This window comes from Choloepus didactylus, chromosome 20 (assembly GCF_015220235.1).
Source record: "Choloepus didactylus isolate mChoDid1 chromosome 20, mChoDid1.pri, whole genome shotgun sequence".
Lineage (NCBI taxonomy): Eukaryota > Metazoa > Chordata > Mammalia > Pilosa > Megalonychidae > Choloepus > Choloepus didactylus.
Genome location: NC_051326.1, coordinates 61,026,869 through 61,098,957, shown reverse-complemented (window position 1 = coordinate 61,098,957; position 72,089 = coordinate 61,026,869). Strand labels below are relative to the sequence as shown.

Sequence of the window (72,089 nt, the reverse complement as noted above, 5' to 3'; positions counted from 1 at the left end):
TATAGTAGTAGCAATGGGAGAAAGTCACAGACTGAAAAACAAAATAGGTTTCTTTACCCATTCCAAGGAAACCCCCTCCAGTGAACACCTGGCAGGGATTCCCTGTGGTAAGTTCCAAGGAGCATACGGTGGAGGAGGGGACCTCAGCCACCCCTGTGCATAATAATCCCCCTGCTGGGTTTGTGATCCCTGCAGCCGTCTGCAGCCTGGGCTGGAACACTGGCTCCGCCTGTGCCGCTTCCAGCTGGCAGTGATCTGCATAGGTCACTCTCACTGAGCCCCCAAAATGCATCAACAAACTGTGGACGTCTCCTGACTGGACTGGGCAGAGGGTCGGTGGGACGGAGGAGGGGAAGACGCAGACAGGCGGGGCCTCCAGGGGGAATCATTTGGACCACGGAGAAACCCATAGTGAAGCATCCTAAGCTTCCCCGCGGGATTGGCCAGAAGGCTGGGGGTGGTGAAAAGAGCCCTTCCGCGGGTGCGAACCCACCTTTTCCAATCCGGGCTGAGTCGGCCGCCCCGGAAAGGACTCGGGGTTCAGTCTCCCGGGTCCTGGCGCTGCCTCCTTGCGGCACCCACTGGGCAGGCGCTCGCGGCTCCGGGATATCTTGCCAACCCGCAGCCAGTATAAAGCTTCCTCCTCGCACCCGCCGGTGGCTCCTCGAGGTGGTTTCTCAAACAGCGAACACTGAACTTCTTGCTCTGCATTATTCCTGTGTGGATTATTCTTTCTCTTGTAATATTGTAGCAAAACTTGTTTTACCAGAAAATCCATTCATCAAGGGGTTTTCCTCCTCGACATCCTGGCATGCTGCAGGATTTTTAAAATGTATTCTGGATTGTTTCTGGAGATAATTCAGAAAAAGGGCGGCAGCATCTGCAATACTGAAATGAGTATGCTAAATATTGGAAACTTCAATTCGGATAAGTTGGCGACAGGTCAGTCCTGGCTGAGCCATATGGGAGACTGAAAGGAGAGGGCGGATGGTGTCCCTATATATATACTTTTATTAATGTTAATGATTAATTTTTCCTGCAATGCTAACGTAGTTGAATAAATGTTGAAAAATTTATTACTAGAGATATTAGAATCCTAACATTGTGTTAATTTTAACTATGTTATTTACTCACAAATCTAAGCATTAGAATATACTAAATGTCACTGTATTATACACTTTAAAATGGTTAATTTTATGTTACATGAATTTTAGCTGAAGAAGGTAGATATTTGTCACTTTCAAATTAGGATAAGTTTGCACTAAGTAAAACTCATGCATAAGAGAATTCTGATTTTGAAGGATGTCAACACAGTGGTGGTTTTCAAAGCTTACTATTGTGTACTCCTTAAAACTAAGATGAAATTTCTTAAGACTCACATTGTTAGTATATTTAATAGCCAAGTCAGTATATTTAATAGCCAAGTCAGTGACTTTTTTTTTTTCTTCATTTTTATTGAGATTGTTCAGAGAACATACAATTATCCAAAGATCCAAAGTGTACAATCACTTGCCCCTGGGTACCCTCATACAATTGTGCACCCATCACCACACTTAATTTTTGTTCAATTTTTGGAAACTTTTCATAATTCCAGACAAGAAATAAAGTGAAAGATGAAAAAAGAAAAAAAGAAAAGGAAACTCTAATCCTCCCCTATCCCTAACCAGCCCCCCTCAATTGTTGACTCATAGTGTTGGTATAGGACATTTGTTACTGTTTATGAAAAAATGTTGAAATACTACTAACTGTAGTATATAGTTTGCAATAGGTATACATTTCTTCCCTATATGCCCCTCTATTATTAACTTCTAATTGTATTGCATACATTTGTTCTGGTTTGTGGAAGCGATTTCTAGTATTGTACAGTTGATCATGGACATTGCCCACCATAGGATTCAGTTTTATACATTCCCATTTTTTGACCTCCAACTTTCCTTCTGGTGACATATATGACTCTGATCCCCTTTCCACGTCATTCACACACCATTCAGTGCTGTTAGTTATTCTCACATCTTGCTACCGACACCCCTGTTCATTTCCAAACATTTAGGTTCATCCTAGTTCAACATTCTGCTCATACCAAGCAACCACTCCCCATTCTTAAGCCTCGTCCTATATCTTGGTACCTTATATTTCATGTCTATGAGTTTACATATTATAATTAGTTCCTATCAGTGAGACCCTGCAATAATTGTCCTTATGTATCTGGCTTATTTCACTCAGTATATTGCCCTCAGGGTTTTGTCATCAACCCTTTTTTTTTTTTAAATATGGTTTTGTTCACTCACCATACATTCCATCCCAAGTAAATAATCGATGGTTCTCTGCATGGTCATACATTTATGTGTTCACCACCTTCACCACTATCTATATAAGCGCATCTACATTTCTTCCACAAGGCAGGAGGGAGAGTCAAAGAAGGTAGAGAGGCAAAAGGAAGAGTTAAAAAAAATGACAGCTAGGAAGCAGCAAAAGGAAAAACAACCCCAAATCAAAGTAGAATAAAGAATCAGACACCACCACCAATTTCAAGCGTCCAACATGCCTCCCCTATCCCCCCCTCTTATCTGCATTCACCTTGGTATATCACTTTTGTTACATTAAGGGAAGCATAATACAATGATTCTGTTAGTTACAGTCTCTAGTTTATGCTGATTGCATCCCTCCCCCAGTGCCTCCCCATTTTTAACACCTTGCAAGGTTGACATTTGCTTGTTCTCCCTCGTAGAAGAACATATTTGTACATTTTATCACAATTGTTGAATACGCTAGATTTCACCAAGTTACACAGTCCCAGTCTTTATCTTTTCTCCTTTCTTGTGGTGTTTCACATGCTCCCCACCTTCCTCTCTCAACCATATTCATAGTTAACTTTGTTCAGTGTACTTACATTGTTGTGCTACCATCTCCCAAAATTGCGTTCCAACCACGCACTCCTGTCTTCTATCACTCTGCAGTGGTCCCTTTAGTATTTCCTGTAGGGCAGGTGTCTTGTTCACAAAGTCTCTCATTGTCTGTTTGTCAGAAAATATTTTGAGCTCTCCCTCATATTTGAAGGACAGCTTTGCTGGATATAGGATTCTTGGTTGGCAGTTTTTCTCTTTCAGTATCTTAAATATATCACACCACTTCCTTCTTGCCTCCATGGTTTCTGCTGAGAGATCTGCACATAGTCTTATTAAGCTTCCTTTGTATGTGATGGATCGCTTTTCTCTTGCTGCTTTCAGGATTCTCTCTTTGTCTTTGACATTTGATAATCTGATTATTAAGTGTCTTGGCGTAGGCCTATTCAGATCTCTTCTGTTTGGAGTACGCTGCGCTTCTTGGATCTGTAATTTTATGTCTTTCATAAGAGATGGGAAATTTTCATTGATTATTTCCTCTATTATTGCTTCTGCCCCTTTTCCCTTCTCTTCTCCTTCTGGGACATCAATGATATGTACATTATTGTACTTTGTTTCATCCTTGAGTTCCTGGAGACGTTGCTCATATTTTTTCATTCTTTTCTCCATCTGCTCCTTTGCGTGTAGGCTTTCAGGTGTTTTGTTCTCCAGTTCCTGAGTGTTTTCTTCTGCCTCTTGAGATCTGCTGTTGTATGTTTCCATTGTGTCTTTCATCTCTTGTGTTGTGCCTTTCATTTCCATAGATTCTACTAGTTGTTTTTTTGAACTTTTGATTTCTGCCATATATATGCCCAGTGATTCCTTTACAGCCTCTATCTCTTTTGCAATATCTTCTCTAAACTTTTTGAATTGATTTAGCATTAGTTGTTTAAATTCCTGTATCTCAGTTGAAGTGTACATTTGTTCCTTTGACTGGGCCATAACTTTGTTTTACTTAGTGTAGGTTGTAATTTTCTGTTGTCTAGGCATGGTTTCCTTGTTTATCCAAATCAGGTTTTCCCAGACCAGAACAGGCTCAGGTCCCAGAGGGAAGAAATATTCAGTATCTGGTTTCCCTGAGGGTGTGTCTTAGAAAATTGCTCCACCCTTTGATGCCTCAGGTCACTGTGCTTTTCTGCCCAGCAGGTGACACCTGTTAGCCTATAATTCTTGACTGGTGTGAGGAGGTGTGGCCGTGTTCCCCCAGGCTCTGGGGTCTGGTTCTGAATGGAAAGGGCCCCACCCCTTTCCTCCTAGAGAAGACAGACCCCCCAGGTAGAGGTCATTAGCATTTCAATGGTCTAGCTCTCTGTTTGTGCTGTCTCCACCCTTCCCCTAGTCAAAGCCCTGGAAACTGAAAATGATTGGGGCTTTCTCCCCTGAGCCAAAAAAGAATCAGATAGTTCCCTTCAGACCCAGTCCAAGGTGACTCTCCAGCTCTTCAAGGTCAGTCGTCACCCAAAGCCTCTGTCTGTTTTTTGGCGATGCGTACCTGTAGTGAGCAGTTCACACTCGCTACTTAAAACCCCAGTTGGAGCTCAGGTGAGCTATATTTGCTTGCTGGGAGAGAGCTTCTCTCTGGCACCACGAGGCTTTGCAGCTCGGGCTATGGGGGAGGGGGTCTCACGACTTGGATCCGCAGGTTTTACTTACAGATTTTATGCTGTGTTCTAGGGCATTCCTCCCAATTCAGGTTGGTGTATGATGAGTGGATGGTCTCGTTTGTCCCCCTGCAGTTATTCTGGATTATTTACTAGTTGTTTCTGGTTTTTTGTAGTTGTTCCAGGGGGACTACTTAGCTTCCACTCCTCTCTGTGCCACCATCTTGCCCCTTGGACCAGTGACTGGTTTTTGTAAAGCATATGTATTCAGTGAAATATATTTCCCCTCTTAAAAATTCAAAATATGGAAGCACTTCTTTCCATTTTGTGTATCTCCATTTAAAAGGTGAGATTAGGACATTCATAACCTTGAGTTTATATGCCTCTTTCCCATAATCCTATCTTCATCTCATGATGCATCATCCTCAAATTCTTTACTTTTCTTTTTTTTGTATTTTCAAATTTGAAAGTATATTCATGTGTCTAGTTAAACTTTATATTTATCAAATATATTTCAAAGTTACTTTCTTTCACTTGTGGCAAGCAAGGAGATAGGCCTTCTAATAACCGTTCACCTTTATATATTGTCAGGATTGTTGTGCTTTATTAACTACTTTCTCTTGGTTCAATATAGTATCCCACACTGATAAGTTGCATAAATATTTGTAAATATTTTCATCAAGGAGCTTTTATTTCAAAATAATGTATTTCTTCAACTACTAAATACACATAAGATACATCTGATATTATATGTATATATATTTGATGAATTTTCATTTGTGTGCAAAGTGCCCTGATTACATTTGCTCCCATCCCAGCTTGGAACATAAAGGTAAATTCCAAAATCCTGTAAATCCCAACTTTTCTCTACCTTGCAAATCCCTGACATGATCAAGTTCTTAACCACATTCTCCCATAGACATTAAAATCTCCAGATATACTCCTGGAGAGAAAAGAGGCAGAGAGAAGTTCCCTGTACTCTGGCCTGGCTTCTCTATTCCCGACACCTGAAACACCCATGTGTAACCTGACGAAAGATAGCCAAGTACAGAAAATCTGAACTAAGATCTGAGCCACCTCTTGAGGCCATAGACAGTGAGCTCAAGCAAAATTCCCCACTGGCATGCCTCTGGCTTGGAGGAAGGACGTGTATTAGTAAATGTCCTTCTCCCTGGCTTTTAGCTTGGGACCAAGGGCTGTCACACTACAGAACATGCAGCAGAGGAAGGGGTTCCAGTGAAAAACTGGAATACACATGTCCCGAGTAAGGTGAGGGGCTGGGTAATAAGACAGCCTCCCACCGAAGTGCAAGGGTTTCGACCAACCAAAGAATGACTCAGACAAGTCCAGCTTGGTGAGTAAGATAGAGGATTTATTAGGGGCTTACATGGGGTCCTCTTCCTGGCAGGGGAACAGACAGCAATTCCTTGCTGTGATGGTCTGTTTCATAGTGGGCATAGACAAAGAAGGCATGGAGCCAAGAGAGTGCATTCACGTGACTGCCAGCAAAGGTAACAGTTTCTTATTGTCTCTCTGGGCACAACTTCCCATGGAGTTAAACTTGAGGAAAGGTAATGAAGGCAGAGCTGAGAGAATATGTGCAGGGATGTGCATTATTGCTGATGAAGTTGGAAGAGTTGGGGGATATATGAAAGTGTAAAAACATTACTATGTTACAACAAATATTCCACTGTTTCCACAGGCAGCACAAAAGCATTTAGGACTCCAAAGGCCTAGTGACATTTATGTGATATTCATACTTGTTCTCCTTAAAAGCATCCAGACTCTTACAGAGGCAATAACGTTCCCAAGTTTGGTTGAAATGCATTTTGTTTTAGCCTCTGAGTGCTTTAATGGCATCATATGACATGGGCATTTTTTAAAAGTAATTTATTTTGAGAGAAAATCAGACATATAAAAAATTGCAAGAATAATACAAAGAAGTCCTGATCCTTTCACTCAGATTCCCTAGTCATTATCATTTCATCTCATTTGCCCATTCGCAAACATTTCACAAAATAATCCAGTGGATTTATCTCCGAAACAAGGCCACTCTCCTAGGACACAACCACATAAACCCAAGTCGGGAAATTAACATTACTTCAACACTGTAATCCCATCCACAGACCCTCCAAATCTGACCCACTGCCTCAACCATCCCAAACTGTTTCAACAGTATTTTTCCATTTTCATCTAGTCTACTTCAGTCTGGAAGTCTTCCTGAGATATTCCCTCACTTTCAGTTCTTTGACAGATTTAGGGAGCACAGATGATCCCACCCTGGGTCTGCCCAGTGCTTCCTCTTGAGCAGACTCAGGCCCCGTATTCCCAGCAGGTACACCACAGCCTGGACCGTGCTTTCCTCAGTGCAGTCTATCAGAGGGGAGTGGAGGTCCAGCCACCCCACTCATGGTGATATGAACTTGACAACCAGGTGAAATATCTGCCATGTTTCTCTAGGCACAAAACATGTTTTTCCTTATTAATAAATGATACTCTATGAGGAGATATTGTGAGATTATGTAAATATCATGGTCCCCATCTAACCTCCACCCACCAGCCCTGGTATCCATTGATGATTCTCAACTGAATCAGCCACCACTCTGATGGTTGCCACATGATGAATCATGATTTTTCCCATTTCATTCATTGCTCCTATGTCTTGTATTTGGCTTTCTATTGTATGAAGGGCTAGCTGTCCTCCCTATTTATTATAGCATTATGGATTCCTGTATTCTATTCTCTTATTCTTTTTTTTTTTTTTTAGTGTTATCTGTTATTGTTTTAATGCTCCAACTGTCGCAGATTGGACTAGTGGTATTCACCTCAAGCTGTCTCAGTCAAGCCCTTAGTAAGACCTCTTCAGTTTGTCAAGGTGGTAGCCAAGCAATGAAGATTAAATGCTTCCTGATTTCCTTCTCCAAATTACATGCTGTGTCAGAGATGCCATTTCTTTCATCAAGCCATGTGGGCAGCCAGCACTGAATATTTAATTCACCAGTAGATGCCTAAACTTTTTCTGATTTATATTCACTGCTCTTGACTTCAATTCTGCACCTAAAGGACTCTCGTGGACACAGAAATCTCATCGTGTCACTGTTCTGTTTTCACATTGTCTATTGGTTCCCATTGGCCTTAGAGCAAGGACCAAAGGACTTACATCCTCTTCAGACCCTCAGTGCTCCTTTCTGCTGCCCTCTCCAGTCCAGTCCACCCCACCCCAATGTCCTGCAGTCCATTCTCCTCTCAGTTTTGGGGAAGAGCAGCCTCCCTTGTCTAGGGGATTTTGTAGAGGTTTCCATTAAACCAATTCATATCCTAAGTAAATTTTCTAAGTCTTTGCTTGGCCAAATCCTTATGGTTTTGCCAGCATACGCTGTTCTTTCCAAGAGGTTTTCCCCATCTTCACAAATGAAGTCCTTCAGTATTATGTACACAAGTTATCCTACTTTTACTTTATCTGTTCTAAACTAAACTTAAACTGTATTGGACAAATAATTGCTTTATTTATTATTGCATGTATAATCCTACTCACTGTCACAGACCTGGACAAAAATGATCATCCCCACCCTCAAGAATGTTGTAGAATAGCCAGAATAGAAAGACCAGGTGTAGCAATAATCTGAGTTACATGAGAATAATAATATAATACATGATAATCTAAAATACCTATTTAAAAAATATATACTACAACACTTTTTAGAGTAGTAACTTTTTAATCATTATTAAGAAAGGCATGGTATGTTTCTAGGAATTTTTCCACATCATCTAAGTTATCTAATTTGCTTGAAAGATTTTGAAAGTATTCTCTTATAATCCTTTTTATTTCTGTAAGGTTGTTAATGGCACCACTTGAATTACTGATTTTAGTAAATTGAGTATTTTCTCTTTTATTCTTAATCAATCTAGCTATAGATTTCTCAATTTTGTTCATCTTTTCAAAGAACTACCTTTTAGTTTTGTTGATTCCATTTTTTTCTAGTCCCTATTTCATTCTTCTCCAATCTAATGTTTATCATATCCTTCTTTCTGGTAGGTTTGTGTTTTGTTTGGTCTTTTTTTTTAGTTCCTTAAGGTATAAAATTAAGTTATGGATTTGAGATGGTTCTTTTTTAATTTAGGTGTGCATGGCTATAAATTGCCCTATAGACATCTGTGTTTTCATTGTGTCCTATAAATTTATTTTTAAAAATATTTTATAACTTTTTATTTTTCTAAGCCACAATATCATTTAAATATCTTTTGTTTATATTAGCTGCAGGCTGTTTTTAATTTTATAGCTGTATATCACAATATTTAACTGTGTTTTAATTGATTTGTATTTAACTTATTCACAGATCTTGATATTATAAATAATGGTGTGATAAATATTCTTCTTCATACTTTTTGAATGTAATTATTTATAGTGATTCCATTTGCCTTCCTTACTTCCAGTTCCTCATTTAGTTTAAGTCCTCATCACTTTTTAAAGAAAATATCTTGGGTATTCATTTCTGTGTATCTCAAAGTGTTTTGTAATTACCCTTATGATTTTTTCTGTGACTAATTGGTTGTTTAAGAGTGTTGTTTAATTTCCACATACTTGTGAATTTTGGGGTTTCTCTTCCATTATTGATTTCTAATTTCATTCCATTTTGGTGGAAGAAGATACTTACAATTTCAGTGTTTTTAGAAATGTCATGGGGTTACATATGGTCTAACTTGGGGAATGTAACATGTGTAATTGAGAAGAATATATATTTTGAGGCATCTAGTTGGTTTATAGTTTTGTTCAAGTCCTCTATTTCCACATTGCTCTTCTATCTAGTTTTTCCAACCATTCATGGAAGGGGGTAATTGATGTCTTCAACTGTTAATCTGGTGCTATTTCTCCCTTCAATATATCCATATATTTTGGTGTTCCATTGTTATGTGCATATATGTTTAAATTATGATATCTTCTTGATGGATTGACCCTTTTATGGATATATAATCCTTTGTCTCACAACAATATCTGACTTAATTTTGTCTGATATTACTTTAACCAGCCCAGATCTCTCTTGGTTACTGTTTGCATACAGTTTTCCTAATCATTTCCTGTTCTTTTACTTTCAAATTATTTATGCCTTTATATCTAAAGTGGGTCTCTTGCACTGTTGTATTATTTATTACCCATTATGCCAACCTCTGTGCTAACTGAATAGAGTTTAATCCATTTTCATTTTAAGTGATTACTTATAGTTGTCCATTTTGCTAGTTGTTTTCTATGTGTATTTTTTATAACTTAATTTCTCCATTACTGCCCTCATTTGTGTTTGAATTTTTGTAGTATAGCATTTTAATGCCCTTTCTTTTCTTTATATATATATTTTTTCCTTTAAAATATTTCATTTTGAAATTATTTCAAATTTACAGGGGCAATTGCAAAAATAAAATAATAAAACTTCCTAGAGAGCACTCCAATATATACCTCTCCCATGATATACATATGCACAAATTTTAACATTGTGCTACATTTACCATACAATTCTATCTATACATTTATCTGTGTATCATTTTATAAACATTTTAGAGTAGGTTATATGCTTCATGCTCCTCATACACAATGTTTCCATGTACATTTCCTAAAAATAAGCTTATTCACTTTGTAATCACCTTACACAGTTTTGAAGTTCAAGAAATGTAATATTGTTATAAAACTTACAGTCTATGTACCAGTATATCATTTTGAGTCATTTCTCCTCTGTTATTAGATCCCATCTAGGATCACCTATTACTTTTAATTGTCGTTGGCTGTTTTTCCTTAAATGAAATTTTACTGACATATATTCACATATGATACAGTCATCAAAAGTGTAAAGTCACTTGTTCACAGTATCATCATATAGCTGTGCATTCGTTACCACAATTTTTTGAACATTTTCATTACTCCAAAAATAAAACTAAAAATAAGAAAGAAATAAAAATAAAAGTAAAAAAGAACACCCAAAACATCTCATACTCCTTCCCCCCATCCCCTATTGTTACATTTACTTTTCGTCCTCCTTTTTTCTACTCATCTGTCCATACACTGGATAAAGGGAGTGTGAGCCACAAGGTTTTCACAAACACACAGTCACACTGTATTAGCTATATAGTTACATGATCATCTTCCAGAATCAAAGATACTAGATTGCAGTTCAACAGTTTCAGGTATTTCCTTCCAGCTGTTCTAATACACTAATAACTAAAAAAAGGATATATACGTAATACATAAGAATAATCTCCAGAATGACCTCTCCATGCTATTTGAAATCTCTTAGCCACTGAAACTTTATTTTGTTTCATTTCTCTCCCCGCTTTTAGTCAGGAAGGCTTTCTCAGTCCCACAACGCCAGATCCAGGCTCATCCCCAGGATTCACATCCCACATTACCAAGGAAATTTACACTGCTGCCAGTCATATCCCACATAGCGGGGAGGGCCATGAGTTTACCTGCTGAGTTGTCTTTGAGAGACACAGGACACATCTGAGCAACAAAAGAGGTTCTCTTGGGATGATTCAGGCACAATTTTAAGTAGGGTTAGCCTCTTCTTTGCAGTAACAAGTTTCATAAGGGCAGCTCCAAGATCAAGGACTTGGCCTACTACAATGGTTGTTCCCAGTGGTTGTGAGAATATCAGGAATTCCCCGGGTGGGGAAGTTTAATATTTCCACATTTTCCCCAGGCCCTCAAGGGGGCTTTTCAAATACTTTTCATTCTATGCCCAAATTATTCTGGGATGTATCAGGGTTTCATGCTACCCTGTACCAACCAACTAGATCTCACCACCTATTCAAGGTTCCATGTGATTATGGTGTTTGAATAAAGTGACCATTCAAGTTAACTTATATAGCTTGCTACAGAACATAGAGATTTTTCACAAATAAACATATCTTCCTTTGGTCTCACACAGAAGTTGAGGTTATAAAACACAGTCAATATCATCCTTTTCCCTTTAGTCTGGTTTACATTGGTTCTAATCAAGTCTGTTTTGTTCATATCTCCAATTGACATCTGATCTCTTTTTCAGCTGCTTTAACATTTGCTGTATGGGGTAATGCTGACATTCATAGCTGCTAAACTCTGGCTCTGAGTCTCAGGTGTCACACAGGTACCCAAAGTTTCAAGGCACAGCCAGGTTATCCACAGACAACTCAGCATCTCAGAATTTAGACAACCATTACAACTCATGAATAGTTGTGACTGCTGTAAGAGCTTACACTCTAGGGACCTTTACTCTAAGCCTTCCCCTGATAACCTGTGCTCTCAGATTCAATTCTCAGAGTTTGCACATTATAGTTAGCTCATATTAGTGAGGGATTACAATGTTTGTCTTTTCTATTTCAGCTTATTTCCCTCAACATACTGCCCTCAAAGTCCATTCACCTTGTTGCATACCTCACAACTTCATTTCTTTTTTCTGCCATTCAGTATTCTATTGTATGTATGTACCACTGTTCATCCTTCTGTTTATCAGTCGATGAATGCTTAGGCCACCTCCATCCGTTGTGAATTGTGAATTCTGCTGCCATAAACACCAGTGTGCAATGTCCATTCCTCTCCCTGCTCTCAGTTCTTCCAAATATATATCCAATAACGGGCTTGCAGGGCCATATGGCAACCCCATGGTTAGCGTCCTGTGGCTGGGCTGTGCCATTCTACCTCCCTACCAACAGGGAATAGGTACATCCCTCTCTCCACATTTTCTCCAGCACTTGTATCCCTCTGTTTATTTTTTAAACAGTTTTACCCACACACCATATAATCCACCATAAGTACACAAGCAATGATTCCCAGCATAATCACGTAGTTATGCATTCACAACCACAATCTATATGAGGACATTTCCATTTATTCCTCAAAGAAAGAGGAAAAGGAGAAAAAATGAAGAATAAAAATACAAAAGATAGAATAAAAATGAAAATAAAATACAACGAAAAGGTCAGACAACAAGACCAACCACCAGGAAGCCCAGTCACTCCCTTATATCCCTGTTATAGATATTTAGCTTTGATATATTGCCTTTGTTACAATGAATGCAAGCATCTTACAATGTTACAGTTAACTATAGGCTCTAGTTTGCCTTTATTGTATTTTCCCCATACCATCCAATTTTCAGCACCTTGCAATGTTGATATTCATTTCTTCTCCCTCATTTAAAAATGTTCTTTTATTTGTACATTTAATTACAATCATTGACTACTGTAGGTTTCACTAAGTTATCCCAGTCTTTATCTTCTGCCTTTCCTTCTGGTGTTATATATGCCCTTACCCTTCCTCTTTCAACCATACTCACACTCATCTTTATTCAGAGTACTTATAATATTGTGTTACCTTCACACACTATTATGCTATCAGTTCCATTTCTGGAATTGATCTATACCATCAATCCTGTTGAACCTTCTATACCCCTTCAGAATCAAATGCCCAAGCTCTAACCTCTTTATAGCTCCTCATAACCTCTGTTCTCAACTCTCAAATTTCTCTCATCACTATTGGTCCATATTAGTGAGACCATACAGCACCCTTATTGATAGTCTTCATTTCTAACTCTCTTCTCCAAACCTCTCTCTCCTGTCTTCCTATCTGCCTGTAGTGCTCCCTTTAGTATTTCTTGTAGAGCAGATATCTTGTTTACAAACTCTCTCAGTATCTGTCTGAAAATATTTTAAGCTCTCCCTCATTTTCAAAGGACAGTTTTTCCAGATATAGAATTCTTAGTTGGCAGTTTCTCTCTTTCAGTTTTTCCCTCATGGAAACTGGAAACTATTGCCTCCTCCCAAGACATGAGCCCATTCTGGTCTGGGCAAACCTGATTGGGGTAACCAAGGAAACCAGATGCCTAGACAACAGATAACTACGACCTACACTAAGAAACACAAAGCTATGGCCCAGTCAAAGGAACTAACTTACACTTCAATTGAGATACAGGAATTTAAACAACTAATGCTAAATCAATTCAAAAAGTTTAGGGCAGATACGGCAAAAGAGATGAAGCATATAATGAAAACACTGAGCATACATGAGGAAATCAAAAGTTCAAAAAAACAACTGGCAGAATCTATGGAAATGAAAGGCACAACACAAGAGATAAAAGACAAAATGGAGACATACAACAGCAGATCTCAAAAGGCAGAAGAAAACACTCAGGAACTGGAGAACAAGACACCTGAAAGCCTACACACAAAAGAACATATAGAGAAAAGAATGGAAAAATATGAGCAATGTCTTCAGGAATTGAATGACAACATGAAACATAGGAATATACACGTCATGGGTTTCCCAGAAGGAGAAGAGAAGGGAAAAGGGAAAGAAGCAATAATAGAGGAAATAATCAATGAAAGTTTCCCTTCTCTTATGAAAGACATAAAATTATGGATCCAAGAAGCACAGCATATCCCAAACAGAATAATTTGAATAGCGCTATGCCAAGACACTTAATAATCAGATTATCAAACATCAGAGATAAAGCGAGAATCCTGAAAGCAGCAAGAGAAAAATGATTCATGACATACAAAGGAAACTCGATAAGAGTATGTGCAGATTTCTCAGTAGAAACCATGGAGGCAAGAAGGAAGTGGTGTGATATATTTAAGATACTGAAAGAGAAAAACCACCAACCAAGAATCCTATATCTGGGAAAACTGTCCTTCAAATATGATGGAGACTTCAAAATATTCTCTGACAAACAGACAATGAGAGAGTTTGTGAACAAGATACCTGCTCTACAAGAAACACTAAAGGGGGCACTGCAGACAGAAAGGAAAAGACAGGAGTGAGAAGTTTGGAACACAATTTTGGGAGGTAGTAGCACAGCAATGTAAGTACAATACACAAAGATGACTGTGAGTATGGTTGAAAGAGGAATGTTAGGAGCATGTGGGACACCAGAAGGAAAGACGAAAGATAAATACGGGGACTTATAACTCAGTGAAACGTATGGTGCTCAACAACTGTGATAAAAGGTACAAATATGTTTTTACATGAGGTAGAACAAATGAATGTCAATCAACATTGTAAGGTGGTAAAAATGGGGTGGGATTGGGGGGAAAATACAATCAATGTAAACTAGAGACTATAATTAATAGAAACATTGTATTATGCTTCCTTTAATATTGCAAAGGCAATATACCAAAACTAAATGTGTACGGTGGGGGGGCAACATAAGGGAAGGGTATTGGCATTGGTGGTGATGTCTGACTGTTTATTCTAGTTTAATGGTATCTTTCCTTTCGTTGCTTCCTAGCTGTCATGTTTTGTTTTGTTTTGTTTTTCTCTCTTTTCTTTTTCTTTTTCTTTTGTCTTTCTACCTACTTTGACTCTTCCTTCTTTGTGGAAGAAATGGAGATGTTCTTGTATACATAGAGGTGATGGTGGTGAATACATAAATACATGACTATACAGAGAACCATTGATTGTTTAATTAGGACAGAATTTATGATATATGAAGAAAACCATCTTAAAAATGGGTTTATGCAGAAACCTTGAGGGCACTATATTGAGTGAAATAAGACAGATGCATAAGGACAAATATTGCAGGGTCTCACTGAACTAATTATAATATGTAAACTCATAGACATGAAATGTAAGTTACCAGGATATAGAACAAGGCTAAGAAATGGGGAGTGGTTGCTTATTATGAGAAGAATGTTAAACTAGGGTGAACTTAAATGTTTGGAAATGGACAAAGGTGATGGTAGCATGTTGTGAGAATAACTAACAGTGCTGAATGGTGTGTGAATGTGGTGGAAAGGGCAAGCTCAGAGTTACATATGTCACCAGAAGGAAAGTTTGAGGTTAACAATGGGAATGTATAAAATGATAGATCTTGTGGTGGCAATATCCATAATTAACTGTACAAATATTAGAAATCTCTCTCATGAACTAGAACAAATGTATGACACTATAACTAGAAGTTAATATTAGAGGGGCATATGGGAAAAAATATACCTATTGCAAACTATATACTACACTTAGTACTATTATAACATTCTTTCATCAACAGTAACAAATGTACTATACAAAAACTATGACTCAATAATGGAGGGGAGGTAGCTAGGTTAGGGGTATGGGAAGATTTGAGTTTCTTTTTTTTGTCTTAATTTCTTTTCCGTAGCAATGAAAATGTTCTAAAAATTTTTTAAAAGTTAATTGTGGTGGATGCACAGCTGTGTGAGGGTACCATGGGTGATTGATTGTACACTTTGGATCTTTGGATGATTGTATGGTACATGAACAAACTCAATAAAAATAAACTGTATTTGGAGCTTGGTTGAGCTACATTTCCTTGCTCCCAGCAGGGGCTGCTACTTTTTCCCACAGTGAATTTTTCCAACTCAGCCTGCCATGCCAGTGGGGGCATGGTGACAACTCCACAGTTTGGGGAGTTTTACTTACAGTTCTATTCTGCATCCTCAGCCATTCCACACATTCCAGACATGTATGATATGTATTTGGTCATGGATGCTCCCTCATCAGTTGTTCCAGGCTATTTTCTAGTTATGCCTGGATATTTACTAGTTACTCTAGGCTCTAGGGGACTAACTAAATTCCACACTTCCCTATGCTGCCATCTTGCCCTGCCTCAAACCTTTCATTGACTTTCTAAATGCTGTTCTTTTTCAAATTGTGGAAACAGATATGTAAAACAAACTTTGCCATCTCAACCACTCCCAAGCATACATTTCAGTGGAAATAATCATATTCACAATTTGTGCTACCCTCACCACCACCCATAACCAGAATTTTCCCATCATCCCAAACATAAGTCATACACACTTTATGCATTATCCTCCCATTCCTCTCCTATCTGCACCCCAGGTAATCTGTACTCTGCATTCTATCCCTTTGAGTTTGTATATTCTACCTATTTTTTATAAGTTAATTCACATCTCACTTGTTTTCTTCATGTCTGACTTATTGCATTCAATATGATGTCTTCAAAGTTCATCAAAGTTAGTGGATTACATCAGAACTCCTTTCCTTTTTTAAGGCTGAATAATATTCCATTATATACCTTTAGCTTATCAGTTATCCTACTCATGAACATTAGGATGCTTCCAATTTTTTGGCTATTGTCTTCATAATACTGCTATAAACACTGGTGTTCACATGTCTGAGTCCCTGCTTTTAATTCTACACACCTAGAAGTGGGATTGCCAGGTTATATGGTAGTTTTGTGTTTAACTTTTTGAGGAACTACTAAACTGAGAGGGCACTTTATAGCCCTAAATACCTACACATAAAAAGGAATAAAGAGGTAAAATCAAAGACCTAACTGAACATCTGGAGAAACTAGAGAAAGAACAGCAAACTAATCCCAACACAAGCAGAAGGAAAGAAATAAGAAAGATTAGAGTGCAAATGAATGAAATAGAGATTAAAAAAAATTAGAATTAATAAAACCAAAAGTTGGTTTGAGAAGATTAATAAAATTGACAAAGTGTTAGCTAGACTGACAAAGACAAAAAGAGAGAAGATGCAAATAAATAATCAGAAATGTGTGGGGGGTTATTGCCATGGACCCCAATGAACTAAAAATGATCATAAGAGGATACTATGAACAACTCTGTACACCAACATACTAGTCAACCTAGATTAAATGTATAATTTCCTAGAAACCATGAACAGCCTACCCTGACTCAAAAAGAAATAGAAGACCTCAACAAACCAGTCACAAGTAAGGGATTGAATCAGTCATCAGAAACCTCACAACAGAGAAAAACCCAGGACCAGGTGAACTTCACAGGTGAACTTTACCAATTGTTCCAAGAAGAATTAATACCATTCCTACTCAGACTCTTCCAAACGTTTGAAGAAGAGGAAACACTACCTAACTCATTCTATGAAGCCAATATCATTGTAATACCAAAGTCAGAAAAAGATACAAGAAAACTACAGACTAATCTCTCTAATGAATATAGAGACAAAAATCCTCAAGAAAATACTTGCATATTGAATCCAACAGTGCCTTTAAAAAATTGTATGCCATGACCAAGTGGGTTTTATTCCAGGTAGGTAAGAGTGTTTCAACACAAGAAAATCAATTAACGTAATACACCACATAAACAAATTGAAAGGGGAAAATCACATGAGCATCTCGATGCAGGAAAGGCATTTACTAAAATCCAGCATAATTTATTGATAAAAATGCTTTGAAAGATAAAAATAGAAGGAAACTTCCTCAACATGATAACGAGCATATATGAAAAACCCTCAACTAGCATTGTACTCAACAGCGAATGACTGAGAGCTTTCCATCCAAGATCAGGAACAAGACAATGATGCCCGTTGTCACCACTATTCTTCAACATTGTGCTAGATACTCTCACTAGAGCATAGGCAAGAAAAAGAAATAAAAGACATCCAAAACAGAAAGGAAGAAGTAAAACTACTGGCAGATGATACACCAGTTTTTAATCCATTCATCTATTGATGGAAATTTGGGTTATTTTTAACTTTTGGCTATTACTCAATATGGATAATGATGCTATGAACACTTGTCAAAATTTTGTATGGGCAAATGTTTTCATTTCTCTTAAGCAATATACCCAGGAATGGACTTTCTGGATCAAATAGTTATTTACTCAGTCATTAGAAAAACTGGCAGGAGGGATCCAAAATGGCAGAATAGGAGAGACAGAGCAAAATTCTCCTCCATGAAAAACACTAGATCAAAGACAGAAAGTGCTCCAGAGTAGTGGTTCCTGGGGTCCACTGGCTGGGCTGGGACTTCTACATCTGTAGTGACTGTGCACTTAGAGAAATCAAGAGACTGTGTTCAGAGACATGGGAGTGTTTGATCTGGAGAGCTGCTGGGGAAACAGCAGCTGGAGTCATGCTGCACTGGGGAGAAACCGAGATTCTGTGTTCAGAGGCTGGTTAGAGTAAGACCCAGAAAGCGACTGGGGAGCCGGAAGCAGGAGCCACAGTCTTAGCATGGTGGGGAGTGCCTTCCACATCCTAGGCACCCACCTCAGTATCTGGTATGGGATGTAGTCCTTTGTACACCTGCAGCTAAGTGCCCCTGAGCCAAGGACGAGCCGCTGTAGCAGTTAATTGTGGAAGTGGGTGGTTTCCATTGCCCATGGAGCCATCTTTGCAGTGGGCTGGGAGACACCCCTTTGCAGAGCCATGACTGAGAGCTTCCTCAGCGGAATTCAGGATTTGGCTGGCTTGTGATGGTGCACACTTCTCCTCTGCAGAAGCCTGTGGGGTGCACAGCCTAAAGGGAGGTGTGCTGCAAGGAAGTGCCAGGAGCCCTACACCAATCCCAGGGACTTGTGGGCCCACAGCAGAGAGGGTCTGTGTTGAATCTGAGCTGAAGGGTTAGACACATGCTGCAGCCCCAGAGTATTCCAGCCACAGCCCCAGGAATGGCAGAGAGTACTGGGTCTTAAAGTCATCTTCTATGCCAAACCCACAGTGCTGGCAGTCCCACTGCACACGGAAAATTGGTGCACTGATTGGACATCCACAGGGTTTGGACACAACACTTGCTGCGTAAAAGAACTTGGGGAGAAATGGATTGAGGGTAAGAGGTGGCTTGGGAGTGACATCTGGTAGGTCAGGGAAAGTGCACTGCACAAAGCTATAGCTGTGTCAAATTATAGATAATGGTTTAAATAAGTCTGCATATCCTAAAAGAACCCTATCAAGGTAAGCAAATGCCAAGAGGCCAAAAACAACAGAAAATTATAAAACATGTTAAGAAACCAGAAGATATGGATAACGCAAACACCCAAACTAAAAAAGCAGAGGAGACACAGGACTTGGAGCAATTAATCAAAGAAGTGCTAACAAACACCAATAGCATGGCTCAGGATATAAAGGACATCAAGAAGAACCTAGAAAAGCATAAAGAAGAATTTGCAAGAGTAAATAAAAAAATAGAGGATCTTATTAAAATGATTCTTGAAACACATAGCACCAGAATAGAGGAAGGAGAAAAATGAATACACGAACTTGAAGAAAGTGTGTTGGAAAGTGAAAGCACAAAAGAACAAATGGTGAAAAACATATAAAAAATTTTTGAAATGGATCTCAGGGATATGATGGACAACATGAAGCATGCAAATATAAGAATCAGTGGTGTTCCAGAAGGGGAAGAGAAGGGTAAAAGACTAGAAAGAGTATTCAAAGACGCTATTGGGGAAAACTTCCCAACCCTTCTAAATGACATAAATATGCAAATCGTAGATGCCCAATGAACTCCAAACAGAATAAATCCAAATAAACCCACTCTGAGACATATTCTCATTGTCAAATGCTGAAGAGAAGGAGCAAGTTCTGAAAGCAGCAAGAGAGAAGCAATTTACCACATACAAGGGAAACAACATAAGACTAAGTAGTGACAACTCAGTGGCCACCATGGAGGTGAGAAGGCAGTGGTATAACATATTTAAAATTCTAAAAGAGAAAAATTGCCAACCAAGAATTTATTCAGCAAAGCTCTCCTTTGAATTTGAGAGAGAGCTTAAAATCTTCACAGAAAAACAAATGCTGAGAGAATTTGCCAACAAGAGACTTGCTGTACCAGAAAAACTAAAGGGAGCCCTACTGGCTGAGGAAAAAAGAAAGGAGGGAATGGTCTGGAGAAGCACACAGAACTAAAGAGTTTTAATAAGGTTACATTAAAGGAAGTAAAGAGAGAGAGGGAAAAATATATCTGACAAATAAAAACCAAAGGATATGATGGCTGATTCAAGAGGTGCCTTCACAGTAATAAAACTGAGTGTGAATTGCTAAACTCCCCAATTAAAAGATGTAAATTGGCAGAATGGATTAAAAAGTATGAACCATCAATATGTTGCTTACAAGAGACTTATCTTAGACCCAGAGACACAAAGAAACTGAAAGTAAAGGAAAGGAAACAGTATTTCATGCAAACTAAAGCCAAAAGAAAGCAGTCATAGCAATATTAATCTCAGCAAAAGTAGACTTGAAATGCAAGGATGTCATATGAGACAAACAAGGACACTATATACTAATAAAAGGGACAATTCATCAAGAAATACCAATCATAAATGTCTGTGCACCCAATCAAGTTGCCTCAAATTACATGAAACGAACATTGGCAAAACTGAAGGAAGCGATAGATGTTTCCACAATAATTGTGGGAGACTTCAATACATCCCTCTCTCCTATAGAGAGATCAACCACACAGTGGACTAATAAGGAAATTGAAAACCTAAACAATGTGATAAATGAATTAGACTTAACAGACATATATAGAACATTACATCCCAAATCACTAGGGTACACATTCTTCTCTAGTGCCCATGGAAAGTTCTCCAGAATTGATCATATGCTGGGCCATAAAACAAGACTCAATAAATTTAAAAAGATTGAAATTTTTCAAAGCACATTCTCTGATCACAATGGAATACAACTAGAAGTCAATAAAAACAAAAGATTTAGAACATTCACAAATATCTGTAGGTTAAACAGCACACTCCTAAACAATCAGTGGTTTAAAGAACAAATAGTAAGAGTAATTGCTAAATATCTAGAGACAAATGAAAAGGAGAGCACAACATACAAAAACTTATAGGATGCAGCAAAGGTGGTATTGAGGGGAAATTTAAAGCTCTAAATGCACATATTAAAAAGGAAGAAAGAGCTAAAACCAAAGAACTAATGAGACAACTGAAGAAGCTAGAAAAATGAACAGCAAACTAAGTAGCAGAAAAGAAATAACAAGTATTAAGCAGAAATAAATGACATATAGAACAAAAGAATAATAGAATAAAAAAATCAAAAGTTGATTCTTTGAGAAAATCAACAACATTGACAAGCTCTTAGCTAGACTGACCAAATAAAAAAGAGAGAAGACCCAAATAAACAAAATAATAAATGAGAGAGGGGACAGTATTGCAGATACCAAAGAAATTACAAAAAAATAATGCAGATACTATGAACAACTGTACATCAACAATCTAGATAATGTAGAGGAAATGGACAATTTCCTGGAAACACATGAACAACTTAGACTGTCAGGAAAAGAAATAGAAGACCTCAACAAACCAATCACAAGCAAAGAGATCCAGTCTGTCATCAAAAAGCATCCCACAAATAAATGCCCAGGCCAGATGACATCACAGGGGAATTCCATCCATTTTTTCAAAAAGAACGGACACCAATCTTAACTAAACTCTTTGAAACCATTGACGAAAATGGAACACCATCAAACTCATTTTATGAAGCTAACATCCCTCTGTTCCCAAAACGTTTCTTGTAGAAAGGAAAACTACAGGCCAATTTCCCTCATGAATATAGATGCAAAAATTCTCAATACTTGCAAACTGAATCCAAAGACACATTTAAAAAAATTCATATGCCGTGACCAAGTGGGGTTCATTCCAGGTATGCAAGGATGGTTCAACATAAGAAAATCAATCAATGTAATACAACGCATTAACAAATAAAGAGGGAAAAATCAAATGATCATCTCAATAGTTGCTGTAAAAGCATTCGACAAAATCCAGTATCCTTTTTTGATAAAAACATGTCCAAAGGTAGGAATTGAAGGAAACTTCCTCAATATGACAATGGGCATATATGAAAAACCCACAGCCAACATAGTACTCAATGGCGAGAGACTGAAAGCCTTCCCTCGAAGATCAGGAATGAGACAAGGATGCCTGCCGTCACCACTGTTATTCAACATAATACTAGAGGTGCTAGCCAGAGCAATCCAGCAAGGCAAAGAAATAAAAGGCATCCAAATTGGATAGGAAAAAGTAAAACTGTCATTATTTTCAGATGATATGATCTTATGTTTGGAAAACCCTGAGAAATTGATGACAGCTACTAGAGCTAATAGTACTAAGTGACTGGATACAAAATTAATGCACATAAGTTCCTATGCACTAGAAATGACCTAATTGAAGAGACACACAAGAAAAAGATACCATTTTCAATAGCAACTAAAAAAACCTAGGTACCTAGCAATAAACTTAACCAAGGATGTAAAAGATCTATACATAGGAAATTGCGTAATTTTACTAAAAGAAATACAAGGGGCCCTAAAAAGATGGAAAATATTCTGTGTTATGGATAGGGAGGCTAAATGTCATTAAGATGTCAATTCTACCCTAACTCATCTACAGATTCAGTGCAATTCCAATCAAAATTCCAACAACCTGCTTTGCAGAACTTGGAAAAGCTAGTTATCAAATTTATTTGGAAGGGAAAGGTGCCTTGAATTGCTAAAAACATTCTAAAGAAGGAAAACAAAATGGTAGAACTTCCACTTCCTGACTTTCAAGCTTAATGTAAAGCCACAGTAGTCAAAACGGCATGGTAGTGGCACAAAGGTAGACATATTGATCAGTGGAATTGAATTGAGAATTTGGAGATAGACAACCAGATCTACAGTTGACTGATCTTTGATAAGGTCCCCAAATCCACTGAACTGGGACATAACAGTATTTTCATCAAATTGGGCTGGGAGAGCTGGATATCCATATCCAAAAGAATGAAAGAGGACCCCTACCTCACACACTAGACAAAAATTAAGTCAAATTGGATTAAAGACCTGAATATAAGAGACAGTACCATAAAACTCCTAGAAGATAATGTAGGGAAACATCTTCAATACCTTGTATTAGGAGGTTGCTTCTTTGACCTTACACCCAAAGCATAAGCAACAAAAGAAAAAATAAGATAAATGGGAACTTCTCAAAATTAAAAGCTTCTGTACCTCAAAGCTTCACAAAGGTGAAGAGGCAGCCAACTCAATAGGAAAAAGTATTTGGAAACCATGTATGTGACAAAAGACTGATATCTTGCCTATATAAAGAAATCCTACAACTTAACAATAATTGTACAGACAGCCCGATTATAAAATGGGCAGAAGATATGCAAAGACATTTCTCTGAAGAGGAAATACAAATAGTTAAAGAACACATGAAAAAATGTTCATCTTCACTACCTATTAGAAAGATGGAAATTAAGACTACAGTGAGATATCATCTCACACCAAATAGAATGGCTGCTTTTAAACAAACAGGAAACTACAAATGCTGGAGAGGATGTGGAGAAATTGGAACTCTTATTCATTGTTGGTGGGACTGTATAATGCTACAGCCAGTCTGGAGGACAGTTGGCGATTCCTTAGAAAGCTAGATATCGAGTTACCCTTCGATCCACCAATTTCACTTCTCATTATATACCTAGAAAATCTGAAAGCAGTGACTCGAAAAGATATTTGCACACTGATGTTCTTAATGGCATTATTCACAATTGCCAAGAAATGGAAACAATCCAAATGTCTTTCAACAGATGATTGGATAAACAAAAGGTGATATATACACATGATGAAATACTATGCGGCAGTAGGAAGGAACAAGGTTGTGAAACATGACAACATGGATGAACCTTGAAGTCATAATGCTGAGTGAAATAGGCCAACACAAAAAGAGAGATATTGTATGTTACCACTAATGTGAACTCTGTGAAAAACGTAAAATAAATGTTTAATATTGTAGAATGTAAGGGACCTAGAGATAGCAACTAGCTAAGGGGAAATGATAATCTAATAAGAATAAACTATTGAGGGTAATCTAAATGTTACGGGAATGCTCAGGAATGATTATGGTTTGTAAATTTTCTTAGGTATGGTAGAAACATGTTGGATGCAATGTACTTATTTTAGGTTGTTTTTCTTATTCCTTTGTTTTGTTATGGTTTGTTCATTTTCTTGGGGGTATGGTGGGGATATATTGGAAGCAATGCAGTTATTTTAGGTTATTTTTGTCCTTATTCCTTTGTTTCATTTGAATTGTTTTTTTTTTTAATTTTTTGATAAAGGGGGAAAAAAAACCTGGCTGACAGTTTTCCATAGTGTCCATGTCACATTATTTTCCAGCAACAGTGTATAAGTGTTACAATTTCTCCACATCATTGACAACTTTTTTTTTCCTTTTTCCATCATATTTTTTATTGTGGACTATAACATATATACATAGAAGTGATAACTTTCCAAGTGCAATTTAACAAGTAGTTAGCAAATTTCAAAGAATGTTATGGGTTACAGTTCCACAGTTTCAGTTGTTTCTTTACTGTGAAATATAACATATATGCAAAAAAGTAATAATCTTCAAAATACAAGCAGTTACATAGGAAATTTCCAAAAATGTGTTACTGTACCATAGTTTCAGATATTTCCTTCTTGTGAAATATAACATATTTACAAAAAGGTTCTAACTTTTAAGTTACAATTTAGCAAGTAGCTATAGAGTAAATTTCAAGGAATACTATTGGTTACAGTTCTACCATTTCAATTTTTTCCTTCTAGCTATTGTAGTACCCTGCCAACTAAGAAAAATAAAATTAGATAGAGTCTTTATTCATAACCCTTTGTTAAATCCATCTTTGTTTGTTGCTACCCCTTCCTGTAACCACTTTCTCATCTTCCAGGATGTCTAGGCAGTGACCACCCTAACTTGTTCCTGTTGAAAAGGGGTGTTGACATTATGGGAAAAGCAGACACATCTGGTTGACATTCTTGACAACTCTTTTTTTATTATCTTTGTTTTACTGAAGCTATCCTAGTGGGGTGTTTTTGTTTGTGTGTTTGTTTGTTTGTTTGGCTGAAAACAACATATTTGTTTTCTCACAGTTTCTGTGGGTCTGGAATTTGGGTGGGGCTTAGCTAGATGTTTAGTGGGTTTTCCAGGCTGCAATCTCATCTGAAGCTCAACTGGGGAAGGTGCTGCTTCTAAGGTTGCACATGTGGCTGTTGACAGAACTGAGTTCCTCACAGCTGTTGGACTGAGTGATTTAGCTCCTCACTGGCAGTTGGCTGGAGACCACCTTCCCCTCCTCACCCTGTGGGCTTCTCCTATGTGGCATCTTGCTCTATCAAAATGCCTCAGCTGAGATGGCTAAATGGAGTCCAGAAAATGGGAAGTCACATCCTTTTGTAATATCCCCTTGAAAGTGATGTCCTGTCACTTTTGCCCTATTCTTTGCATTAGAGGCAAAACACTACTGGGTTTGGCCCACACTCAGTGGGAGGGGATGGCCTAAGGGTGTGAAGATCAGTAGGTGGGAATCACCAGAGGGCATCTTTGAAATATGCCTACCACCCAGTTGGCATTAGTCTAGATGTTGATCCTCTTCTTATAATAAAGAGATTAGATCTTCTTATAACAAAGAGCTTCCTCAGTCCATTTATCCTGGAGATGAAAGGAAATAAGGGATTTCAATTTTCAGTCCCAATCTGATTTCCACTGATGAGAAGCAGGTTATTTATGTAACGCTCCAACAGGCTCTGCTGGTGAGGTCTTTGCTGAAAAAATAAAAATGCTATCAGGCATATCCTTCCCCAGGATACGCCACTTGCAGCTATAATGAAAATTGGCCATGGCATGAAACCTTTCCCTGCTCTGCAAATGCTGCAGAGACCCTTTAGTGGTTGGGGCTCTTCTGCCCCACTGCTGCTAATCCTGATGCCATGCAGTTCCCCCTAGACCCTGAACCAATGGGACCCTCAGGGGCTCATGACCACAAAAAGCAGCAACTTGCACCATTTGAGCTGCTTAAGCTTTCAGTCAGCCTCCTACATGAAACTAGGAGGTGTCCTGCAATGGGGCTGGTTTCCTGGCCATACATTCCGCTTCTTCAGTAACTTTTCCTGTCCTTTCTCTCACTTAGGTGCTGCTTTACTAATGTAAAGGATTCATTCCTTTTTTTCTTCTTTCAGAGTCTGGTCTGGAAAGCTATTTACTGGATGATACTAACTACGTAATATTCTAGGAAAGGCAAAACTATAGAGACAGTAAAAAATCAGTGGTTATCAGGGGTGTAGGTAGAGGGAGGGAGGGATGAGAAGGTGGAGCATGGGAAATTTTTAGGGCAGGAAAACTATTTTGTATGATACTGTAATGGTGGCTACAAAGTGACCTGATGCCCAAACCCATAGAACTGGACACCCCAATGTAAAGGATGGACTTTGGTTAATAATTAAAAAGTTTATTTTGAAATATAATAGAAAAAGATGCCTAAAACCAGTGTTCAGTAGAGTGAATAACTGCAGAGCCCACACAGCCAAGAAACAGGGCAGTGCTCCTGCACTTAGCCTTCCTGTCACTCCTCAGGGACCTGGAATTCTAATGGGAATCACTTGCTTGAGTTCTTTTATAGGTTTATTTTTCCCTAAATCTGAGTTTATTTTGTTGTTGAAATGGAATCTAAACGTCCGCCCTGGGTGTCTTGCGTATGTGGCTCCACGTCATGCCTGTAGAGATCATTTCATTACGGCGTTGCTTGTAAGGATCATTTGAGGGGCGCCTGCTGTTTCAGGGTGGCGCTGCTCTGAGTCTCCTTACCCCTGGGTCCTGGGGCCTGTGTGCGACTTTCCAGGGGACTGGACTTGCTGGAGGGTGGGATGGGCAGAGCTTCAACCACAGCACATAGGGCCAAACTGCTTTCTGAGGTGGTTGAACCTCAACTCCCACTGTCCCCAAGACGGCTGAACACACAGCCTGCTCTAGTGCGCAGGGGTCATTCTCAAGGAGAGGCCGTCTTATTCTTTTTTTTCCATTTCTGATCATCTTCCACGAACTCTTGACCGTGCAAAATCAGCAGCCAGAAGATAATCCGGACTTTCAACAGTCTCCTACCGCCATCAGGCTCCGCGGCGAGCTCGCGCCCGAAGCCTGGGGGAGCGCTCGGTGGGCGGTGGGGGCCGCGCGCGGTGACGTCAGAGCGCTGGGGGCGGGTGCGCGCGGTGACGTCAGAGCGCTGGGGGCGGGTGTGCGCGATGACGTCAGAGTGCCGGGGGCGGGTGCGCGCGGTGACGTCAGAGCGCTGGGGGCGGGTGCGCGCGGTGACGTCAGAGCGCCGGGGGCGCGTGCGCGCGATGACGTCAGAGTGCCGGGGGCGGGTGCGCGCGGTGACGTCAGAGCGCTGGGGGCGGGTGCGCGCGATGACGTCAGAGTGCTGGGGGCCGCGGGGCTGCTCTGCTGTGTCGCAGAGGTGTAGCCCAAGCACCAGCGGAAGCGGCCGCGAGCGGTGCCCGTGGGTGAGGGCAGCCTGTGAGCGGGACGGAGAGGCGACCCCGGCCGGCGCTGGCGGTCCAAAGCGGGGTCGGCGGCGGGGGCGGCATGCGGCCTAGTCACGCAGGTGAGCGCCGGGTGCCCTTCGCGGACACGGCCGGGCTGGGGGCGCGGCGGGGCCCCGGGCGGCCCGCACACCCGCATTGCGTAGGGGGTGGGCGCCCGCGGGGACGCCATGGCCGCGGCGGGGTCGGGGGTCTGGCGCGGGTCCGGCCTGCGGGGCCTCCTCGGCCTCCCTCGCCCCCGCGGCCCGCGCGCCCCCCTTCGCGTTATGGTTTTGATTTGCATTTCCTTGTTGATTTGTAATGCTGGGCGTGTTTTTATATCCTTGGGAGCCATTGTTAGTCTCTCTTTGAGAAATGTCTGTTCAGTTTCTTCGCCAGTTTGTTGATTGTTTATATATTCTAGGTTCAACTCCTTGAACAGATGTATGACTTGCATATGTTTTGTCCCATTCTGTGGCTTGTGTTTTCACTGTATCGATAGCGTCTTCACAGCACAAAATTTAAATTTTTGGTTGACGTATTTTTCTGTTTTTTTTCTTTTCTTGCTCATACTTTTGGTGTCATATCAGATAATCCTTTTCTAAACTCGAGGCAGTAAAGGTTTACTCCTGTGGTTTCTTCTAAGAGTTTTATAGTTTTAGTCTCATCTTTAAGTCTTTGATTCATTTTGAGTTTTTCTCTCTATATGATGTGAAGTATGGATCCAGTTACATTCTTCTGGGTGTGGCTCTATTGTTGTTCGAGCACTATTTGTTGAGTAGATTATTACTTCCACATTAAAAGGTTTTGGTTTCCTTGTCAAACACAGTTGAACATAAATGTGAGAGTTTATTTTTTACTTTCAGTTCTATTCTGTTTTTTCTATTCATTGCTGTTCTAGTTTGCTAATGCTGCTGGAATGCAAAACACCAGAAATGGACTGGCTTTTATAAGAGGGGTTTATTTGGTTACAAAATTACAGTCTTAAGGCCATAAAGTGTCCATACTAAGGCATCAGCCATTGGGTACCTTCACTGGAGGATGGCCAGTGGCATCCGGAAAACCTCTGTTAGCTGGGAAGGCATGTGGCTGGCGTCTGCTCCAAGCTCTGGTTTCAAAATGGCTTTCTCCCAGGATGTTCCTCTCTAGGCCGCAGCTCCTGTTCAGAATGTCACTCTCGGCTGCTCTTGGGGCATTTGTCCTCTCTTAGCTTCTCGGGGGCAAGAGTCTGCTTCCAAAGGCCATCTTCAAACAGTCGTCTCTCAGCTCCTGGGCGTTCTTCAGAGTGTCCCTCTTGGCTGTAGCAAGCTCGCTCCTTCTGTCTGAGCTTATATAGTGCACTAGTGAACTAATCAAGGCCCACACTGAATGGGTGGGGCTTCACCTCCATGGAAATTTATCCATTTAGAGTTATCACCTACAGTTGGGTGGGGCGCATTTCCATGGAAACAGTCAAGGAATCGTAATCCAATCAACACTAATATGTCTGCCCACACAAGACTGCATCAAAGATAATGGCACTTTGGGGGACAGAATACATCCAGACTTGCACAATTGCATTATCCTATTTCAATTGTTTTGGTATTCATTTTTTGTATTGTTTTAATCTTTCTCATTTTGCAAACTTTCCAGTTCACTGACAACGTTTTATCTTTTATGTCATCAAGCAGAATAGGTACAGGTGTTTTACAGTCTCTAATACATCTAACATCTAGAGTTCCTAAAGTCTTGATTCTGTTGATTCTCTTTCGTATTGCCTTACTTCCTTGTTTACCTGGTCAGTTTTTATTGTAGCTGAAACTGGATCAAAGGCCAACTAGAAAACTAAATATAGAAGGAATCATCCTAAACATGGTACAGGGCATATGGGAAAACCGTGCAGCTCACATCAAACCCAATATTGAAAGACTGGAAGCTTTCCCTCTAAAATAAGGAAAGATACAAGGATACCCATGGCACCACTGTTTTCAGCATTTTTCTGGAAGCTCTAGTTAGAGGAATTAGGCAATAGAAGGAAATAAAAGGCATCCAAATTGGAAAGGAAGAAGTTTCCATATTTATAGAACATGATCCTATGTACGGAAAATCCGCAAAATCCTTAACCAATTTACTAAAACTAATAAACAGATTCAGCAAAGTGATGGGCTACAAGATCACCAAGCAAAACTCAGTAGTGTTTTTATACACTGGTAATGAGTAATCTAATGAGGAAATCATGAGAAAAATTCCGTTTTATAATTGCAACTAAAAGAATAAATATCTAGAAATAAATTTAGCCAATGATGTAAAGGTCATATACATGCAAAACTACAAAACCGTGCTACAAGCAATCAGAGAAGATCTGAATAAATGGAAGGGCATTCCATGCTCATGGATGGGCAGACTAAATATTGTTAAGATGTTAGTTCTACCCCAAATTATTTACAGATTCAACACAATCCTAATCAAGATTGTAACAGTCCTCTTTGCAGAGGTGGAAAAGCCAATCACCAAATTTATTTGGAAAGCTAAGGGGCCCAAAATAGCCAAAACCTTCTTGAAAAAGAATTATTTAAAAGGACTCATACTTTCTGACTTTAAAACATATTACAAAGCTACAGTGGTCAAAACAGCGTGGTTCTGCACAAGAAGAGTTATATAGACCAATGGAATTGCATTGAGATTCTAGAAATAAAACCTCATGAGCTTCTGTTGCCAGTTGATGTTTGAAAAGGCCACCAATTCCTTTCAGTTTGTGAAGAATAGTCTCACTAACACATGGTGCTGGGAGAATTGGATATCCATGTGCCGGAGAATGAAGGGGGACCCCTATCTCATACCATATATAAAAATTAACTCAAAATGGATCAAAGACATAATATAAGAAGCAGGACTGTAAAACTGCTAGAAGAAAATTTAGGGAAGGATCTTCAGGATTTTGTGTTATGCAGTGATTTCTTAGACTTTACACCCAAAGCACAAGCCACAAAAGAGAAAAATAGATAATGGGATCTCATCAAAATTAAAAAGGTTTTGTGCTTTGAAGTACTTTATCATGAAAGTGAAAAGACTACTTACTCAATGGGAGAAAATGTTTAGAAACTGCATATCCAATAAGGGTTTAATATCCAGGATATAATAGAGAAATCTTACAACTAAACAATAAAAGAGGGTTGTTTAAAAAATGGGCACAATACTTGCATATACATTTTTCCAAAGAGTATATACAAATGGACAAAAAGCACCTGAAAATATTCTCGACATCACTAGCTGTTAGGGAAATGCAAATCGAAGCCACATCAAGATACAACTTCTCCCTACAATGACTTCTATTAAAAAAAAAAAAAAAAGAAAATTACAAGTGTTGAAGTGGAAGTGGAAAAATAGAACCACTCATTTTTGTTGGTTGGAATGTAAAATGGTGCAGATGCTATGGAAGACAGGTTCCTCATAAAGATGTAAAATTACCATATGATGCAGCAATCCCACTTCTAGGCGTATACCCCGAAGACTTGAAAGCATGGACTCAGATATTTCTACACCAATGTTCATGGTGTGGTGTCATTATTCAAAATTGCCAAAAGGTGGATGCAACCCAAGTATTGTCAACTGATGAATGGATAAACAAAATATGGTATCTACATGCAATGATATATTATTCACCCATAAAATGGAATGAAGTTCTGACAAATGCAACAACATGGATGAACCTTGGAAATACCATGTTGAGTGATGCAAGCCAGACACAAAATGACAAATATTGTATGATGTCACTGTTATGAAATAATTAGAATAACAACCTCATAGAGTCAGAACCTTGAATATAGGTTACCAGGGGCTGGCATGGGGTAGGATATGGGGAGTTCATGCTTAAATTGTACCAAATTTTCATTTGCGTTTATAGTAAAGTTTTGGTAATGGATGGTGGTGATGACAGCAACATGATTGTAATTAACTTCCCTGCATTATATATGTAAATGTTGTTAAAATGAGGATTTTTTAGTTGTATATATGTTAGTAGAATAAAAATTTTATAAAAGCACGTAAAACACTGCAAAGGAGAGGCTAAACCTGCTTGTAATTGTGCCTGAGAGTCTCCCCCTGAGTGCCTCTTTGTTGCTTAGATGTGGCTCTCCCTCTCTAACTAAGCCACCTTGACAGATGATCTCAATGCCCTCCCCCCTTATGTGGGACCTGACTCCCAGGGGTGTAAATCTCCCTGGCAATGCAGGATAGACTCCCAGGGGTAAATCTGGACCCGGAATTGTGGGATTGAGAACATCTTGACCAAAAGGCGGATGTGAAATGAAACAAAAATAAAGCTTCAGTGGCTGAGAGATTTCAAATGGAGTCGAGGGGTCACTCTGGTGGACATTCTAACGCACTATATAGATAACACCTCTTAGGTTTTAATGTATTGGAGTAGCTAGAAGTAAATATCTGAAACTACCAAACTCCAACCCAGTAGCCTTGACTCTTGAAGACAGTTGTATAACAAGGTAGATTACAAAGGTGACAGTGTGATTGTGAAAGCCTTGTGGATCACACTCCCTTTATCTAGCTTATGGATGGATGTGTAGAAAAATGGGGACAAAAACTAAATGAAAAATAGGGTGGGATGGGGGGGATGATTTGGGTGTTCTTTTTTATTCTTATTGTGATTCTTTCTGGTATAAGGAAAATGTTCAAAAGTAGATTGGGGTGATGAATGCACAACTAGATGATGGTACTGTGAACAGTTCATTGTACACCATGGATGATTGTGTGGTATGTGAATGTATCTCAATAAAACTGAATTAAAAAAAAAAAGTAAAACAAATAAAACATACGAGTGAGCAACATACAGAGGAGAGGCTAGGCCTCTCTGTGGTTGTGCCTGAGAGCCTCCTCCTGAGTGCCTCTTTGTTGCTCAGATGTGGCCCTCTCTCTCTGGCTAGGCCAACTTGGCGGGTGAGATCACTGCCCTCCCTGCTACATGGGATCTGACACCCAGGGGAGTGAATCTCCCTGGCAACGTGGAGTATGACTCCCGGAGAGGAATCTAGACCCAGCATCGTGGGATGGAGAACATCTTGACCAAAAGGGGGATGTGAAAGGAAATGAGATAACCTTCAGTGGCAGAGAGATTCCAGGGGGAGCCAAGAGGTCACTCTGGTGGGCACTCTTGCACACAATATAGCTAACCCTTTTTAGGTTCTAATGAATTGGAATAGCTAGCAGTAAATGCCCGAAACTGTCAAAACTATAGCCCAGAACCTGTGAATCTTGAAGATGATTGTAAAGAAGGGTAGCTTAGGAAGGGTGACAGTGTGATTGGGAAAGCCAAGTGGACCACACTCCCCTTTGTCTAGTTTATGGATGGATGAGTAGAAAAAATGGGGGAAGAAAAAAAAAGGGGCACCCAGTGTTCTTTTTTTGCTTTAATTGTTCTTTTCCAGTTTAATTTATATTCTTATTTTTGTGTGTGTGGTAATGAAAATGTCAAAAATTGATTTTGGTGATGAATGCACAACTATATGATGGTACTGTGAGCAATTGAATGTACGTTTTGTTTTGTATGACTGCATGATGTGTGAATATATATCAATAAAAATGAATTAAAAAAGAGTGAGCAACACAGAGAACCCTATTGTAAACAATGGGCTATGGTTAATAAAAGAATTATAAAAGTATTCTTTCATGAATTGTAACATGTATCACACTAGTAAGATAGTATATGGAAACTGTATTTTATGCATTATTTCTCTGTAAGGCCAAAACTTCTCTGAAAAATAATAGTAAAAATACCATTTGATGGGAGACTGTATTTCTATGCAGATGATACTCTGTTTACATGTATTATAGAAAAGATACAACATCATTAAATTAGGTACCAGTCAAGGAAAAGTTTATCAAGGTAACAATCATTTAACAAAATAATTTCCCTCTAATTAGGTAAGCCATGTACATCGTTTAAAGAAAACAGATTATGTCCTTTAATTCTGTAATCTTTCTACAGTTCTCTAAGGTAAATATTATGTATTTTTCCAGAGACCTCACTTTGGTGGATTTTTGTTGTTATGGTCAGTACTATAGAGAACCTACAGCAAGATTATCCTTACTGTTGTTTATGTTTAAGAGAATTTGGAATAAATTCAAGATGAAAATGATAAAAGGAAAGAAAATGTCCAAAATAGGATATGTGAATATGAGGCAGAAGTTGATGCAATGACCACCCTATATGTAGTTGATGTTCTTGAAAAAGCGATTGCTTCTGGGTTTTGGAACTTAGCTGGCATAGTTCTCTGAAGAATTTAAGTTTCTGAAAAATAAACTTAGTGATTGAAGCCTTTATAGAGTCTCAGGTAGGGATCTGGGTATTCTTTAAGGTTTTCAGGACTGTTGTTGACTTGAGCTTAAACTGTGGTCATTTGGCATATCTAGGTGAAGCTTGCATAGGAGTAACCTGTAGGACAGCCTCTTGACTTTGAATTCTCTTAGCCACTGAAACCTTATTTTGTTGTCTTTCTTTTCTCTCTTTTGGTCAAAAGGCATTCTCAATCCCTTGATGCCAAGGTCAGCCATTTACAGAATCCATGTCTCACATCGCCAGGAAGACTCATTCATTGGGAAGGTCCTGTACCACTTTGGGGGAGGATGGTGAATTAATTTGCAGAGTTGGGCTTAGAGAAAGTCCACATTTGAGCCCCAAAAGAAGTTCTCTGGAGGTGAATCCTTGGCATAATTAATAGGTGGGCTTTTCCTCCCATTCACAACTGTTAAGTTTCACCTGAGCAAGCCTCAAGATTGAAGGTTTAACTTATAAAGTAGGGGGTTCCTAAATTTCACATATGTTGTGTCCACGATAATCCATCCATATCTCACGCCATCATCACTTAGTTGTACATTCCTCATCACTCCCCATTATAAACAATTCTCATGACCCAGAACATCTTGTAGCCAGCCTTTAATCATTTGTCTCTAGTATTTGTATAGTACTAGTATTCCTATTAATTATAATCCCCAGTATGCAATATGTAGATTTTTCCCTTAAACCCTTCTGTTGTCAATCACTGTGTCATTGTCATATCTTAGAAGTATATCATGCAAGCCTCTATCTATATTTTGGTACTGATCTATGGGAAACATGCCTTTAAACAACCTCTTTCAATCCTGTTTGCCTTCAGTACAGCTCTGATACTTATAATTCCATTAACAAACAGTTGTCACCCCTATCCATTACCATACCTTTGAATTTACCATCATTAACGTATCTGAACATATTAGCTTATCATTCACCCTCACTAGCTGCTATCTATTACTAGGTCCCCAGTATTCTATATTATAAGACATTGATTTTACATTGTTCAGAGAATTCATAGAAATGGTAACATACAATATCTCTCCATTTTTGTCTGACTTCACTCAGAATTATATCTCCAAGTTTCGTGCATGTTGCTATGTTTCAGGACCTTGTTCCTTACTGTTGCATGGTATTCCATTGTATATATATATACCACATTTTGTTTCTGCACTCGTCTGTTTAAGGATACTTGGATTGTTTCCATGTCTTGGCAATTGTGAACAATGCTATTGTGATCACCAGTGTTCAATTGTCTGTCTGTGTCACTGCTTTCAAATCTTCTGGGTATATACCAAGAAGTGGAATTGCTGGATCATAGGGTAATTCAATATCTAGTTTTCTGAGAAACTGCCAAAGTGTCTTCCACAGTGGCTGTACCATTATACATTCTCACCAGCAATGAATGAGTTCGAATTTCTCCACATCCTCTCTAGCATTTATTGTTTCCTGTTTAATGGCAGCTATTCTTATTGGTTTGAGATGGTATTGGGAAAGTGATTAAACTAGAGGAAAGGCAACGAAGTGGAATTTAACAAAGGATTGTGAATACTGAATCTTCATATGATTTTATTTTTCATAGTTGGTGAGGTATTAGATAGCTAGAAGGAAATAATTGATATGGAATTGTAACACATGGCATACTTTGAAATTTGTTCTATAGCTATTTGATAAATTGTAATTTGAAAGATATCACCTTTTTGTATATATGTTATATTTCACAATAAGGAAGTAACTGAAACTGGTACTATAACTCATAACAACTTAGAAAATTTCTTATATAACTACTTGATAAAGCGTATTTTGAAAGATATTCTTTTTTGTATATACGTTGCATTTTTCAATAAGGAAATAACTCAGACTGTGGAAATGTAACCTGTAATATTCTTTGAATTTTTTTCTCTAACTACTTGTAAAACTTCACCTGGAAAGTTATCACTTTTTGTATATATGTTATATTCTACAATAAAAAATATAAAAAAAGTGGATGTAATAAAATTTCACGTTTCTTTGATACAACAAATGTCTGAATATAAACAGGACTTATAAAAGTTTTGGTGAATGAGGTCTGCTCACAGCTTATTGTTTGGAGAACTTGGCAGATCCCCCAAATTTTACAACACAGTAAGGTCAACCAGGCTCTCAAATAGGTTCCAGAGGAAAACTGTTTGCTCTTCTTTAAGTCCTGCAATTTCCAGCTTCTTTTTTTTAGGGTAAATATACTCCCCATTTTGCATTCTCTTTAAAAACAGTTGGGGAAAAAAAAACAACCCTAGGAAGTACTATATTCCAGGGGTCCCACTCTGAATACACAGATAATAAACCTAGTCATGGCTTCATTCTGTTGGACACACACACTGTTCATCTTGATTGGATTTACCGGACAATTACAAAATTACCACCCCCATGTTGGAGAATAAACAGTTAAGGCCATTTTGAAGGGCAGGTAGGATGATTCATTCATTCTTTTATTCCTTCATAAATGCTTCTGACATCATTATCATGTTAAAGAATCATTCTAGGTCCTGGAGATAAATAAGGGAGCCAAAGACACTGGGTCCCAAAGGCTGGAATTCCCTCAAATAAATCTGGACGTATCAATAAATGAAGATGAATAAATATGAATATTTCAATATGTATAATGATGACTAAAATAAAACATTTTCTTGGGATGAAGAAAGGAGAATGGAAGAGGCCACATTAATCTCCCTAGATTAATATACAAATATTATTTTCTTAAGGAAAATGGGAAGATGATTTTAGACTTGTTTTTGATAAGGAGAAACTAATTAAAAATTCTAGTGCATAGATAGCATAGTATAGGACATAATTTTATTGCCGTTTATTGATTCTTTACATGATAATGATGTCAGAAGCATTTATGAAGGAATAAAAGAATGAATGAATCATCCTACCTGCCCTTCAATCAAATAACATTTGAGAGGAATTCCAGGATTTCCTTTTTAATTTGTTATTTTTCATTTATTTTTTTCTCTGAATATGGTGCCATTTTTGCATGAAAACTAAACATCATTTAAATTTTAAACTATTAACATTTATATTCACATGCATACATTTAACTATACATGTTTTATACTTCAAAGTCAATTGGTTTTCTTTGAATAAAATACAAATGTTTTGCTTGTGATGATCTGCATATTTTTTTTAGAAGATCTTCATCCCTCTTTTTTTTTTTTATTAAATTCAGTTTTATTGAAATACATTCACACACCATGCAATCATCCATGATATACAATCCACTGTCCACAGTATGATAACATAGTTATGCATTCATCACCACAATCTATCTCTGAACATTTTCCTTACATCAGAAAGAACCAGAACAAGAATAAAAAATAAAAGTGAAAAAAGAACACCCAAATCATTCCCCATCCCACCCCATTTGTCCTTTAGTTTTTATCCCCATTCCTCCACTCATCCATACACTAGATAAAGGGAGTGTGATCCACAAGGTCTTCACAATCACACTGTCACCCCTTGTAATCTACATTATTATATAATTGTCTTCAGGAGTCCAGACTGCTGGGTTGGAGTTTGGTAGTTTCAGGTATTTACTTCTAGCTATTCCAATACATTAAAGCCTAAGAGGTGTTATCTATATAGTGCATAAGAATGTCCACCAGAGTGACCTCTCGACTCCATTTGGAATCTCTCAGCCACTGAAACTATTTCGTCTCATTTTGCATCCCCCTTTTGGTCAAGAAGATACTCTCAGTCCCACGATTCCGGGTCCACATTCATCCCCAGGAGTCATACTCTGCGTTGCCAGGGAGATTTACACCCCTGGGAGTCGGGTCCCACATAGAGGGGAGGGGATCTGCATATTTTTATTGAGGTGAATTCACTTAACATAGAATTATTTTAAAGCATACAATCAATGGCATTTTATAAATATACAGTGTTGTGCACCAGCTTTATTTAATGCCAGAACACTTTCCTCATTCCCAAAGGAAACCCCCTACCCACCTAGTCACTCCCCACTTTTCACTCTTACCAAACCCTGTCAACCAGTAATCTTTGTCTCTACAGATTTACTTATCATGGATATTGCATATGAATGGAATCATAAAAAAGTGAACCTTTCTTTCTGCTTCTTTTACTTAGCATGCTTTTGATTTGTCCTTTGTTGTAGCATGTATCATTACTTCTTTTCTGTTTTTTTGGCTGAGTAGTATTCCATTGTATGGATGTAACACATTTTGACTATCCTGTTTTTTGGAAGAGCTTGAGAATATTGGTGGTAATTCTTCTTTAAATGTTTTATAGATTTCAACAGTGAAGCCATCTTGTCTTGATCTTTTCTGCATTGGGAGGTTTTCAATTTCTGATTCAAACTCCTTACTTATTATAGTTCTTTTAAGCTATTCTATTTCTTCTTGAGTCAGTTTCTGTGATTTGTGTATTTCAAGGAATTTTCCCATCTACATTATTATTTTGTTGGTTTACAAATGTTCATAGTATCCTCTTAAAATTATTTTTATTTCTCTCAAGTCAGTAGTAATGTTCCCACTTTGATTTCTCATTTTAGTCATTGGTGTTCCCCTGCCCCCTCCCCTTTTGTCAGTCTAGCTAAAGGTTTGGCAATTTTATTGATGTTTTCAAAGAACATCAATAAAATTTTGGTTTTGTTGATTTTATCTATTTTTTTATTTTCTGTATTCTCTGTCCACCTTAATCTTTATTATGTCCTTCTTTCTCATAATTTTGTATTTAGTTTGCTCTTATTTTTGTAGTTCCATAAGATACAAAGTTAGATTCTTGATTTGAGATAATTATTCTTTATTAAAGTAGGTGTTTAAAGGTATAAATTTCCTTGAGCACTGTTTTCCTTTCTTCACTCAAATTCAGGTATGTTGTGTTTTCATTCATCTCTAAGTATATTCTAATGTCCCTTGTGATTGATTTTTGACCCACTGGATCTTTGGGTGTTGTTTAATTTGTATCTTTGTGAATTTTCTAAGTTTTCCTTATGTTACCATTTTTGGTTTTGTTCCATTATGGTTGGAGAAGATAGTTTGTGTGATTTCAGTGTTCTCACATTTTTTTAGACTTGTTTTGTGACCAGACATGTGCACTTGAGAAGAATGTAAATTCTGTTGCTGTTGTGTGGAGTGTTTTGTAGATGTCTACTAGGCCTAGGTGGTTTATCACATTGTTTAAATCCTCCATTCAGTTATTGATCATCTACCTGGTTATTTTATCTATTATTGGAGTTGGGGTATTGAAATGTCCAATTATTATTGTATAATTACGTATTTCACCCTTCATTTTTGCTACATACATTTTGGGGCTGTTCTTAGTTGTGCATGTTTGTAAGTTTTGTTTATGTTGAGTTTTTTTTTATTAATATATAATGTCCTTTGTGTCATAACAATGTTTACTTAAAGTCTGTTTTTTTCTGATATTAATATATCCACCCAGCTCTCTGTTGGTTATGGTTTGCATGGAATATCATATTCCGTCTCATTGCTTTCAACCTGTTTTTATTGGATTGAAAGTGAGTCTCCTGTAGACCAAGTGTAGTTGGGTCATTTAAAAAAATTCATTCTGCCAATTTCTGCTCTTTAATTGACTGGTTCATCCACTTAACATGTAAAATAATTACTGATAAGGAAGAAGTTATTTCTGTCATATCTCTGTTTTCTATCTATCATATAGTTGTTTTTCAGGTCCTCCATTACTCCTTCATTGAGGATGTATTAGGATTCTCTAGGGAAACAGAACCAACAAGAGATATCTGTAAATATAAGATTTTATGAAAGTGCCTCACACAACTGTGGGGATGCATGAGTCCAAATTCCATAGGGCAGGCAGCAGACTGGCAACTCTGATGAAGCTGTTTGATGAACTCCTCAGGAAACGCTTTGCTGGCTAGCTGAAGAAGTGGTTCTCTTTATTTCTCCCCTAAAAGTCTTCAACTGATTGGATTAAGTCCAGATGATTGAATTCTCTCATTGAGGGAGACATGCTTTCATTGTTGTAATCAGTCACAGGTGCAGTCAATTGACTGATGATTTAATAAATCAGCTTCTGGTTTATTAACCAGCCACAAATATCCTTGCAGTAATGGTTAGGCCAGTGCTTGCTTGACCAGACACCCGGACACCATCACTTGACCAAGTTGACACATGCACCTGACCATCACAGAGGTTAAGCTGACTTTTTTTTTTTTTTGTAGTATACATTTCTATTTCTTTCTCATTTCCTTTGGGATATTTTTAGTAATTAGTGATTATCCTAGGATTACAATTAATTTGTAAACATTACAACAAACTAGGTTCAGCTATTAACAAAGAAGAAAAATATAAAATATCTCTAGTCTTATATAGCATCACCAATCCCTCTTTATGATATTGTCACAACTTACATCTTCTTATATTATGTTCCCTTTAACATAAGTTTATAAGTATTGTTTTAGGCAATTGTCTCTAAATCATATTGGAAAAAAGAGGCTTTATATACCAAGAATTGATTAGTACTTGTAGTTTTAGTTTGCCAGAGCTACTACAACAAATGGTACACCATGGGTTGGCTTAAACAACAAGCATTTGTTATCTCATGATTTTGAATGCTAGAAATCCAAAATCAGGATGTTGGCAGGGCTAAGCTTTCTCTCTGAGTTGGTAGCATTCTGGTTATGGCAGTCCTTTGTCACATGGTGATCTGTCTTCTCTGGCTTGAATATCTGGAACTTTGCTTCTCATCTCTATGTTCAGTTTCCTTTTGCTTTTAAATTATAGCTCAGTTGGATTCAGGCCCAAACTCAGTTTTGCCAAAGGATTTTCAAAGATCCTATTCACAAATCATTTCACACCCTGACTCATCTTAATATATTCAGAGATACCATTTCCAAAAGTGTTTTCACCCACACAAATATTGATTAAGACATGAACATGTTTTTTATGGATACAGGATTCAATCTGCAATACACCTGGATCCAAAAATAAAAAATAAAATAAAACACCTCTCCTTGTTTTTACACATTGGCCGTTGGAGTACTCCTTTATGCTTAGCCAGACCATTTATGCCACTACCTTAGTATTCACTGCTTGATTTTCTGATGTGGCAACATAGGGTCTTCTGAATCCTTTTCTGAGCACAAGTTCTATCCTAAACGTGTTCCTGGCTTTCTAGATTCACCATAAACACAGAAGTTTTTCAAAACCGTTATTCCCTAAGGTAACTCTATCCCCAGCTTTCCTAGTCAGTGTTCTGGTGTGTCTATTGTTTACTTCACCTATCATCTTTTCCCCAGGCAGCAGAGCTTGCTTATTGGCATTTCAGTGTTTTCAAGGGCCATACATCCCTTTGCCACTTTTTTGCCCTGAAAGAGTTCCAAGTTAGGCAAAAAAAGGCAGGTACCTTGCATGAGTCCTTCAGGGAATGCCCAGAGAGGACAAAACAGACAAACACAGTTCCTTGAGATAAAGATCTGCCCTGCTCCCTCTGGAATTAGGTACACACAATGGGAACATGGGTTCCAGTCTTCAAGATCACCCCACGCTTGAGAGGTGGGATTATAGGGCTAAGTTACAATGCTGCAAAGCCCTCCTCATTTAAGTCAACTTTTTCTTGATTCAGCCTTTACATGGTTGCTGTAAACCTTTGGCTTTCCCAGGGTATGACAAATATGATCTTGACAGTTTTTGCTATTTTATGCATTGTCTCTGAGGAGGGATGAACCAGCTTTATACTCCAGTATTTCTTCTGATACTACACCTGCATATTTTTAAAGGTAAGGATCTTCCATATTGCATCATACCCTCTAAGGCAATGGATTGTAAAGCCCTCTGCACCTTGAAATTATCTGTCAGTTTTTTTAAAAAAATTACACCTAGGGTCCGTCACAAGTAATTCTGATTTGTTATTGATTGTGATTTGGACATTCTGAGTTTGAAAGATCCCAAGGTTATTGAATAGGCATCAAAATTTGAAAACCACTTCTGTAAGGAATCAGAGACCCAAAACAGGACCTTGCTAGTCATAATTTGAGGCACATCCCAGGAGCTCAGTAGAAAAGCAGAATCAAAGGTCCCACCCCAGTCCTACTGAATTAGGATGTGAATTTTTACAGGATCGCAGATATTCATTAGAATATTAAAGTATAAACAGCATTGCTTCTCAGCTGTTTTCAGCTTCCCATACCACTGTGCTTAATCCTATGCACAAAAATGAGGATACCTCCACTGCCTCACTCTGTTCATATCTAAAAGCATCTCTGCTTAAAAGAAGAAATACAGATGGTTGGTAAGGAAAGTTGTCACTTGGTAGTGAACTTTTGCTGTCCCAAACTGTTTTCCTTACTTTGGCTGTTGGATCAAAATGAAATCTTAGGTTAAGATACAGAATAATACAACCTTCATTAGGATAACAAACAAGAATGTCCTTCCTGCTCCATTTCTTCACATCCTCAACCCCACTTCCCAGAGGTAACTATTTTCAATTATTTTAATGCTGCTTTGTATATCTCTGCTTTTGGATAATTTTTCATTTTCTAATTTTATCTTTCTCAGTTTATACTCAATCTGTAAATGCCTTTCTGTTTTAAAAGTTGAATAGTTGTGATTCCACACCATGTCTGCCACTTCCCACTCCCATTCTTTTCCAAAAAATGGTAGCCCTGTTTTTGTAAATTAATTTACTGTTTACATTATTTTGACTATGTAAATAATATTTATTACTGTTTTGTAGTTTTTCTATTTTTCATTACAAAATGTTTCTGGAATCAGCAATAGTTTTAATATGTCATTTTCTTCATTTTCATAGCTCCATCATTTATCTTCCCTAACATTCTAAATGATTGTAAAATTATTCCCATTACTTCCTTCCACCTAGTCAAATTCAATTCATAATTTATTAAATCTAAGTTTTTTCACCTGATGATCCTCCTTATTCTTAGTCTAGTCTTGAGTTCTGTGGATCTGCTAGGAACCTTGATCCTGGTGCACAGTTTTTCATATCATCACATCTTCTTTTCTTCTGCCACAGATTGCTTGCCCTGTTTGAGGCGTCCCAGACTCTCATTTTTAACTTATATTCTAATAACTTTTGTGCAGTAACTTTCTCATAAGATGTGAGTAAGTGGAGAATTGGCTACGAGCATGGATGCTTAACTGTTTTTTTTTTCCTATCCTCACTCATTCTGACAATTTGACTGGGTAGGAAAGCCAGAAAAAGTACAAAAACAAACAAACAAAAAACAAGCAAAGCAAACTCTCATTTTTCTTAGAATTTTAAAAGCTTTCATTAAGTGCTGATGCTGATATCTGTGTTTGCATATGTGATCTATATTTTCTTTTCATATAGATTTAGTGTCTTTTGTTTGTGCCAACATTTCTGAAATAGGACAATACTGTTATCTGTATCAGTTTTTACCACTTTCTCATACATCTTCATCGTAATACTAGTCATGGGTCTGCAACTCATCTCATGTGTCTGACAAGTGTATTGTCTTCTAAGTAGGATTTATTTTTACCAGATGCAGTGTCTCTTTGGAAGGGTAGAGGTTTTGAGGTCTCTGCCATGGTATTAGGAGAGTTGCATGGAGACCTTTATAACCATGCATCACATGGTTGTCTATATAGGATCATGAGTCTTATTTCTTGTGTGCCCTCACCCCTTCAGGGACCCATATCACAGAGACTACTTATTAGGGAGACAGATGGGTTGTGATGGGGCAGAAAGCTGCCAGGTGGAATGGAATTGTCCTGGAGCATTTTAGGTTCAGAAACCAACCACGAGGCCACACAGTTACTGGTATGGGCCATGTGTAGTTTTCTCCTATGTAAGGGAGTTCTTGAGTCCTTGATTTACCTTGATTGGTGGCCTGTAGGGTGGACCTCAGCAATGGTGATATTGGTGGACATGTTTACCCCCAGGCAATTTGTGTGCTGATCTCTCATCTCCCTTTCAATGCAAGTTGAGAGGAAAGTTCACTCAACAGCATTTCTCCTCATTCCACTTCATTCTCACCCTTTCCCGTCTTTAATTCATGGACACTAACTTTGGTGACAATATTTTCATCAATATAACAATCTCATAAGATTTTGTCAGACTTCATCTTATTTCATCCTCAGCAGAATATAATTAATTTCTTAATGCTCAGAATCTGGGCAAGAAGTTCTCTTAAGGGGGATCTAGGTGGAGCATCTCCATGTCCATCCAGTCCAACCCTTTTGCCACCTGGATCTCTATATATTCAGGGAATAGCTCCCCTAGTATTCCAGTTGGCCTCTCTTCCTGTAAGAATCTTGTGAGAGGAAGCTTATTGATAACATAAGGCCACTGTCACTGCATATGGTCTTGGGACCACAGCTGGTACTCATCTCACCCCTTATCCATTGTAGATTTCCCTCAACCCCACCTGCACCTCTGCTTGTCTCAGGAGCTTACAAGGTGCCAGGTCATCAACTCTGGGTCTGATCTCTTCATCACAATGCCCTTCACAGGCAGGATTTGCTGCTCCTGTCCACTTACTGGGTAGGGGAATATTGAGGTACCTAAGTAATCATGTGGATGCCAAATATATTCTTCCTTCCCTCTGTAATATAACGGCACACCTTCTTTCTGTTGATAGACCAGATCAATCACACCACCAAGATGGGGCCCCCTATTCTTGCCTGTCAGGCTCTGAGCATGAAAAGCAGGAAGTGCCCAGGGACAAGAGCAAAGAGTTCAATGATACTGTTCTTGGGCCTTTGTCTTTTAAGCAATTATTAAAATCAGTTTGTCAACTTTGTCAGGAAGTTGTCAGTGTAAATTTTGAGTGGAATTTCATTGTATTTGATAAGTGACATATTAACATATTCAATCATAATATTATTTGTAGAAGTTTATAAATTTCTAAATTTTTTGCTCCTTTTTTGGATTTGAGGAGAACAATAAATGTCACCTCTCTACCCCATTGTGTAAGTTGGTGAAAACTGGGAAGATAAAGGCAAAAAGTAAATGATTAAACTTTTGGTCCTTCGTCACTGCAGGACATATGGAGAATGAGGTTTGGGTGCACCTTCATTTTGCCACAGACACCTCAAAGAGAAAAATTTGGACACAGTGGATTGTGAGATAAGTTTGACTGTGTGTAATAGAGACACAGTAGTAGCTTTAAGATAATTTTGGAAAATTTTGACTGTAAATGTTTGATTCAAAAAATGAAGTTAATGACAAAAGAATGCAAGAAAATTTTATAAACAAATTTTTACACAACCAAACTTAGCAATAAATAATATTTGCATGATGCAAAAATGAATTAATTAAACTATAATTATGATATTATTTTGGAATATTGGGTTGGCAAGTATGCTGTGGGGGTGCCACACAGTAGTCAATCTGTTGAGTATTAATTGGGAAAGAAAATTAAAAATGAATGCATGTAAGGTAAACTTTGGGATACACAGAAGAAAAGTTAAGGTATTTTGAAACTGTTATGTCTAGGAAGTGTGTCTGAAAATGTAGAGAAATATGTTCATTCTAAGTTGGCTGTATTATTCAGTATTTTAAATGAAGAATTCTTTATTTTGAGCCTATACCAAAAGTAAGGGAAAACTTTGGGAAATTGGGTGACTTAGCACCAAGATCAGGGTACCTGAATTATTGCAGTGTAGGCAAAGCAGTCCCTGAGATAACCTTTCTTGACAGTGTCTTTTGTTATGAACTGAATGAGGCAGTGACAGAAGTCTTCATTGGTTTGCACAGGTTTTAAGCATGGTGAAATAGGACATGGGAATTAATTCTGAACCAGTGCTGCTCATTCTTCATTGTACCCCTTGGGATATGAATCCTCTGGAATCTGGTTAAAATGCAGACCCTGATTCAGTAGGTCTGGGGTGCAAACTTTAATTCTGCTTTTCTGCCAATCTTTCTCACATGCTCACACTGCAGACCCACTTACCACACACAATGAGTCCTGAGGCCCTATTTGGCATCTCAGCTCCTTAGAGAAGTTCTCAAACTGATGCCTTTTGAAATCACCTGAGGATTTTTCAATCTTTGAGTACGCATGCCAAACATAGGAACAATTAAATTTGTATCTATTAACCTTAGCTCATATTGCTCACAATATTCTAGTGGCGTTTGCAACCGTAGTCAGATGGAAAAAAAATCTGCTAATAAAAAGGGAATTCATTAAAGTGAAACTCAAGTTCCACTCAAATAAAAATGTCAATTCTTACTGAGAAGGCAGTAAAGTCATATAGTACATTATGGTAGGCACTTAAAATTTAACTTTATTCCATTTTTTTCTCAGTGTCTTCTGATATGTTTTAAGCTATCTTCACATACATCCACTACCCTTGAGACTCTGGTTATCTCCACCTCAGTGACCCCACTGAATGCCTCTTCATTCTACAAGATTCCTCTACCAATTCCCTGCTTCCCTTTTTCTAGAATTTATCTCTGTCCTGGTCTCCTAGTTCACAAAGTTCACCTGGATTTCTCTGGCTCCAAAATTTCTAGGTATTTGCAAGCATTTTCAGAAACATTACTAGAACTCTGCAGGAATTAGTCTCAGACATTCCTTTGCTTCTCCCTCTCTACCTAGGCAATATCTTCCATTCCTTTGTCATCAAATATCATCTTTATGTTTATAACACTTAAACTTTACTGTCTAAATCTTATTTCTGATCCTCAGACCTGAACATGAAATTCTCCACTGGGATATTTCAGAGTTTCCTTATCAGTCACATGGATGGGCACATCACCTTTTGAAAGCTTCCTTGTTTTCAATAATTCAAACCCTAATAAGTGACCTTACCTTCATCCATTCCTTGAGTGAAAAAGCCTTAGAGGAGTTCTTGGTATAAAATGTCTGTTTTTTGAAGAGTTTTCCTTCTCAAAAAATGAAATAGTTCTAGATTCTGTAGCCAAAGAATACTTGCATTTTTCCTTTATATTATCTCTTCTAATATAGCACATAAACTCCACAGTTCCAGACTGTTTTATTTGCTAATATAACTTCAGCCCCCTTGGACAAGCCATAGCTCAGAGTCAACCTGCAACACAGGCACATTTCTGACCAAAGGATATTATCACTTGCCTCAAGAATGTTGGGTAGTGTGATGAGGCTGAAAGCTCATAGGAATATATAAGAAAACCATTCAAATGGAGTCATATATGACTTAAAATGCATGCTAATAAAATAATACAGAATATAGCTTTTTAAATTCAAAACAGTGAATTAAAAAAAAACATTATTTTAGAATCAAATGCCTGTATCTAAAGTGAAAATACATTGCTTGATTTTCCTTTTTTTTTTTAAATTAAATTCAGTTTTATTGAAATACATTCACACACCATACAATCATCCATGGTATACAATCCGCTGTCCACAGTATGATAACATAGTTATGCGTTCATCACCACAATCTATCTCTGAACATTTTCCTTACATCAGAAAGAACCAGAACAAGAATAAAAAATAAAAGTGAAAAAAGAACACCCAAATCATTCCCCATCCCACCCCATTTGTCCTTTAGTTTTTATCCCCATTCCTCCACTCATCCATACACTAGATAAAGGGAGTGTGATCCACAAGGTCTTCACAATCACACTGTCACCCCTTGTAATCTACATTATTATATAATTGTCTTCAGGAGTCCAGACTGCTGGGTTGGAGTTTGGTAGTTTCAGGTATTTACTTCTAGCTATTCCAATACATTAAAGCCTAAGAGGTGTTATCTGTATAGTGCATAAGAATGTCCACCAGAGTGACCTCTCGACTCCATTTGGAATCTCTCAGCCACTGAAACTATTTCGTCTCATTTTGCTTGATTTTGCTTTTGAAATAATTTTTGTTTCATATGTTGATATGCCTGAAGACTTTTATACAATCCTGGTTGTAGGATTTTTGTTTGGGATGTTTGGAAAGTTCTGGTAATGGATGTTGGTGAGGGTAGCACATTTTGCTTGTGATTAATCTCACTGAATTGTATGCTGGGGAATGGTTGAGGTGAGAAAGTTGATGGATATATTTTGTTTCCACAATTAAAAAAAAGGTAAACTGAAGAGACAGTGACAAATGTAATACGTGATCCTGGACTGGATCTAATTTTAAAAATAGTACACATCCTATTCATAGGAAAATCAGTAATAAAACTATTCTAGGAATTCCTAATATGTTTAAGTTTATAGGGTTTTACAGTTCTTAGAACTTCAGCAAAATCTGACATGAAGGGACATGGGATTGTTTTTTCCTTTGTTCAGTAGTAAAATATGCATACTTCAAAACAATGAAAATGTTTCTCTTTGAATATGTATCTTCAGCACAAATATTTCTGCTTATATAGACTGCACTTATACCCACATCCTTAGAAAATGCTGGTAGATGACAAATCCTCTTAGAAATGAAGAGTAGCAGGGACCTTTTTCCTGTATATGGTCTGGAATACTCGCCAAGCACAAAATCCATAAAAAAGTGAGACCTCTGGGAGAAGATATGAAGGTTGATATTGAGATTTTAGGAGGAATTGAAGGACACAGTCTGTTTTCCTTAATTGCATCTACATGATTTTTTTCTAATTTGAGGGTAAAGATTGTATTGAAGAAGGCATGCCCTGGTTAGATGGATCTTCATTATCATTTGAATTAATCAGGGTATGTCTTTTTGGTTACAGGACTGATGACACTATCAACTGCGTCAAAGGAGAGTCCTCCATGAAAATAGTCCTTTTTCTAGAGTGAGAAAGAAGCTCTGAGCACTGGAATGTGGTGATAGCATTCTCAGTAAGTCTTGGTTTCCTTGCATTTTTGGTCCATTTGGTTTCTATTAAGTAAGGAAGAGAATTTTAACCATAGGAGCCAATCCTTATTTATTTATTTATTTTGTAAGTGATTTTGTTAATCAGAATGTAGCTGTTAGATTTGAATGCAGGCATTTGGCGAGGCCATCTGAGATCTGGTTCGGTTACTGTGGACATACAGTTTCAGAATTCATTAATATTTTTCAAAGGGAACCTTACCTAATATTATTCAGGGAATAGTTTTATGCAGTTAGATCTATAGGAGGGAAAGACACACAAATAAGTGTGCAATGACAAATTATATATGAATTACCTGAAGGAAGAGAACATTGTGTTTAAACCTGATCAGCATCTTAGTCTGTGACCATGCAGTCATGGACCAAGCAGATAACTGAAGCTGCTCCTATTGGATATATGCATGGTAAATACTCAGGAAGACATAAGAAATGTTTTAAGTATCTATTGAAATGAGTGTGTTTTATACTGGACAGTATATATTAGGTGAGTTAGAGGCTGATGTTTGGATAGTGGATTCAATTCTATGAAGCTTCCTGAGTGGTAGGAGAACCTGGGCAGGGGGTGTAATTGTGTGAGCAAACTATACAAAGAGGAGATTTTGACAATAGGGTGGGACCCTGATTATGGAAATGAGAGGTGGCCTTCCAGGTAAAACCTAGGTGCAAGTCTTAAGGAATTTGAACGGGAGAGACAGTCCAAAAAAATCCAAACTCTGGCTATCTTTTTCTAGCAATGTAATTTTTAACATTGTTAAAGATTTCTGAACATCTTTTCATTTGATTTGTCAAATAGGTCTATTAGCCTTAATCAGCAGGGTTACTTTCAGGGTGAAATAACCAAATATGTAAATCTCCAAGTATATTTAATACAACCATTGTTCTGGACTCAGGTACAAACGGGTCAATTAATCTGACTTCTGTTTCTGACAGTGTCATCATTTGTTCATGAAAAGCGTGTACTTATTAACAGGGTTTTAGGGGAGAATTTATGGTATAGAAGACCTTTCACATCTATAAATTATGAAATCTAGGAATTTTGCAGCTTCATGATTATAAAGGATAAGATTTCAGCTGCCATTTCACTAAAAATATCAGATTGAGAGAATAGATTTTCTCCCAAATTCTTCATCCTACATTATATAAGCTTCCTAATCTTTTGGGGATTTTGAGACTTTGTGACCTGTATGCTTCTACTTTCCAACACGAGATTTTCATGACTAAATTTGTATGATAGGAGCCATTGATCCCTCCAAATGGAACAAGTCCTTGAACTCATCAACCTCATAATGAAATACATTCTTCAGTATCTTGGGAGGTACCCGAGTCCAGTGGGAAAAGATCTAGAACTTGATGTTTAGAGAATTATATTGTTAGACATCCATGTAGAAGAACCAACAAAAATGATTTAGAGCAAGTATACTCAAAAGGGCAGGTACATGGTAGAACAGAAAGGAGTGAGAATCCTAAGGGCTAGGAGGGATATTTCATAAGCCAGATAAACTCATATCTGAGAAATTCCAGAGTGCTTTCTTTGGAGGTGGAGACCCAGTGATTTGAAATCAGGAAGGGAATTGAAATTCTCTGAACACCGTGGTCTAACGAATATATAAAACTCAATGATTTTCATGTTCTTTTCTGTACAGTGCAGTTACTCATATCTTCTTTATTATCCAGAGTAGCTAAGACCTTCTTCCCCTTGACCTTGGAATAGGAGGCTCCTCCTCCTATTTCTCTTGGAGCACACTTCATGTTCCTGTTGCTTGGACTGGGAAGGGTTCAGATTTATGACAGGTGGGTTTGGAAATTGGAGACAAGACCAGAGTCTCATAGCTTCTTTCTGTTTTCAGCTGTGTTCACTTAGTGCTTATCTGGTTCTGAGTGAGAATCTAGAGGAAGACAGTTAACAGCTGCACTATTGACAATGCAACCACTGGTGAGTAGGGATTTCTCCTTTCTATTAGAATTACCTGTGTTGTCAGAAGATGGGCATTTAGGAGATATTTGAGGATCTGAGCTGCAGTTAAGTTTATCCAGTCTTCTGGGATAATGATGGTAAATTAGGGATTCATCAATAAGTAATCTCCTTACCAACATTACACAGTTTTGTTCCAGATTTCATTAAGGCTCTGTATTCACTGGAGAGATGAGAGAGGTTTTGTTTTGTTTTTCATCCAGCCCATTTCTTTATTGGAGAAATAACACACTCACTGATCATGTTAAAGCCTGCAGTTGGCTTTGGCATGTGATGAACATAGGTGATAGAAATGAGTAAGAGCAGTTTACAGTCAGTGGGGAGGCTGATGTTTCATCAGGTTAGTTCAATCAGTACAGTGCTACAGGTGCTAGGGTGCAGGGCTGTGCAGTGTTGAGAGCAGTAAAAGTGAAGATTAGGTAATAGAAGGAAAAGGGGAATCATTTATTTTCCCCAGTTTCTAATGTTTTTAAGTATTGGTATGTATTTGCAAATTTTGAGAACTTTTGTAAAAAGGTAACTAGAATTTTCCTTACCCACTTGTCCACAATTGCCCAATTTCCAATTTTTAGATAACCTTTATTCAAACATTCTAAATGGAAATAATTATAAGACTATTGTTTCTTTAATTTTGGCATGCATTCAGGAGGAGTAATGTATGTAGAGTACAATTCGTGACCTGCGAAAATGGTTGAAGAATTGGAGAGTTGCGAATGGATCAAGAGGCTTCTAGTACTCTTGAACATTGAACACAGCAGGTGAAGATACACAAGAAGCAATGAACATGGGTATTTGGAGGTCCCAAGTAAAGTTGAGATTGGAAAGTCTCATACCCCTGGAATGATCAGGCTGGGACCATCCTTCAGTAGAGCAGTCTCAGGAGTCTGTGCTGTGGCTGCTGAACTGTCTGTACTTACATATTATGATGAACCCTCAAGTTTTGTAGAGTTCAGGGAGGCAGCACATACTGATCCCAAGTTCTGCATGGTGCTCATTTAGTTCTGCAGAATTGTGGACTTTGTTGCAACATTCTCTGCCATTCTAATGGATAGTATACCTATGACATATGTTTCAATAGGAAGCACTTTGCACATAAGTTTATTGGATCTTTCAAACCTTGTAAAAGGTTGTAAAATGATTTCATAGATGACAGGAAACTGAACTCATCTGGAGAATGATGAGCCTGTAAGTTTACTTGAAATTGGTGGAATATGATACTTTAGTTATGAATGCTCAAATGCAAATGGAAGTTATAATCAGTTTATTAGGAAATTTCTGGATTATATCACACCACATGTCTTGTGATATTCTTTTATAGTGGAGTTTCAAATATTCAGTATATGTGTGTGTGTCTCTGTGTGTGGAAGGCAGGTTGACCATTTGGCATGGAGAATGATCTGACTTGTAATTCAAACTCAGTTTGTGGTTTCTCAGTGCTGTCCTCTCAAACATTCTACTCTGGACATAGGTAGAGATGTCCCTCTCTGAACCCAAATGTCTGTGATGTTTTTAGGAGTTAGTGAGCTTGAGAGATGTAGTTGTAGACTTCACCCAGGAAGAGTGGGCCCTGCTGGACATATCCCAGAGAAAGCTGTTCAGAGATGTGATGCTGGAGAACATCAGTCATCTGGTCTCAGTGGGTGAGTCTCTCAAATTTACATATCCATCAATTCCTCTATTTTCACAAGTGTCTAGAACAGCTTGTCCCTATTTTTTAATATTATTTTCTATTTTATTTTTATACTTTAATACATATTTCCCATTATTTTATAACATGTACAATTACCTAAAAGAAATTCGTTTCTTTGTTACTTGCATCTAGCTTTACACCCCACTAGAATGTTATCTTCTTGAATGTAAATTTCATGTTTTTCTTCTACCTGAAGTCCAACACTCAGAGCAGTGCTGGGAATTCAATGAATATTTTCTGAAAGAATAAATAAGTGGGTTAAATATGTCCTAAAAAATTATTCTTCTCTAGGGATTTGACATGGATTCAGACTATAGTAGGAAAAACAAGAGGCCTATCCTTTTCCACATAAACTGTTCTTGGGGAGCTCATATTGGATTCTTTTTGAAAAATATCGTGGAAATGTAGAATTTCTCATTGTGTAAAAATATGGACAGTTCTGAAGTATCTCTTTGAAATTGGACATCAGCAACCAGAAGTCCTCACTGTATTTGGGCACAAAGTCAAGGGCTAAACCTTTGATAGTGAAGAATTGTTGATATTCTGTGTCCCAGGTACTTTTCTCTTGGCTGACCGTCCGTATTTACTGTATTCTTCTTTGGTCACTGTAGTGGTTTGAAGCTGTATGTACTACAGACAAACCATGTTCTTAAATTCAGTCCATTGCTGTCCATGTGAACCCATTGTGCATAGGATCTTTTGATCATGTTACTTCAGTTAAGGTGTGTGCCATCTCAATCAGGATGGGTCTTAATCCTATTACTGGAGTCCTTTATAAGATAGTAAAATTCAGATACAGAGAGAAAGCTATTAGAAGAAGCTGAAATCAACAAAACCCATAAAAGAAGAAAGAGACCATGAGACACCTTGTGCCTTGCCATGTACATAACAAGCTAAGGACCCAGGGTCACCAGCTGCCAGCCTGAGAATGCCACTGTCTTGGGGAGAAAGACATTGCCTGGATGATGCATTGATTTGAACATTTTCTCAGCGTCAAAACAGTAAGCTAGTAAGTTTCCATTGTTTAAGCCAACCCCTTTCATGGTGTTTGCTTAAGCAGCCTGGTTAATTAAAACAGTCACCTTCTTTGGGCTTGATGATAATATACTGTTAACTACACAGACCTCAAAATTCCATTTATTTTTTCCCAGTACCATTACATCAGGTCTGTAATTCAGATGTAGGTTCCCAGTTAGAGCAAGGAGAGGAATTGTGAAGATAAGGAATTAGATTTTTCCAATCCCAGAATTCAGGTGAGCTGTAGGAACCTGTGCTTCATGACAAGTAGTAAGTGATATTTTCTGAAATGTAGATGTTGATATTGGGGCAGTTTTTCCTCAGGTGTGATCATTATTCCATTTCCTTATCAATCTGTATTCAAGTACTTGTGGCTTTGGGGTAGTGGATATTTATGTACTATTGGATTTAAACTTTTGCGTAATGTCCATTTTGCTGGTCCTCTTCTTCAATGGTTTTCCCTCCCCTTACCTCTCCGATATATTATTTTAAAAATAATTTTTTTTATATTTCAATCTTATTAATCTTTCTAGATGTCATTGTTGAAGTTTTCTACTGCCTAGAGTATTCCTTAACTTGATATTCTTTCCCAAATAATTGTGATAGTTGAAACAGTTATAGGGCCATGTGGGAGTTTTCAACATTTTCATTTCCCTAATGCTTGTCTACCAGTAATTGTTTTTTCAATTGTTTCAGGCAGGAAAAGTGGTCTTAAAGAACAAGAAATGCTATCCATGCAACTTATCTGCAGGGAATACCCATTTATCATCATGTCATTGGTAAGCTTAATGGGATGTTAACCCTGATTAACCTGGAAGTGGAATATATTAGGAATTCAGTAGAATCACTTAATTGTAAGCAATGTGGTTTAAGTGCTAATCCAAAAACAGTCTATGATAGTTTGAATTTAGAGAAAAAATAATTTGAACACAATAGTATCACCTGGGTTTTTATGAAAACACCATTGCATAAACGTGGCTCATATACCTAATCTGAAACATTATAAAGTCTTCAAAATTGATGAGTTAGCTCTGCAGTTGTGATGCTACAAAAGAGAATATCTCTGTGCATGCAGGGGAATAACATGGTATGTAACTAACATGGCAAAGATTTTAATTGGAGACTATCACTGATTATTAGTCTAAAATTCATATATATATGACTGGATTTTTATGGACAGCCCTTTTATATGGTCTCTTATCTACTTCCCAGAGGCAGAAATCTCATACTCAAAAGAATGGCATTACATGTAGTGAATTTCCAGAAGACTTTACTCACAGTTCCAGAGTGTCTCAACATGTGTTAACTCACAAGGGAAAGAAACACTGCTTCAGCAATCTATTTGGAAAAGCCCTTTGTGACCAGTCATCTTTTAATCCACAAAAGCAAATTTGCAATAGAAGTAAATCATATGAATGGCATGTAATTGGTAAATCTTTTATTCAAAGCTCTGGCTTTACAAATTACAATGGAACTCACACTGGAGAGAAACCATACGAATGTCATCTATGTGGGAAAGTCTTCATCCATTATTCTAGCCTTAGACAACATGAGAGAAGTCACACTGGAGAGAAACTATATGAATGCTATCTATGTGGGAAAGCCTTCAATAGAATTTCTAACCTTAGTGTCCATGAGAGAACTCACACTGGAGAGAAACCCTATGAATGCCATTTATGTGGGAAAGCATTCACCCATTTTTCTAACCTTAGACGACATGAGAGAGCTCACACTGGGGAGAAACCTTATGAATGCCATCTGTGTGGGAAAGTCTTCACCCATTTTTCTAGCCTTAGACAACATGACAAGACTCACACTGGAGAGAAATCTTATGAATGCCATCTGTGTGGGAAAGCCTTCACTTACTGTTCTAATCTAAGAGAACATGAGAGGATTCACACTGGAGAGAAACCTTATGAATGTCATGTATGTGGGAAAGCCTTCACTCACTGTTCTAACCTGAGACAACATGAAAGAACTCACACTGGAGAGAAACCTTATGAATGCAATCTATGTGGGAAAGTCTTCACCCATTATTCTAGCCTTAGGCAACATGAGAGAAATCACACTGGAGAGAAACCTTATGACTGTTGTCTATGTGGAACAGTTTTCACCCATTATTCTAGCCTTAGACAACATGAGAGAACTCATACTGGAAAGAAACCCTATGGCTGTCATCTATGTGGGAAAGCCTTCACTTACTTTTCTAATCTGAGAGAACATGAGAAGACTCACTCTGGAGACTAAGCTTATGGATATCATCTATGTGGGGAAGTCTTCACCCATTATTTTAGCCTTAGACAACATGAGAGAACTCAAGCTGGAGAGAAACCCTATGAATGACCTGTATGTGAAAGGCTTTAGCCAATGTTAGCACATAATTCAGGAAAGCATGAAGATTTTGAATAAGACTTACTACTGAAATTATGTACTGTAACAATGTAGAAGTGTTAAGTGACATGGGTATACTGAATGCTGGAATTTGCAAGAAGTAATATGAAGTGAGATTAATCCAATAGAACAGTGCTTGCATATATGTAGACAAAAGATATTGTTGCTGAAAATTTGATATGTTGGCCACATTCTAGTTTTGTTTATATGCAGTTCTAAACACAAATATTTGAATCTTAAAATAACCTTGAATGTTAGACATTCAGAGCACAAAATTATGATTCTTAACTACCATCTTGGTTATTACATATGTTCATGGAAAGGATGAACAGAAACATGAATAAATAAACAGAAGTATGGTCTTATGATGTATAAATACTCTAATATTGCCATCAAAATTTAGAAAGACACTAAAAACAATACTATTTAAGTAAAATAAGGCACATCATGGAGAATTTTTGCTCTCTGGCTAGAAAATCCCCCAGAATCCAGAATCTGTCAGTGTGTCATTCCATACATTAGTATTTTATTGCAAAAAGGCTTTTGCCTACAAGAACATAGAGATCATACCAAATAAGGACAAGAAAGTACATTGAAGGCATAAGGAGTGTTCAGTTTTCAGAATGCCAATGTTCCCATTTTTGGGAAGTCCAGTTTTCAGGGTGAAGGCACCTGAATCACACCCAATTTGGTATCAGGAAGCCTTTCCAGTGATAACATTTCAGCCCGCTCCTGGTGAGTGCATTCCAGTGGGTAATTAGAAAGATGGGGAGCATCCTTATCTGCATCATCATGCTCACTTAATTGTCCTCCTCACCATCCTGGTCTGTGCACAATGAAACCTTAGCAACCCATATGTTCCTCTTTCCAGGGCTGCATCTAGGGCTCATTGGACCACTCTGCAGAATTCTAAACCTTTCCAGGTCTGTGAACCTTCTACCTCTCTTTTATGACTTGTATAGGGCCTTAATCTCATACAGGTACCAGTTTCTGCCCCGTAACTTTGGTAGTTTTTCTGCAGGCATCCCATTTCTGCTTTGTCTGCCTCCTGCTTTGGAAATCAAAGGCACACTGCCCTGTGGGTGGGCCCTGTCCTCTGTCTTTTCTTGGTAATTCTTTGTATTCCCTTTATGACCCTTCTGGCCTGGCTTCCCATTGCTGTTTTTCTGTCTTTCCAAGCTAACTCACTGAAAATGACTGATGCTGTGCTTTTGATACCACCCCAAGGCAAGACATTGTGATGGATCTTTTCTGTCACTTCATCCACTACTTTCCTCAAGGGCAATAGAAATTATATGGTGGTCTTCCCCTGGGCAGGCCCTCATATCATTAATGGCTCAAATGTTGTCCCAGTGAGTACCATCTCATTTGTGCCCTGACCAGGAGTGGGATGATATAGCCAAGTGTCTACCTGAAGGGCTGTTAGGGCCTCATGAACAGTCTTCCGGGGGATTTTACTTTGTGGGGAGTCCCCCACAGTTGTGAATTTCACTTTCATGCTCCTAACCTCCCAGACTAGGTGTGGCATGGGCTTGTCTCCATCTGTGTCCTGTTGGTAGTCCTGCCAGCAAAAATAGATTGCAATAGGCAGTTAGTAGTTAGCTTCCCAGGAGACATCTGAGTGTATAATGTGTCCTCATTGAACACATGTACTAATGAAGCCACATGAAACTCTTTTTTTTTTTTTTTTTTTACCTATTTCTATTATAAATGTATTTCACTTTTAGGAAAATATCTCATTTTGACAATTCCATTTTAAGCAATACTGGGGTGGTTCTTTGTTCAGTAAATCTAACTTTGGACCTGAAAACAGCCCTGACTTGTTGGAGCCTTTTGCACAGGGTCCCAAACTCCCCTTGGGAATCATTTTTAACCTTTGAGACACTCTGAGGGTCAGCAGGTGGCGTGGGAGAGTGCAGGTGGCTAGCAGACAGGGTGTAATTTCTCTATGCTTCCTAGGATCCACTACCTACCTCTGCCCCCATCCACCATGCTATTTTGTCACTGTTCATATGGAGATTGCTTGCATCTCACTTGTACTCCTGTGGCTAGAGGGAGGCCAGCACTTCAGTCAGCCTAGTACCCCTCACACCACCCTGGGAGCTGGCACCACCCTGGGCCGACTAAACACATCAATCCTTATGCCTCCACCATGCCATAGAGTGCTTTGTTGGCACAGAAACTGTTGGAGCAAGACACCTATTACCACCTATAAGGAAGGAGTCTCATTGCAAGGAGTATAGAAAAGAGTCCATGCAGGTGTTGGGGTCACCAAGAAAACACCAAACTTACACAGGCACTGGATGGAACAGTTACTCATAAAGAGAAAACAAAAAGCAAGTTCAGCTTCACTAGTGGGATGTGGTCCCTCATGGCCAGTGTGTCCTACTCCACAGCCGATGTAGGGCGATGGTCCACATACACTGCTTATATGTACTGAAGGCAAGGAACCTGGCTCCTTCCTCATCAGGAATCACATCTAATCTCAGGGTTGGGCCAGGTCCTATAAAATAATGCAGATACTTGGCCAAGCAGTCTCCAGTTAATGTTTAAGTATCCTTTGGAAAAAAGGAGAATGGGTTTTCTAGCAGGCCTTCTGCTAGGGAATGCCTGTTATCTCCAGGCTTTCCTGAAAAAGTGAGCCCATAATTATCACCCCATCCCAGAAGGCAGACTGAAACAACTACAAAGCACAGGGTTTATTTTTGGGTCACATGGAAGGGTGACAGGCCTCACTCAGATTTTCTACATTGTTTTACTTTCCATATAAACTGAACCTGTAATAAGATTATTCTATTTCTGTTGCTTGATATTTTTTATTTGGGTTGGATATAGACAATGACAATTTGTTTGAGACAAATTATCTTAAAGGATGTAAGTTATAATTATTAACTCCTTCAGGCTGATATTTATTCCCATAACCTCCTTCAACTGAAGTTTAAACAAATTATTGTTATTTAGCCACTATAAGAAATTTGGTTAGAAATGCAAGACCATGTAATCTATTTGATGTTAAAGCTCATTCTGTTTGTTGGAAGAATTCAGTTCCTGTTGATTGCTGGACTTAGACATCCGTTTATTTGCTGGGTGTCAGCTGAGGGCCATTCTCAGCTTCTAAATATCAGCCATATGCTCTGACTTGTGGTGACTTCCTCCATCTTCAAAGCCACAACTGTGTCAAACCCACCTTACTGTTCAAATCTTTCCTTCTCTTGTCTCATTTCTCATCCAGGAAAAGTTGAGAGCTTTAAGAACTCCTATGATTCAATTTGACCCACAGAGAAAATTCAGATTACCCAGGTTAATCTCCCCATCCCACAGTCTGTACATTTAGTCATATCTGCAAACTTCCTTTTGGCCTATAGGTGCTGGGGATTAGGGCATAGACATATTTGGGGGGCTGTTTTTCTGTCTCCTGTCCCCACAGCTAAAAGCTTTATGCACAAATACTATTATTTTTAGAGCTGAAGATTCTTTGAACTCCAGTCCTATTGAAGTGAAAATGTTTAGATTCATTGATCGGAATGATTATGAAAGATATACTTAATATATCTTTCATAGGTTTTATAATCATTTACATGTTTTCTAACTTTGGCTATAGTATTTATTTTTATAATCTCAGATCTACTTAACTGTTAAAGTGGGTAATGTGTAACTTCATATGCAATCTTAAAGGTGAGTAGCTTACTAAAATTTTAGTGTATTGTTGGGAAGCATAATATTTTATAAATCATTTTTATGGAAAAAGTCAGGTTCATTGAAACCTGTGAAGATTTACCAAGATGAATATTAACTCTTATCTAATGGGAATATGAGTAGTAAGAATTATTAGTAGAGAACTTGGTTATTTACATGCAGTATGACACAAATATCTCCATAACTTCAAAAAAAATAATAAAATGTTTTCTATAATTTTGGAATGTCATCGTTATATTCAGTTTGTCTTTTGTCACTTGGGTTCTTCTCTCTTTTCTTGGCTTCTGCTCGTCTGTGAACCTGGGCTCAGTTCTTGTGTGCTGAGTTTTCTCTGGTCAGTCATGGCCTCCCATGGCCCCCACCCTGACAGCCCTGTCCCGTCTCTCCTTGCACTCCCCAACACTTGCCTCAGTTCATCCCGGGCACCTTGGTTTGTCCCATCACCTGCTAGTTTCTCTCATTGTCCCCTCATTCCTAGGCAGGCTCATCCCAGTCCCTCTATGCTTCAGGGAAACCCTCATCCCTGCCTCTCACCTCACATCTATCCCACAAGGTCCCCTAGGCCCAGCCTGTATCCCTTAGTTACTGCCCTTCACTCAGCATCCCCCCTCCTACCCCGCACCTGCCCAGGACCCTGATCCTCCCCTGCCTCAGTTCACCTCCTGTGGGTTCCCTCCTTTATGACCTTGACACCATTTCTAGACTCTCATTCACTACAACTCGGTCAGCCTCCCCTTAATTGCCTTGTCATCCCAGGCCCCCTCAACTTTCTGCTTCTGCTTAATCCAGCTCATCTGCCTTTCAGCCACTGGCCTTTTCCAGTTCCACCATGGACCTCTGAAACCCCATCCCTGCCACACAGATGCAGAGTCCTTTATCCTCGCTGGGGCTCTCTTCTCCTTCTGCCTGTTATCTCCTTCCCAAATGGGCCTCAAATCCCCATGCCTTAGGCCACCCCAATCCACCCTCTTATAGGTTCATCTCACTTAGGAAAACCCTTAGGGCTTTCACCTTCCTGAAATGCTGCAGCTGGTTCTCCTTGCTCTATTGTCAATGCCCCCTGCACTGCTGCTCCCTCAATTTTATGCCAACTCTGTTCTTTCCCTCCAGTCCACATTCACCCCACCCATCCCTCACCTTAGGATCCTGTCTGGCTGTGTCAGTTTACACCATGGTCTGCATGGGTCTCATCACATTTCATAATGCCTCATCTCTCAGGAGATGTCACTGCCCTTTCCCACCTCCAGTTCTCCATCCTTGTTCTGGTGCTCCCTCCCGAACCTACGTGCCTTCCAGTCACTGCGAGTTCCTAACTGCCAGGCCCTCTTCTCACTGCCTTTCCTGGCTTCTCCCTTTTGGTTCTGAGGTGCTCAAGCACCTGCCCTCTGTTCAGTGCTGCTCCCCTCTCCCTTTTCCTCCATCATCTTGTGTAAGTGTGGTTTTCTGTCCAGCAGTAACCACGGTGATGCAATGAATTACTTGAGACAAAACGTCAAGAGAGGCGAGAGTGAGAGCAACTCAAGGGAGAGTGTCCTCCCCAGCAATTCTCGTCTTGGTTTTTATTGAGATTTTCGGCGTAGGGAGACGTGCTGACACTCAAGGCTGTTTAGGGAGGCAGGACATTTTGTCCTTCATGACACAAAGATCGACAGGCAAGTAGACAACAGATAAGCCTGGCCTTGGGAGTGGAATGTACTACGTGCAAGAACATAGTGTAGCAAAGCAAGACCTTCCCATCGTCTTCGATAGGAGTTTAGACCAAGGCAGTCTTCTGCCTGTATGAATGCTGAAGCAGAAGCAGAGTTTACAAGTTTTTTATCCACAGAATTCCCACAGGTAAATGTCCCTCTGTAGCTTGCCTTGTGTGCCTGGCTTGGCCCAGTTATCCTGACCTCATCCATCCCCTTTCTGCCTGACTTCCCTGTCCTCTCCCAAAGGACATTACACCCCATCATGGAGTTACTGAGTTTCAGGGCTCCCCACACTTATTCTCCACATTCCTCCTCTGACATAGGCCAGTGGAAGGCACAAATTTGTCCTTTTCTAGGCCAGTCCTCAAGGTGAAGGATGATCCAAACAAGCTCCCAACAGAGGGTCACACAACAGGTTCTGTTTCCTTGACACACAAAGGGAAACGCCAGCATCTTATAACCCTCAAGCTTATTGTCAGCCTGTAAATTGCAGTCATGGTAAGCCAATGCCAGTCATGATATGTCAATGCCCTCTGCCCTCATAAACACTAAAACCTCCAGCAGGAACCTGGAGGGGGAAGTGTCAGAGGTCACCACACTGTTCAATCATCTCCTTGGCTGAATCCTCAATCGCACATGTACAAAACAGATGCAAAGCATTATAGCCAAGACAGAAAATCAGAAGTGAGACCTGAGCAGCTTTTTGAAATCACGGAGACGGAGAAATGAAACAGAAAATATAGAGGGCCATGCATCTAGATTAGAGGAGGCAGTTACAGAAGTAAATACCCATCTCCACAGCATTCAGCCTCGGGTATACGGCAGTGAGTCTTGAGAGTGCCCAGTTGAAAGAGGTCATGTGCAAAAATGGAATCCAAACATTGTGCTGTTTCCACAGCAACCCCAAGGTACAGCGACCATTCATATATTATCCACACACTGCCTCCTAACTAAATTCAAACTATTAAGACTGGTAGTTTCACAACTTTTGCTAATGTGGATTTATGTAGAATTTAGTCTTCATAATGGGGTTTAATCTTGATCCCCTTTAATGGCATGGTATTGACATGGTAATTGTAAAAAAGATTTTATTTTGAAATAATTAGGCCTTATAGATTGTGAGAAACAAGCAAAAAGGAATAAATGCCCACCCAGTTGTGGAGAAGGAAAGAATTTATTTACAATCTTGGAAGAATGGACGCACAGCCAGAAATGTGGCAGGCGTGCCGAACAGTAGAACACAGCAAAATTTATCCTGAGCCTTACACACAAGTCCCTCCCCTGTTTCTCCATTGGCCGGGTACTCCAGAGGGCACAGCCTATCCGAGAGAGCTAACTGGTCTGCCTTTGGGATTTTAAATTCTGCAGCCTATCAGAAAGTGTTAACTAGTTTAAATTTCTCACCAAGAGTTCCGCCTTTGATTATACCCCATATCCCTTTACATTCCAGTAACCCTGGTTATTTTTCCCATATAAGGAGCTGGTGCTGATTCTAGGCTTGTGTCATGGCTCTCTCTCTCTCCTTCCCCTTACCACAGAGCCAGTTTAGGCCAGTTCTGCCACTGAGTCTCCATTTTCCCTATTCCATGTTGCATTTGTGTGAAAGCTAAACTTAACCCTTTCTTACATAGATCATATATAAAAAATAGCAGTAGTAGTATAGAAAGCTCCTGATCCCCTCACTCAGATTCCTCAATGGTTGCTGTTTCATGATGTTTACCCCGAAACACAGAATACTCCAGTGTATGTTTCCTCAAAACAGGAACACCCCTAGGAAACCACAGAAACCCAAATCAGGAAACAACATATTTTCCATATATGATCCAATCCACAGATCAGTTTTTAATTTTACCAATTGTCTCGACAGTGGGAAAATGTTTCCTTGTCCATTTCAGTCCATGCTCCTTCAAATTGGAACTGTTTCTGAGACATTCCCTCATATTCTTTATAGATTTGGCAAGCACAGATGATTCCAATCCACAACCATCCAGTGCCTTCTCCTTAACAGGCTTAGGCCTGCTTTCCTACAGGAGCACCCCAGCCTGATACTATCCTAACTTTAGGGTATCTCATCAGGAGGGACCCATAATCCACCCACCTCGACCCTGGTGATGTCAGCTTGATAACTGGGTGCACTTTCTCCAGGCTTCTCAACACATGCATGCAAAAATTGTTTTCCTGTTGTAATGAAATGGAAATTTATGGGACTATCCTAATAATGTAAATATCATTGTCCACATCTAAATTTATAGTACACTAAAAACATCCTGATAATTAATATTACACCACCAATTTCTCTCAAAACACACCATGGCTTTTGGAAACATGAAGTTTCATAAATGTCAACAAGAAGGTATATGAAATGAATAATCTAATTAGTCACCAAATATAAAATCTCTCCTTATTTTCTAGTTTTGCCATTTTTCTCCTTAATCATTCACAAGTAAGGAAGTAAAAAGTGTAATGAAAGAGAATGCTCATAAATGCTGAAAATCCAGTACATATTTTGTATTGACAGTTTATGCAATTATTCTAGTTAACATAGAAAGTATTTTGTTTTATATTTTAAGAATACTGTGAAATCATGCTAAATACCTTTCAAATTATCTTGCATGGATATTCTAGTGGCTGCTTTTCCATTTGCTGCATTCTCCTCCAATACCAATTCATTCCATGATTGAATTTACAGCATATGAAAAGCCTTTTACTTGAAGAAGAAGGAAAATTTAATTCATAGAAAAAGATATATTTGCAACAGCAATAAGGAGATTGGTATAGCATTCAGAATGGTATGCTGATAATCAGATCTTAGGTGGGGGGTAATTTGCCTAGGTCTGTGTTGTCCTTTTCCTAGACCTCAGTTACTCACTCAGTACTGCTCAATATCAAGAGCCTCTTCAGGTAAATCAGTACTTAGTGATGTGTCCAGGAGTCAGGTCTTATCTTGAGTCTTTTCACAGGGAGTGCATGGTCAGACCCTTCTGACATGGGGAAATCTGTATATGGTGCAGACATATCAGGAAGTTTGCAGGCAGAGATGAATCTACCAAAAGTAAACCAACTAACAGTGATTCCAAGAATTTGCATTAGTAGTCGCTAAAGCCAAAGATGGTGGAGTAAGGAAGGGCAGAGCTTGCTCCTCCAATGAAAACACCTACAGGACAGGAAAAAACTATCCAGATCAGCTGTTCTGAGGTTCAGGAGACCAGGGGAGGACCATGCTGGCTGAAGAGAAAAAGAAACTGTAATGGAGACCTGCAATGGAGAAACTATGATGAGTGATCTGTTCAGCTGTGCCTGGTAAAATAACAGCATATCCTTTAACACATAGCCTTTATAGAGTTCTGGTGGAGCTTACATTTATTGGATTCTTTTTAAAAATAAGTTAATTTCTCCATGGTATAAATTACTCAGCATTCTACATGGTATCTTTAACTTGGATATGGACATTATTAGCCAAAGGAACTTACTTTCTTTGACAGTGTAATATGTATGCTTTCTTCACAGTGAAGAGCCATTGATGTTTTCTGTGTTCAAGGTGCTTCTCCTAGATTAACCTTGAAGGTTCACCACTTTTTCCCTTTGTAGCCAGCCCTGCACTTGAGGTTCATGCACTCTTCTCAGCACTGATCTCACAATCTATGTACAGCAATCAATCTGCAAATTAGATGTAATTTCCCCATGGGAACAAGGAGACTGGGTGTGGAGGGAAGAAAGAGGATTTCTCTCAGGCCAAAGTCCAACTGAGCTTCAAGAACCAAAGCTTCACTGTGAGGGAGAGCCCGGTAGGTGGGAGTGCAGGACTCTGGCAGTGTCAGCTTCAGATTTCCATGGATGAATGATATTTTCTGAAATGGCACTGAGGACTGGTGGAAAATTCTAAAGATGGTGTCACTACATTTTGCACTTCTCAATCTCTATTCACATGCCTATAAAATATCATGGCTTCAGGAAAGGAATGCACATGTACATATTGGAGCTAATTATTCCATAATGGCATTTGTCCTCATCCTCCATTGTGATGAATTACCCTCTTTTTACCTCCCTGCAATACCCTCTCCATTTTATTTTTCTCTTTTTTTATTCAGGAAATCCTTCCTAATTGTCTATAACTGCTTTATTCCTCTATTTCTAATCCTTTTGGCATTGAAGATCTGTAATAGTCATGGTTCCCCAAAGAAAAAATGTCAGCCTATATACATACATACATATATACACACACACACACACACACACACACATATATATACACACACACACACACACACACACACACAGATTTCTTATAGGAACTGCCTCATGCAACTGTGGTAACTGGCAATTCTGGATTCTGCAGGGCAGTGTGTATGCTTGAAACTCTGATAACTGCAAGGTTGAACTCTCCAAGGATAACTGGCTAGTTGAAATACAGGAAATATTCTTTCTGACTCCTGAAATGCTGTTCTTTTATTTATTTATTAGAGAAGTTCTGGGTTTAAAAAATGCAGTTCTTCTATTTAAACCTCCAAATGATTGGATGAGGACACTACCTACATTGCTCAGGTCAATCTCTTTGTTTGATAGAAGATGCAACCAGTCAGATAAATCAAGTGACTGTAGATGCAACCCCGTCTATGAGATACCCTCAGAGTAACAATCAGGCCAGTGCTTTTTTGGCCAGACAACTAGCCAAGCTGAGACATGAAATTAACCATGACAAGAAGCAATGTTTGACATATAGTTCTATGATCTTTGGTCCTTCTCTAACATTTTCATTCCCTTACCAACATTCCACCAAATTACTATTTGCAATCATTTCAGGCAAGGAAAGAGGCCTTAAAAGTCATGAAATGGTATCCAGGAAACATATCTGCAAGAAAGACACATCCATCATCCTGTCAGTGGTAAACCTCATGGGTACTGTGCCAATTTGAATGTATTATGTCCCCCAAAATGCCATTATCTTTGATGTAATCTTGTGTGGGCAGATGCATCAGTGTTGATTAGATTGTAATTCTTTGCGTGTTTCCATGGAGATGCGACTCACTCAACTGTGGGTGATGACTCTGATTGGATAGTTTCCATGGAGGTGTGGACCTGCCCATTCAGCATGGGCCTTCATTAGTTTATTAGAGCACTATATAGGCTTATCCAAGAGGGGCACTTTGAAGAATGCACAGAGAGATGAGAGAAGAGCTGCAGATGAGAGACAGTTTGAAGACGGCCATTGGAAACAGACTCTTGCTCTGGAGAAGCTAAGAGAGGACAAATGCCCCAAGAGCAACTGAGAGTGACATTGTGAAGAGGAGCTAAGGCCTAGAGAGGAACATCCTGGGAGAAAGCCATTTTGAAACCAGAACTTGGAGCAGACCCCAGCCATCTGCCTACCCAGCTAACAGAGGTTTTCCAGATGCAATTGGCCTTCCTCTAGTGAGGGTACCTGATTGCTGATGTGTTACCTAGGACACTTTATGGCCTTAGGACTATAACTTTGTAACCAAATAAACCTCCTTTATAAAAGCCGATCCATCTCTGGTGTTTTGCATTTGATTTTGGTACCAGGAGAGGGGTGCTGGTGCTGCTGAGTTTGCAAATTCCAAATATGTTGGAATGGCTGTTTAAATGGATAAGGGGAAGATTGTGGAAGAACTATGAGGAGCTTGATGGAAAACACCTAGACTGCTTTGAAGAGACTGTTTGTGGAAATACAGACTCTAAAGATACTTCTGATGAGGCGTTGAACAGAAATGATGAATGTGTCTTTGCGAACTGGAAGAAAGGCGATCCTTGTTTTAAGGTGGCAGAGAATTTGGCAAAATTGAGTCCTGGTGTTGGATGGAAGGAAGAGTTTGAAAATGACAAGATGGCAAACTTGGCTGATAAGATTTCAAAACTAAAAGTTGTAGATATAGCATGTCTTCTCCTCGCAGCTTATAGAAAATGTGAGAGGACAGAGATAAGCTGAGAAATCAACTCTTGGTTTCAAAGAAACCAGAAATTGATGGCCTGAAAAACTCTGGGCTTCCAGGTGGTGGAACCCCAGAAGCTACAGCACAACATGAGGATTTAACCAAATATGGAACCCGACTGCCAGTCCAGTACAAGGCAAAATTGTAGATGGAGTTATCCTGAAAGGATTCATGGAAGGTCCTACTGTCTGATGGCTTTACCACTGTGTGCTTCATGTGAAGCCAACAGAATTTTTGTGAGATCTTTATAGACAGAGCTGCTGTCAGCCTGGACTGGAGGAGACAGACAAGGAAAACTTTCTACAAAGACAGAGCCATGGAGGTTGAGGTCTGGAGTCAAGAGGTCTTGGGCTGTGTGCTGGTTTGAATGTATTATGTCCCCCAGAAAAAGCCTTATTCTTTGATGCAGTCTTGTGGGGCAGACATATTAGTGGGGATTAATTTGGAACATTTGGAGTAGATTGTTTGCATGGAGATGTGCCCCACCCAACTGTAGGTGATAACTCTGATGAGATATTTCCATGGAGGTGTAGCCCCACCCATTCAGGGTGGGCCTTGATCAGTGGAGCAATATAAATGAGCCAACAAGCAGAAGGAAATCAGTGCAACTGTGAGTGACATTTTGAAGAGGAGCTACAGCCAAGAGGGACACTTTGAAGAAAGCACAGAAGCTGCAGATGAGAGACAGTTTGAAGATGGCCACTGAAAGCAGACTCTTGCTCCAGAGAAGCTAAGAGAGGACAAATCCCCAAGAGCAACTAAGAATGACATTTTGAGGAACTGCAGCCTTTCAAATTCTTCCTTCCATCTGACACTGGGACTCAATTTTGCCAAATTCTCTGCCACTTTAAAACAAGGATCGTCTTTCTTCCAGTTTGCCACAACACATTCATCATTTCTGCTCAAGTCCTCATCAGAAGTATCTTTAGAGTCCATATTTCCATAAACAGTCTCTTTAAAGCAGTTTAGGCCTTTTCTATCAAGCTCTTCACAATTCTTCCAGAAACTCCCCATTATCCATTTAAAAAGCCGTTCCAACATGTTTGGTATTTGCAAACTCAGCAGCAAAAGCACCCCACTTCTCTGGTACCAAAATCTGTTTTAGTTTGCTAATGCTGCAGAATGCAAAACACCAGAGATGGACTGGCTTTTATAAAATGGGGTTTATTTGGCTATACAGTTACAGTCTTAAGGCCATAAAGTATCCAAGGTAACACATCAGTAATCGGGTACCTTCACTGGAGGATGGCAAATGGCGTCCGGAAAACCTCTGTTAGCTGGGAAGGCACGTGGCTGGCGTCTGCTCCAAAGTTCTGGTTTCAAAATGGCTTTCTCCCAGGACATTCCTCTCTAGCAAGCTTGCTCTTCTTCAAAACGTCACTCACAGCTGCACTCCGTTCAGTCTCTTTGAGTCAGCATGTTTTATATGGCTCCACTGATCAAGGCCCACCCTGAATGGGTGGGGTCACACCTCCATGGGAGTATCCCACCCAAGTCACCACCCACAGCTGGGTGGGGCACATTCCAAGCAAATCTAACCAGCACCAAAACGTCTGTCCCACAAGACCACAAAGATAATGGCATTTGGGGGACACAACACATTCAAACCGGCACAGAAAGCCATTTTGAAACAGAGCTTTGGAGCAGATGCCAGCCACGTGCCTTCCCAGCTAACAGAGGTTTTCCAGACACCATTGGCCATCCTCCAGTGAAGTACCTGATTGCTGCCGTGTTACCTTGGACACTTTATGGCCGTAAGACTGTAACTGTGTAACCAAATAAACCCGCTTTATAAACCACCATTTCTGGTGTTTTGCATTCCAGCAGCATTAGCAAACTAGAATAGGCTGGGAGAGCAGAGCAGCCCACATGCATGGAAAGGGTCAGTTTGCCCCAGAGGTCGAGGGTGGGCCTTCTGCCTTGATGTTCAGGAAAGTTATTGCCACTTCAGGCTTCAAAGACAGTGGAGCACATTCCCAGGGGACTGCGGAGAGCCTGGCCACCACCAAACTGTTCTGAAGGGGTTGAACATGTACCCCAGAAATGGAAGAGATTCCAGGTGCTGCCCCAATGTTTGAGGAGGATGGGGCCAAAAAGGTGGTCTCCCCAATGTGTCGTTATGTTGGAGCACTCACCCCATCATCTGGAGAGAAAAGGGCTACCAAATAGGCCCTTGGAAAGTGTGGGAATGCTGCTCTCTCAAGCCCCAAGGATACAACGTCATTCTGTTAATGACTGTTAGACTTTGAAATCTAATGGAGTTTGCCCTGCGGGTTTTAGGAACTGTTTTAGTCCTGTAAACCCTGCTTTCCTTTCAGTTTCTCCTTATGGCAATGGGAATGTTTATCCTATGAATGCCCCTCCTTTGTATATCAGAAGCAGATAACTTGTTCTAAGTTACACAGGTCCACAGTCAGAGGGGAATTTTGCTTTTGGACAGACCACACGTGTAACTGATTTTGATGGGCTCTTATACTTACCTTCTGTTACTGAAATGATTTAAGTTTTTGTGATATTGCAATGGGATGAATGTATTTGTATGTGGAAAGATCATGTCATTTTGGGGTTCAGAGAGTGGAATGTGACAGTTTGAATGTATTATGTCCCCCAAAATGCCATTATCTTTGATGTAATCTTGTGTGGGCAGATGTATCAGTGTTGATTAGATTGTAATTCTTTGTTTCCATGGAGGTGTGACACACCCAACTGTGGGTGTTGACTATGATTGGATAGTTTCCATGGAGGTGTGGCTCTGCCCATTCAGCATGGGCCTTGATTAGTTTATTAGAGCACTACATAAGCTCAGACAGGAGCAATCTTGCTACAGCCAAGAGGGACGCTTTGAAGAACGCACAGAGAGATGAGAGAGGAGCTGCAGATGAGAGACAGTTTGAAGATGGCCGTTGGAAGCAGACTCTTGCTCTGGAGACACTAAGAGAGGACAGACACCCCAAGAGCAACTGAGAGTGACATTTTGAAGAGGAGCTAAGACCTAGAGAGGAACGTCCTGGGAGAAAGCCATTTTGAAACAAGTACTTAGAGCAGGCACCAGCCACATTCCTTCCCAGCCAACAGAGGTTGTCCAGACACAATTGGCCATCCTTCAATGAAGGTATATGATTGCTGATGTGTTACCTAGGATGCTTTATGGCCTTAAGACTGTAACTTTGTAACCAAATAAACCCCCTTTATAAAACCCAATGTATCTCTGGTGTTTTGCATTCTGGCAGCATTAGCAAACTAGAACAGGTATGAAAACTGGTCATCCTAATAGAGATAAGAAATGAATTCAGCAAAATAAACTGGCTGCAGTTACAGTAGTAGAGAATAAGCAGCTTCGGAGAAGAAAGTATTTGATAGTTTGAATTTAGAGAAGAAATTAACCTGAGATAAATAAAAAATCATAACATGTTCCTATGAGAGCACTTTTCCATAAGAATCGCTAATATACCTATCCTTTGGAACATAGTGTGGTCTTCAAAATTAATCAGATAGTTCTGTAGTTAAGCTGCTGGAATAGAGAACATCTATGAGCAAGCATGGCAGTAATTCACCATGTGTACTTAATTAACATGGGAAATATTTTAACTGGAGACTCTCACTAAATGATCAGCTGAGAATTCATATGTGAAGAAATTAATGAATAAAGGTATATGAGCCTATTTTAATAGCCTTTCATCTCCTTACCATCTGGAGAGAACTGACACTGGAAAGACTTTGAAGGTAATGATTTTCAGAAGGTTTCACTCAGAGTTCCCCATTGACCAAGGATATATTTACTCACATGTTTAAGAAACCCTATGTCACTAATCAGTGTGGAAAATTCCTTAGCAAATGGTCATTGTTTAATCAACATGAGCAAATACACATTGGAGATAAATCATATGCATGTCATCTATGTGTGAAATCTTTAAAATACTGCTCTAAACTTGGATAACATGAGAAAATTCACATTGGATTGAAACCCCATATATAATGAATGTGGGAAAGAATATAACAAGAGCATTGACTTTTATAGACACCAATATTCATATTGGAGAGACTTGATAGAAATCTAGTAAACATGGGAAGCATATAGTCATATTGCTAATTTATATTCACATAAAAGAAGTCACCTGGGAGAGAAACCCTGTGTCTGTAATCATTGTGGAAGGGCCTTCAGTTACCCGTCATCCTTCAGTCAACCTAAGCTAATTTACATTAGAGAGAAACCATGTGAATGGCATGTGTGTGGAAAAGCCATTCATCAAAAATCTGCCCTAAGGTGACATGAGAGGACTCACAGCAAAAATGTATCAAATGTAGAAAAGTCTTCAGACATGACTGTAACTTTTAAACAAACCAGAGACACCACACAAGGGAGAAATTCTGTATCAGTGTAGTCCTTATGGAAATCTTTTGTTTCTGTGTTTCCTTAAACAACGTGAGTGAATTCTATTTGAGGGAAACACTAGGTCTGGAATCACCGCATGTCAGCCACTAGCAGACTCCACCTCTGGTGAGCACAAGGAACCTCTGACTAGGGATAATCCCCACACAGGAAATGTGATAGGATGTCTTTACCAAAAGTTTGAAGCCTCTTGAGGAAAATTGATAATTGAAACTGGAAAAGCTATTCAGTGAAATACATATGGGAGATCTCTTATTCATAGAGCAACTCTTGTAGGATATATGTGGATTCACACTCTGAACATCACACTCAGTCTCATGAATGAAGGACATTTTTCAGTGGCCACCCATTCCTTAGCATTAAAGTTCTCTTATTGAGGAGATACCAATCCTAACATCAAAGTGGAAAACCTTCAGCTGAATTTCCCACCAGAAACTTCAGTATTTAACCCACAGTTCATGTGATTATTTAGAATTTGCTCCAATGGTCTCACAGTTAAAAATATAGGGATATGAAGTCATCTGGGAATGTCTCAAACAGCATTTTGTGATAAGAAATAATAAATGAGATTCAGCTTTTTTTAATAGATTTGTACTTTCAAATATGTAAGCACTAAAAGAAAAGTTGTTACTCAGAAACCTATTATATTGCTTAGGACCTAGGTTTTTTTT

General features: G+C 38.9%; 1 protein-coding gene and 1 pseudogene across 1 annotated transcript; one reads left to right on the top strand and one right to left on the bottom strand.

The window, feature by feature from the left end:
- Positions 1-26,999: 26,999 nt before the first annotated feature.
- Positions 27,000-27,886, bottom strand: LOC119516501 (predicted GPI-anchored protein 58). The gene is made up of 2 exons (XM_037812800.1): positions 27,508-27,886; positions 27,000-27,454 (listed from the first exon to the last, which is right to left on the bottom strand). The coding sequence occupies exons 1-2, from the start codon at positions 27,884-27,886 to the stop codon at positions 27,000-27,002; spliced, it is 834 nt and encodes a 277-aa protein (XP_037668728.1).
- On the top strand, positions 27,497-57,374 carry LOC119516831 (annotated as a pseudogene).
- The last annotated feature ends 14,715 nt before the right edge of the window (positions 57,375-72,089 follow it).

What these genes read in the sequence shown, in the direction of transcription:
- LOC119516501 (XM_037812800.1), bottom strand. Translation starts at nt 27,886, where the DNA reads ATGGCTCCCAAGGATATAAAAACACGCCCAGCATTACAAATCAACAAG. An exon ending in CAGGCTGCCCTCACCCACGG is followed by an intron (nt 27,455 to 27,507) that starts GCACCGCTCGCG and finishes TCTGCGACACAG; the next exon opens with CAGAGCAGCCCCGCGGCCCC.